Source organism: Eufriesea mexicana, unplaced genomic scaffold, assembly GCF_001483705.2.
Source record: "Eufriesea mexicana isolate 0111107269 unplaced genomic scaffold, ASM148370v2 scaffold1576, whole genome shotgun sequence".
Classification (NCBI taxonomy): domain Eukaryota; kingdom Metazoa; phylum Arthropoda; class Insecta; order Hymenoptera; family Apidae; genus Eufriesea; species Eufriesea mexicana.
The window spans coordinates 46,347-107,304 of record NW_016909689.1 but is presented as its reverse complement, the minus strand read 5'-3'; the positions used below and the strand labels follow the sequence as shown (position 1 = coordinate 107,304).

Genomic DNA, 60,958 nt, shown 5'->3' with positions numbered 1-60,958 from the left:
GTAGCGGTTCAATATCGCCGAAAACGCGGGCCAACTCAAACCGCATCTCCATGAATTCGGCTACGGTGCCTCGTGTATGCTACGCTGTGATACCTGGACTCGTAGGTATGCGTGAACGTATGATAAATATAGAAATGGCACGATGTCGACATGCGTGAGCAGGCAGACGGGAAGGAAACATCTGTCAGACTAATGATTAACATCGCTCTTGGAATTTTTCTAAATTTCAGTATATACCGAAGCATTGGTGACGAATTAAATTTGTTATATATTATTTTTATGGAGTGAATCATAATCAGTTTGGCTAATGAAAGGCTTACACGAGGTTAAATAAGGAAAAACGAAATTGATCGCGAAATATATCGCGTTATAATAGGATTTTCTAAATTTCAGTCTATAACGAAGCATTGATGACGAATTAAATTTTTAACATATTTTTATGGAGTTAATCATAATCAGTTTGGCTAATGAAAAACTTACAAGAGGTTGAATAAGGAAAAACAAAATTGATCGCGAAATATATCGCGAAATAATAGAATATGTGGTGATGAAGTTTATAGTTTGAGTGATACTTTCAAATATTAAATTAATATCTCTTTGTCTCTTGATTTTATATTTTTCAAGAGATATTTTCGAGATTAATTTATGGTATGGAAAATATATGAATGATAATAGTTCGGAAAATTATTTTTGATTATAACGAAGTCGTGGGAGTTAGAATTTTTAAATAGATATTTTATGAATGAGATTCTATTGTACTTTGTAGTATATTCTTTAAGAAGCAATTAAAATTTCTATTTAAATGTATAGTGTTGTCTATAAGACAGTTCTAATATATATGTATATGTAATGAAATAAATATAGAAAAATATATTTATATGTTTAATATGTTTGTGGAATAATCTGCCTTTGGAAGTTAAAACTGCATAAAGAAACGGAAGAGAAAAAAATATAGTACGTTCGTTTAGCCAGATTAAAGTCGATAGCATATATGTATGTATATATGAATACGTTCCATTGACCGGACGTAGCAACCTACTCGCTTTCATGTTACTCCAATATAAAGAGGACTGTCCGCAGATGACTCGCGCAGTTGGCGCGCATGTAAACACGAATTACACGCGATGACAACGTGACACGCCATTTACCGCGAACGCGCCATTTCAAGCAACAGGTTAGGTTAATGAAAGATGTTAAAAACAATTATAATCAAAGAGTACACTACATAACTAAACAATATCTAGTGTAAGTAATAAATAATTATAAACAATTGAATTATTTATTATCACGAAACGAAGTAGATTTGAATTCAATGAAAATACATTTGAATAATGTACAATAATAAATTCGAATGTTAATAATTATTTATTCAGTATAGTATAAGAAATTTGATATAATATAATTTTAATGTCTATTTATTTAATATAGTACACTAATATAATATTATTCAAATTATTTGTACCAAAATATTTATATTTAAAATTTAATTCTTAATTATTTATCAATTTAAATTAATCCTGAATAAATAAATGAATTTAAATACATAATATTACATTATTTATCTTGTAGAAAATATATAACATTATATTATTAACGGAAACGAAGTATTCGAGGCTTAAAAGAATTATTAAACAAAGTAATTGACATTATAATTTAAGGAAACGTAAAAATAAATTTAGCTTATAATAAAAATATGTATTATTATTAACTTTATAACTAAATTAAATTAAAAAGTAAAAATGTTGGTAGTAGTTTTGATTATTGTATTCACGTTCCTTCAGTGTGATATATTTAAACACAACACTGCACGCGGCCATTACTCAACGCACACATGCTTCGTATTCAGCAAGCATGACGCAATAGGTTATCAGAAGCGCCAGCAGTGGGGCGAGTGACTAGAGTAGGGAGAACCAGAGGATACCATCCGCCTACAACCGTATAAGGAGCCCGCGCATCTACTAGGAAAGCATGCAATACAAGTAGGCTAGGTGACGCCAACTTATTTTCCTGCGTTCCTATTACTATGGCCACGTGTTTCGTTGGAATACGTCGAACCATCGGTGGAACACCACGATAAACGACCTCCATGTACTTCGTGTAGGCCTGGCAGTTGGAAGTTGAGATTAGAATGCACGTGGCTACCCTTCCGGAATCTCGATTGACGCAATCGTCAATAATACTTCTGATACCCTATACCCGTAAGAACTTTTGAAGCAAGCAAATAATTTAAATTCAAATTATATTCTTTATATAAGGTCTTGTCATCTGACAATCATAAAAGACTCGTGGCGTGTAGGTATTAATTTCGTCGATAGCTAATTATATTTGGAGGATTATGATATTAGTACAAGTTATAAAAAGATTTTTAGATTCGTTTTCTTACGTACTTATTAGCAGTGGAGAAATATATATTAATTATTGAAGATATGTATATATAGGGTATTATGTGTATCTTATATTTAATTGATAGTAAGTATATAAATAATTATACTTTGATATGTGATATTTACTTTTAAATTGTATTTATTCAAATAATAAATAATAATTTTAATTAATCTGTATATTTTTATGGAAATGCTTTTGTAATTTAATTGTACTGTGTGTATTTATGAAATAATTGTGTAATTATAAAATATTAAGTAATATCATACCAACAAGGGTATACAGATATATATAGATACCATGGTAGAATCTTTTTATTTATAAATATTTATATAAATGTTGGTTTTATGTATTATATACAAAAACCTTTTAAAAATTTAACTGAAGAAACTTATAGATACATGCTTGTAGATATATTGTTATACAAAAATATATAATGATTTACAAAGAATAAAATAAGATATAGAAATAAATAAATTCACAAGCTAAGAAAGAAATATGAATTATTTTGATAATTATTATTATAAACAAAAATTAATAAAATTATAAAGAGAAGAAATCTGACGTTTCCGATGTCTTCTTCAGAATAACATATTAACTGATATTATAGACAGGTGATAAAAATATGTATTTATATTAAAAAATGATAGAAATATTCATAAATCAAAAATATATAATGTATTAAATCCATAAATGTAGCATTCGAGTCTTACAGATAAAAGTTAAGTATGTATATTATCTTTGCTTCATCACTTATTCTTTTATTTCATTTCTTACAATTCGAATAAATATTGCTATCTTGTAACATATGACAATTAAACATATAATAATAAAAAAAGTTATGACAACTGCATTTGTAGTGAAAAACGTACAAAAAGAAAATTCAGCTTCATAAATTCGAAACATTTCATATTTTAACGACAATTTTAAGGACATTGCATTAAAGAAACAAAGAATAGTAATAAATAAATTGATTTGATTTTACCGCCATAACGTTTCAATAATATATGTATATGTACTGAATCCTACCGTTATTCGTAGCTCCTGTAGTAACATGAGTGCCCAGTATTCAATCCGCGGCTCGCGGAGTCCTTGCGGTCACATTACGCGTCGTTCCACGGACGTAGTCGCGGTCGCGTCGTCGAAGGCGCGATGAAAAAGGCAAAGGGCTAGTCTTCGACCGCGATTATATTTCGATACATGCGTATACGTATCGTTGACACTCGCCAAGACTCCTCACCTGCCCATCAAAAGACGTAAAGTCATCCACATTGGCCAACCAAGGAACCGGCTTACACGTAAGAAAGAAAGTTACGCGACAGACAGAATAACGCGGGAACAGATGCGCGGTAACGATGCGCGGTAACAATGCGCGGTAATAATACGCGGTAACGGATGCGCGGAAACGATGCGCAGTACGACTCGAGCTTCTTGTATATTCATGTACGCCTAGTAGTTACTTGGCGAAATGTGGACGCCTTTCGGGAACTGTTTTTCTTGGCACCCTGAAGTGTACCCCGGGTGCGTCCAATTACCTGTAAGGGCATATTAGGTGACGGAGGAGACCACAGCAGCTCATACTTTGTCACAGACGCCAGAATCTTGGAAATAGCAGGCTGAAACTGTTTTATCCACGCGAGCGTCGGTAAGTTCGTTTTCCCACCGTCATTGATTTTCAACAAATGAATTATTATTTTTTTGTATAGTACATTATATAGTTCTTTAATTGTATCAATTACTTGATACATTTTTAAATAACAACTTATTTTGTGAATAAAATGATTATTAATTTCCTTTTAATGTAAGAAATGGAAATAAGGTAGTCATATAGTAAGGTTATGGCGAAGGTAAATTGTTTTTATTTCCAAAAATTATACAAACATATAGCAACGAATAAAATGAAAATGTTATTAGATACAATAATAAATTGTATGTTAAATTTTCTTTTCTCATCAATCTTCATCGTCGCTAATTATTGCGCGAGATGACCTTTGTTGTTTACGTTGCTCTTGTGTTACTTCTTCCTCGTCGTCACTAATAATCGTTTTAGTGCGTTTCATCTCGGTATCCATTGACGTTGATGGCTCCTTCTCTTCGTCGCTATCCACTAGACGACGTTTCTTCACAGTTTCATTCTCGTCTGACTCTTCGGATCGATGTCTCTTTCCTTCATCTAATGCAAATTTCCAATTAATAATACATAAAGATAAAACAATATTATAATCTTCACTTTGATAGTTGTTACATTTTTACTTACCTTCAGCATTATTAGTATTGATTTCTATCTCCAATTCAGAGTCAGATGAATCAGCCAGTAAATTAATACGTCTGCCGGACTTTCTTCCTTCAGATTTCGAAATTTCTGTAATTAATGCTCATTATTAAATTTATTTTAGTTAAAATATTGATTGAGCTTAACTGCTGAATGTTTGCTGGTAAATACCCGGAGTTCATAGTGTTTAACGGGTCTTACCACCAGATGGCATATGACTGTCAGTTTGGAACGAAGAAATACATACCGACTGTTTGCGGGTTTCTTGTTTCTGCTTCCTCCACTTCTGTATCGACATGTTCGATCGACGTTGAGGTAACTGTAGAGCTTTTTAATGGCTTCGGCGTGGAATGGATAATAGCTTCAGTATCAGATTCACGAGAAGTCGATGGCTGTGGCTCAGCTAAAAGATATACAGAGTTTCCAGTTAACAATATTTTCCAATTAACAAGTGATAGAAAATCTTCTTTTTTTCAATATTAATTTTACTCAGAGGTAAAAAAATATAAAATAATTAATAAAATACCAATAACCGAATTTAAATTAATAAGACCATATATGGGTACATATATAAAATAATCCACGAAACGAGATATATAATTATTCCTCCACTATTGTGAAAAATAGACAATTTTTATCACTTTATTACTTCAGAGTAATAAGTACTAAAATGAAATATTTTTCTATAATCAATAAAAACTAAATACATTAAAATTACATTAAATATACTAAAATCAATATAACGATAAAATTTGAGTACTATTTTACACTTCACAAAAGATACTATTTTTCTAGTTTTGGACATCACAGAGAGTTTATATTATCCAGTGTGATTTTAGGAACTAAACCGGGCTAGAGCTCTGTTTTGAGAAATGTGAGATATCCGGTAAAGTATTGATTTTTCAAAGAGCTTTCATTCGCAGTATGACTTACCATGTAAAAAAATTGGTATGGTTTCGTTTCAAAAAACCTGCAACTGCATTTGCAAGTGCATGCGTACACTTAAAAAAAAAAAAAAAAAAAAATATAAAAAAAAAAAAAAAAAAAAAAAAAAAAAAAAAAAAAAAAAAAAAAAAAAAAAAAAAAAAACAATTGTGTCGTGGAATGGTAGAATTTATCGGATACTGCGAAATTTTCAAAATTTTCCTCTACAATATTTTTTTAACACGAAATATAGTTATACCCTGACACAGTTGCTAGAATCCTCCTGTACGTTATACAAACTTTTAATTTAACTTTTTATTTGTTAAATTTCTCAATTTTATTTTTTTCGCTCCTTCGTTATCTTCTTTTTTGACTTTACTTTCAACAATACAGAGAATAATTAGGTATATTGTTTTTAGGTATATGCATGCCATTTTACATAATTAATAAGAACATGGAAAAAAGCATTTTGTGACAGACTATATCAATGCATAATGATTTTAATTAATTTTGATATTATGATATTACAGATAAAAAGAAAATAATAAATACATCAAACTGGGAATTACGATAAATTATTTTCCAATTGAATTTTATATATCTTTTATTAATGAAAATATTAATTTTTATTAATAAAATATATTAATATATTGAAATATAGCAAATAGTGGAAGAATAAATTGAAATCTCAGTTTTTACAAATCCATCAAAAATAATTAACAGTTATCTGAAATCAATTTGTGAATAAATATTTCATTTTACGAATAATGTTATTTTAATAATAAAAGATCGGTATTAAAAATAAATTTACGAGATTAACGTACCTTTAGAAGTGAAATATTTTCTAATATTCGCTAGAACGTCCTCATCCTCGCTCCCAATGCTTTCATCATTATCAGATTGCAACTTTGCAGGTGCTTTTGGCGTTACTTATGAAATGCGTGAAAACATAAAAATAAATTTAATAATATTTAGTAGAAAAATATATAAATACTGGTCAAATACCGAATTATATTAATCAAGGTATTATGAAAGAACGGAGCTATTGAGACTATTACTAGCTTAAATGAGAAAGCAAAAATCTCGTGAATTAAATTTCAAAAATAAATTCAGCAATGCATAATGCTGGAGCACATTTATTATTCATATCTTAATTAATTAAAATTTTTATTCAATTCTACAACGAAAATTTTCCGTAGCTCGAAATGAACTATTTACTGCTATAATCAACCACGAATTTTCTTTTTAGTTTGAGATAATAATTCTACCTATAATATTTATTATCTTAAAATAGCAATTTTATTTCGTTTATATTATCCAATATAATAATTTCATATACAACATGTAAATGGCTTAATAACATTTTCTTGTACCTTCTTTATAGCATCTTCTATAGCAATTTATTAATAACAATATAAAATAATAATTATTTTTATTATATATTATCTTTAATCTTATAAATAATTTATTTTAATCACTTTAATTTTAACTACTACTTTTACTGTAATATCTATCATCTTGAAATACTTATTGAATACTTCAATTTATAACATCTATTATTTTAAAATAGCAATTTGATCCATAATACCTATATTTTAGAATAATAATTCCATCTTCAATATTTATTGTTTTAAAATACTAATACTATTTATAACATTCATTAACTTAATACAGTAATTCAATCCATAATACCTATTATTTTAAAATAACAATTCTACCTTCAATATCTATTATCTCAAACAGTAATCCTATCTATAACAGCCTTAATAACATTTTCTTGTATCTTATTTATAACATCTTTTATAGCAATATATTTATAACAACATAAAATAATAATTCTATCTATCATATATTATTTTTAATCTTTTAAATAATTTATTTTAATCACTTTAATTTTAGCTACTACTTTTACTGTAATATCTATCATCTTGAAACAATACTTCAATTTATAACATCTATTACTTTAAAATAGCTCTTTCATCCATAATACCTATATTTTAGAATAATAATTCCATCTTCAATATCTATTATATTAAAATACTAATCCTATCTATAGCATTCATTAACTTAATACAGTAATTCAATCCATAACACCTATTATTTCAAAATAACAATTCCATTTTTAATATCTATTATCTCAAACAGTAATCCTATCTATAACAGTCATTATTTTAAAACAATAGTTCAATTTATAACATCTCTCATTCCAAAATAATTATTCCCTCAATATCTATTATGGACCTGATACAATTAAGCATTAAACTATCTTCCATGATAGTTTCTATCTTAGAATTTTCCTCAAAATCTTAAAATTTTTACTCTCATTCGGTATGCGCATATAAATTTATATTATATATTTTAAAAAAGGGGGAAAAATACCTTCTTCGATGAAGTTTCCTTCCAATGCAGCCTCGATAAGATTGCAGCGCTTCTGAATCATTGAGCTAAGCATATTAGCCGGTATGCGCCAATAAGATTCTTGTTCATCAGCAGGAGGCGCGAATCCCATAGCTCGAATAAGCTTCTGAAAGCTCGGTGAATCCATCGCAGCCGACGAATAATCTGTCAGCGGGACTAAGGGGATACCTTCGGAGCTTTCCTCGTCTTGATCGTCCAGGACATCCTGTAGGGATTCCTTGATCCATTCCAGAGCTGGGCTCATATCTGATTTATCAAAAGACCTGTTATTACGTTTTTCCATGAAGTAACGATAACGTTATACTTTCATGGTATATCGTTAGAGTAAGAATTTTTAACCAAATTAATAGAACATTTATTCAATCTATTAGAGGTAATAAGCAATGAACTCGTAAGTAGTAATAATATAAGTAGCTCAATTGAGTTATATATCTGTTATCTCGATTGGAAAATTTTCTAATTTGGAAAGCAGACATTTTATCCTTGACTATTGTTTAAATATATTTTCTCTTAAAATTAGAAAATTAAGTAATTATGAATTTATAGAAATAACAAATTTGATATACGTTCATATAGGAAATTTGAAATTTAAATTCTGTAAGAAATTTGCTTTTAGATAATTATTTAAAACATCAAAAATTTTTAGACTATTACAATTTATAGTTGAATATTACTATACAATATAATATTACTATTGAATATATACACTATGATATTACTATTACAATATATTATATACAAAGAAAATTCAAAGAAAAATTATAATTAATATTAAAATGAAGGCAGACATTTTGTCTTTGATTATTGTTTAAATATAATTCCTCTTAAAATTAGAAAATTAAAGAATCACGAATTAGTAGAAATGACAAATTTGTTATCAGTTCATATAGGAAATTTGAAATTCAAATTCTGTAAGAAATTTGCCTTTAGATAATTATTTAAAACAACTAAAATTTTTAGTTGTTAGACTATTACAATTTATAGTTGAATATTACTATACTAGTAATATAATATTACTATTGAATATATACACTATAATATTACTATTACAATATATAATGCAAATAATATCAAAACTCTCTTTTGACAAATTTCTAAATTTACTTGAAATTTGAACTGTACCAAATTCATTTATAATATTTTCAATCATTCAAAACAATTTGAGTTTCCTCTAAAATATTATCATTTTGAAAGACATTAATTTCAGACTGTCATAATCCATTACTAAAATTAATTATAAAAAGAAAATTCAAAGAAAAATTATAATTAATATTAAAATGGAGGCAGACATTTTGTCTTTGACTATTATTTAAAGATATCCCTCCTTGACGAAAATTAAGGAATTACGAATTTGTAGAAATAACAAATTTGTTATCAGTTCATATAGGAAATTTGAAATTTAAATTCTGTAAGAAATTTGCTTTCAGATAATTATTTAAAACAACTAAAATTTTTAGTTGTAAGACTATTAAAATTTATAGTTGAATATTACTATTCAATATTACTATACAATATAATATTACTATCGAATATTATTATTACAATATATAATTGAAATATTATCAAAACTCCCTTTCTTCAAATTTCTAAATTTACTTGAAATTTGAACTGTAACAAATTCATCTGTTTTCAATTATTCAAAACAATTTGAGTTGCCCCCAAAATATTACTATTACAATATATATTTGAAATAATATCAAAACTCCCTTTCTTCAAATTTCTAAATTTACTTGAAATTTGAACTATGCCAAATTCATCTATTCTCAATCATTCAAAACAATTTGAATTTCCCCCAAAATATTATCAATTTGGAAGAAATTAATTCCAGACCATCGTAATCCAGTATTAAAATTAATTATAAATAGAAAATTCAAAGAAAAATTCCAATTAATATTAAAACGACCATTCGGAACTTTAAAAACCCTTTATCGAATAAAGCACGAAAGAAGTTAAAAATAAATCGACTTTCAAAATACCAAAAATTATTCCAAATATTTTTATCACAGATACGACATAACCCACTAGAAAATTCCCAGGTGTTTACGACTGCAGGTGCACCCAGTCACGTATGAAGGGTAGGATACAGTGACCCGAGGAATAAATAAATCTTGGACGATGTAAGCGGAACCTAAGTTCACGCATATCCTAAGAAAATATATCAAGCCTGCTTTGAAATGTCAGCGGAACCTGGGACCCTTCTCGAGAGCAATGGTATTCTGATAGGTGACAAGCACATTGGTTCGACGCAGGAGGACTACAGGATCGTTTTGTAACGATTCCTTCGCCAAAAGCCATGGGGGATAAACCGGTACTTGGAGCCAATGCAGGGTCACATTTGTACAGTGAGCAGCAGCTTCCTTGACAAATCATTACTTTCTCCATTTCTTTTTTCTTCTACACTCGAACGATCACTGCGGATCACTCCGGCCCCTTCTCGCCCTCCGAAGACATTTGTCTGTTCTCTCCAGAGGTGCCAAGGAGGGGTGGATAATATTCGAAGTAGCTGCCGCGAATTTTATTCCCATAAATCACTGAAAATGTCCGACATAGCTGACAAAAGAGGGAGCGATACGGTGTTACTCACTTTTTTCGATGACATCCCTCAAGAGTCCAGATAATTGTGCATCCGTGTAAACCATCGTCGGCTGTTTCTTCGCATTTTTCTTCGCCCCCTTGTTCCTCGGTTTATTGGGAGCCGTGTTCTTATTGCTCGAGGATTTTCCAGCTTCCTCGTCGCTGCCTTCATCCTCGTCGGAATTACTGGCAGACTGCGTTTCCCACGACGATTTACCTTTTTACAAAGTAATGGGAAATGGATATAAACGTTTTTCGATATGGCTTTCCACGATTCTCGCCGTTTTACAGGCAAACGTTTTAAGTGTGTACATTTCTATGTGAAAGTCAAATTTGCTGCTGATGGTAAATTGGACGACTCGATGCTTGGTAATTATGTTGGTTTAGTCAACTTGGGTGATTGGTTGGAAAAGGTGTTATTTGCTTTCTGATTATTTAGTGCAATTTCATTTTATAGTTTCAATTGCTCGTTTAGGAATTATTCTTCGTCACCTCTGTTTCAATTTTCCATGATTTATCGATGCAGGGAAACACTATTCTGTGAAATACAGTGAACCGATTATGGTTGTTATCCATAAGTATTATGATAAATATAAAAATAAAAGTTAGAACATTAGTGGTATTATATAAAAGTGTAGAAAATTATTGCGATAATATTCCATTTTAGAATACTATGCAATCAGTAATTGAGTATAGTGATATTTACTAGTTGCTAAATTGTAAATTATTATGATAAATATAAAAATAAAAGTTAGAATATTAGTGGTATTATATAAAAGTGTGGAAAATTATTGCGATAATATTCCATTTTAGAATACTATGCAATCAGTAATTGAGTATAGTGATATTTACTAGTTGCTAAATTGTAAATTATTATGATAAATATAAAAATAAAAGTTAGAATGTTAGTAGTATTATATAATTATGTTGGTTTAGTCAACTTAGGTGATTGCTTGGAAAAGGTGTTATTTGCTTTCTGATTATTTAGTGGAATTTGATTTTATAGCTTCAATTGTTCGTTTAGGGATTATTGTTTGTCACCTCTGTTTCAATTTTTGATGATTTATTAATGCAGGAAAATACTATTCTGTGAGATGCGAAAGACCGATTATGGTTATTATCTATAAGAAGTATGATAATTATAAAAATAAAAGTTAGAATGTTAATGGTATTATATAAAAATATAGAAAATTATTGCGATAATATTCCATTTTAGAATACTATGCAATCAGTGTCACTGAGTCTAGTGACATTTATTATTTACTAAATTGTAAATTCAGAAATTTATTATTAACATTATTGCATTTAATAGCAAATATTTGATTGTTATCACGTAGAAAAATTGTTTCTCAGTAAATATGATACTATTTTAACATTTTCGAATCGAATTTAAAATAAAGTTTACAGACAAATAAGAAGATAATACAATTATAATTAAGACTCAGAAGATACAATTAAAAATTATTATTTTAGAAGATTATCTTTTTCTTAATCATCAACGCGAGATCAACTTATCCACGAACAAATGGAAAAGTAATTTTTAAATTTTAATTAAATTTAAAAAACTTAAGGAAATACTCTACTCAAAAAATTATTACAAATTCTTGTTTAATTAAACTTTCCTATTTTATAATATTTATTCCTTTTCTATATCTAATATAAGAAATAAAAATAAGTAATTTAACCTACAATTCTCCAAATATTTCATCTCCGACAGATAAACAAATTTGTTACTTTGCAATACTCGTGAAAATCCCTATAATAGACTCGTTAATGAACAAACAGGGAAATAACACAATTTTAACGAAAATTCTGAAATTCCAAAATCGAGTTTACATCGATGCAGATATTCCACTATCACTGGATAAAAATTTGTTAGCCTGGAACAGAAATTCCTGTGCTCGAGCAATTTTACATGGACCAATTCACATAAACAGACAGAAAAGTAATAGAATTTTAATTAAGATTCCGGAAACTTAAAAATTCTTCCGGTTTTCCAATAGTATATAACGCATTACGACCTAGCAGAGGCACGGAGAAGTAGGACGAAAGTTTGGAATTACGGTGCTCAAGTTAAAGTCGCGAACGGCCAGGTTACATATCCGCATGCTGCACTGCAGCTAGCTGCTGAAAAATTCAACTATTCGAAACGAAAGAGAAAGAAAAGGGGGAAAAAAAATCAGAGAAAAATATTCGATTATACCCACTCCCCAACCTGTATAATTCCGCAAGAGCCTGAGACAAAGAAATTCGAACTTACACGTCGCGTTAATATCTTCGGGCTGAAAAGGAAGGACGCACTTGGCAGCCTGGTAATTTTTCGAACTTTCGAAACTCCGAATTTTCCGAAGCTCGAGCGAACTTCATTAACTTTAACGAAGTTCGAGGAAAATTTCGATCGTTCGCCGAATCAGAGCCAGAAACGAACGTGGACGTAATAAATGAAACGATCTTCGCGAACGTCGTGGAAACGTGGGTTACAATGATGAGGAATTCGCTCTAACGCGGTGAAAAATATTTCCACTCGCGTTCCTCGAGTATTTCGATCGGCGCACAAGCGATATTAAGGTCCGCCATTGCATCTGGAAGCATACCGGGTGTTCCGGCTCGCGGAATCGCATTCGATTCGGGGCGAGGTGCGCGGCGTGGAAACGTTTCGATGGCACGTAAGCCGAGACAAAAGTTTGCTTTTATGCTTCATCTCCCGGGCTTATACAGTCGCACGCAAAAGTCTGGATAAGTGCGTTGAATTTCGGGTAGGTGGCTTACGGGAAGAGACTGAAGTGAGGTTATGTAAGGCGTTGTATATATGTAGGTGGAAATGTAAGATGAGATTGGGTGTGATTTCGACGTTAAAATTGTTATTGGTGTTTCGAGTTATTAAAATGTTTGTTAATATATAATACAGAGATAGAAGTTTGCTTTTATGCTTCATCTTCTGGACTTATACAGTCGGACGCAAAAGTTTGGTTAAGTACGTTGAATTTTGATTAGGTGGGTTACAGAAAGAGGCTCAAGTGAGGTTATGTAAGGCGTTGTATATATGTAGGTGGAAATATAAGATGGGATTGTGTGTGATTTCGATGTTAAAATTGTTACTGGTGTATCGAGTTATTAAAATACTTGTTAATATATAACATAGAGATAAACGTTTGCTTTTATGCTTCGTCTCCTGGACTTATACAGTCGGATGCAAAAGTTGGGATAAGTACGTAGAATTTTGGATAAATGGCTCATGGGAAGAGACCGAAGTGAGGTTATGTAAGGCGTTGTATATATGTAGATGGAAATGTAAGATGAGATTGTGTGTGATTTCGATGTTAAAATTGTTATTGGTGTATCAAATTGTTAAAATACTTGTTAATATATAACACAGAGATAAACGTTTGCTTTTATGCTTCGTCTCCTGGACTTATACAGTCGGATGCAAAAGTTTGGATAAGTACGCTGAATTTTGATTAGGTGGGATATAGAAAGAGGCTGAAGTGAGGTTATGTAAGGCGTTGTATATATGTAGGTGGAAATGTAAGATGAGATTGGGTGTGATTTCGATGTTAAAATTGTTATTGGTGTTTCGAGTTATTAAAATGTTTGTTAATATATAATACAGAGACAGAAGTTTGCTTTTATGCTTCATCTTCTGAACTTATACAGTCGGATGCAAAAGTTTGGATAAGTACGTTGAATTTTGATTAGGTGGGTTACAGGAAGAGGCTGAAGTGAGGTTATGTAAGGCGTTGCATATGTAGATGGAAATGTAAGATGAGATTGGGTTTCATTTTAAAGTTATTATTGGTATATCGAGCTATTAAAGTACTTATTAATATATATATGACTTGTATTATATCATATATATATTACTGTTATGTGAAAATAGGTACTTATCAGTTATTGGTATACTAATTTAATACACTAATAAGTAATAAATATTCTTCTATAATTTGGTAATAATTTTAATGTATGGTATAGTTCAATTTACTATTTTGTATAAATATACTGATAATAGTATACTACAATATTATACATAGTATAATATACTTACAAGTATTGAAATATTGGAATTAGTATATTTTTTAGTATGTTTATGATAGTATAGTATTATTTTTGATATAGTATACTCGTATTGGTATTACATTTTTTATTATTAGTGTATTATCTTTAGTATATTAATATTAAAAAATTGTACAGTAGCGTAATGGATTAATTTGAAAAAATTTTGAAAATGTACTAAATTGGTCAAAGATTGTGTGAATTATAGTTAACAGTAGCGTGAACAGAATTATTCATATGGAAAAATAACTTCAATTGACAAAACAATACTATAAATTTAGGAAAATTACAATATTAATATGTTAAATGAAGTATAATATTTTAGTACATAAGAGTTTTCAAGAATGAAATATTTTGGGAAAGCCAAACTAAGAGATGCAATCAAAAACTTCCATTCATTAAACATAACGATGGACACATAACAATGTAAAATGCATGTCATCAAAAGTGATACTTAGAATAATTTGTTACTTAATGAAGATATTTAACAAAAATTATTATAATTTTATTAATACCAAAATAGCTTCATTTCCATAGTACTCAATATTATTAATAAAGCAATTTTTTTACTACTGAATATTACTAATAAAATAATTTCCCTAATATCAAATATTAGTAAAATAATCTAATTAGTACTAAATATTATTAGTAGTAATTTTATTAAAATATTACTAATCAATTTTCATTTACTACTAATATTCTTCAATTAACAATAACATTTTTAAATTATAATATTACTAATAAATTTTTCATTTATTAATAATATTGTTAAATTACAATATTTATAAATCTTAATATTATTTGTAAATTTTTCGTTTATTAGTAATATTCTTAAAATATAATAACATTAATAAACGAAAAATTAAAAATTAAAAATTACATTATCTTTAAACTTCAATATTAGAAGTAAATTAACTATTTACCAAATGTTACTAATAAATTCGCAACCAAGTATTCAAGTACACTTTTACATTTCTCTTTTAAAAAATTAAACAAATATACCCAAATTTAACAAATTTTTAAAATACATACGAATTCGAATATTTCAACGTTCAGTGACAAAAATATGACATATATTACTATCCTTGTTACAACATTTTAAAGCTATGGGATGTACATACGTAGACTTTTGCGCCTGACTGTCTATCTACCGTGCGATCTATGGCGATGCATTGAATACAAATAAGAGGACACGGCGGGAAACAGAAAAACAATAACAAATGATAAATATGAAATTGCTAGCGACGTAATGGGAGATAGAGACGAGTGATATTGGCCCAGTTGTAGGAAAACTACGGCCCGAGTCCGTGTTTTTCGATATTAAATAACAAGATTTATATTCTGCAACGATGCTGCCATGAACTGCTCGCACAACGCCCGAAATAGAAAGACAAATATTATTTCGATCGTATCTTCTACGTTCACGATTCATGGAATTGGTTGAACGTGTAGCCTGCCAAATAATTGATACAAATTCGTCTATAGTGTTTTAAAAAATATCCCTCATGTGTATTTTGCTTATTTGAGATCGTCAATGCGCGTGGGGATTTTATGAATCGGATAAACAGCGAATCGAGATTTATGCCTCGAAAAATATTTAGAAATAAATGGCTATAAATGGCCACCAAGTGATACGTAACATTCGAACTGTGTTTTCAGTATTTTATTCTGCAAGAAAATTATAATAAAACTTATAACACGTAAACTAAATATTTAAAGAAAAGAAACAAAATTGGACTAAATATTACAAAAATTTTTCTTAGATACGATAAAAATATTGCATCTTTAGAATTTTAATTTGAAATAAAATTATTATAACAATTGTACTGATTATTTAAAAAAAGATCAAATTAATCCAATCATTATAAAAATTAATATCGTGCTTTTGTGTAAAATTTGGTAGATGATTGTAGAAATATTTCTTTCTCTTCTGCGAAATAATATTAAATTTATGGTTGCTGTAAATTCATCTTTCTTCAGATTAAGGAATTATTCTGAATTATACGATATTAATCTTATTTTGCAGTATTATTTTTAACGAGGAACGTTTTACATTAGTTTGTGCAGAAGAGTACTGCAGTCTCCAGTTATAATTAGATATGTAAGTAGGTTGGAACACTGGAGTTATTTATTTCAATTTTATAGTAATAAAATTAAAATTAATATACACATTAATATATAGTTAATAATTATTTATGCTATAATTATTAAATATATATCAATATAATATATAACATAATATATAATATATATTATATATATATATAATTTATGCTCACAAAATTTTTGTTCATTCAACCATCTCAAACTTACACTATATCAAAGCAACCTCCAATATTCAACACTATCAGTGTTTTATTTAATTTCGAAAATATACACCTATATGTTAATTAACTCAAATAAATGATAAACTTTTTTAATTGTCATTTACTTAAAAATCCTAACGGTTTCTAAACAAATGAATATTTTTATTGTTTAAAATTCATTAAGATTCTTTACCGAATTTTAAATTTTACCAGTTCATAAATAAATAATATTAGGAATTAAAAACCTCCTCACATTAAATAATCAAATATTATTATTCCAAAACGCAATAAAAATATGAAAATGTATTATCCAATTTGTATTTCAAATAGCAAAAGCCAATTTGTTTCCTCCACAAGAACTATACTCATCATGAAACAAAACACTGCCATCTTTTCAACACGAGTATACACGATATAACCAACGAAAGGGTTAATCGATCCAATAATTCTGCATACCCCACAGGCTACCCCTGCGAGCAAATTGGACGATAATGTATAATTATAGAATACTACTCTCATTATCAACCCTTTGCACTAGACGATTTTTTGGCTAAAGAAGAGTAGAAATTCAAAGATTCTCTACTAAAAAACTGACAATACTTTTTTAAGCAGTAAATAAAGAATTGTATAATAACAGGATTGTAGAATTATTTGATTTCAATACCTCGCACACTGTTACATTACACTAAATTTGATATATTAATTAATATCGATCTTCCAAATCTTGTGAAATTTTTGCACTCTCGAGTGCAAAGGATTAATTACAAAACAGTCAGACGAATATAATAAATATAATTATTCTACGCTATATTTCTCTATCCTTCTTACACTCATTTCTCTCGAGAGTAATCTCTCTCACTGTCACTATATACTCTCTCACTCTCTCACTGACTGACTCTTCTCTGTCTCTCTTACACTCCTTTGTCTCGAGAGTATTCACAATATGTAATCTCTCTAACTGCTCACTGTATACTCTCTCACTCTCTCACTGACTCCTTCCTATAACAATCACCGAACATACCAACCATAATATTATCCTCATACACGAAACGAATATCCCCACACAACGTATCCTCACTCACACCATCATTCACCCATACACATGCACACTTATGCTTCAACATCTCTCATTCACGGAGCCAATTCCACAACCCCCATAAGCCAAACGAGACCAAGCCTCTGCGCAATGCCCACCTGAAAAAACCTTCTGCAATCATAAGCAGTCAGAAGAAAACTCTTCAAGACGACTGGCATCTCTCTCTCTCTAGTCTCAACCCCGCACTTGTATATCTCAGCTGCTCACTTTCCTTAATCCACTGACAAGTGTCGGGTCCTTATTCCAAGAAACGTGTCCAGTGCGTGCAGTCGCGGGCAATCGTGTTAGCAGAAGACTGATCGGATGGGAATAGTCGCGGAATCTAAGGATGGTAAGAAAGACAGATGCGAATGGAATGGGATAGGATTGGCCCGGACAAGGGGTGCTTCAGAGCCGCCTCGAGAGCGGAGAAAAGGCTGGGGTAAGAGGGCGAAGAGGATGCGGGAAAAGAGAGAGTGAACACTCACCGTGGTTGCTTTTTCTCGATCGCTTTTTGCGTAGCTCCTTGCGATCCTTGGCCAATCCCAATTCCAAAAGCTTCTCCTTGATCTTTGGCTTCGGTCGCTTTATTGTGAGCCCGTTGAAGATCAGGTCTACTGGATCTGTTGTACACAGTATAAACCGTATCGCTATTAATTCGACATTTAAGGGGATGAAATGTTCGTTCAATAGGATAGAGAGGACGGGCGGAAAATCGAATCAGGAAAATTACACGGGAGCCTTCTCCGTTACTCTACAAACTTTCCTGCTAGTAATAGATTAAGGCACCGTTACGCAGTGATCTATCTGGGGCATTGTATATGGGCTGGGTTGCTGTTCAGTAATTATATTTTTGTATCTTTTTGAACTCAGTTTCTGTTCACTTTAACCCCCCATAATCAGGATTTAATTTGTCTATGGTAAGGAGAAGTTAGAAATCTTGTTATAAGGAAGTAATAATTATTATAAATACATCCCTTAAATATAGTACAGGAGTCTAGCAATAAACAATTAAAATAAAATTTAAGAAACACGACAGAACCAAATTATGTGATATTATAAGAGGTTAAAGTAATAACTTTAGAGGAATAAAGTGTGAAATGGGGTGGGTGCCTAATATTCCACATTCTAGACTTATTTCTTCATACAAAATCACTTTCTACATAAAAATATACCATTTAAATTAAATGTATTATAAATATAATTAAACATCAGGTTTTGATTTGTCTATGGCAGGAAAAAGTTAAAAATCTTACTATGAGAGAACATTAATTACCATAAAAACATTCCTTAATTATAGTACAGGAATTTATCAATAAACAATTAAAATAAAATTTAAGAGACACATTAGGACCAAATCATATGATATTATAGGGGGTTAAAGTATTAAATTTAGAGGAAGTAAGGGTGAAATGGGGTGGGTGCCCAATATTTCACATTCTAGACTTATTTCTTCATACAAAATCAATTTCTACTTAAAGATATATCATTTAAATTAAATATACTATAAATATAATTAAATGTATTACACAGTGATTTATCTGGGGTATTGTAAGTGCTTTGGGTTGTTGTTCAATAATTATATTTTTGTAACGTTTTAAACTCATTTTCTGTTGACTTTAACCCTCCATAATCAGAATTCGATTTGTCTATGGCAAGAAAAAGTTAAAACTCTTACTATAAGGAAGTAATAATTATTTTAAATATATCCTTTAATTATAGTACAGGAATTTATCAATAAAGAATTTAAATAAAATTTAAGAGACACATTAGGACCAAATCACGTGATATTATAGGAGTTAAAGTGCTAAATTTAGAGTTAGTGCCTATTAGTCCTCATCCTAGACTCATTTCCTCACACAAAATCACTTTCTACATAAAAATATATCATTTAAATTAAATATATTGTAAACATAATTAAATATCAGGATTCTATTTGTCTATGGCAGGAAAAAGTTAGAAATCTTGCTACGAGGGAGCATTAATTATCATAAATACATCCCTTAGTTATAATAAGGGAGTTTAGCAATGAACAATTAAAATACAATTTAAGAGACACGATAGAACAAAATTATGTGATATTATAGGGGATTATAGTGTTAAATTAATATTTTAAAATAGAAGAACGAAGGGAGAAATAGGATGGGTGTCTAAATATTTCACATCCTAGACTCATTTCTTCACACAAAATCACTTTCTACTTAAAAATATACCATATAAATTAAATATATTATAAATGTATTTAAATTAAAGAAGTCTCAGTGATAGAGAAAATTCTTTCCATGACTGAACACATCTCTTGAAACAGTCCAAATATTGCATATTACGAAAAATCTGCTCAAATATCAATTAATAAAAAAGCTACTCAATTAATCCCTTTCAAATGAACCACCCTGTATATACCATCATACTCATCTTCATCATTACAACTATTCTTATCCTGGTATACTATATTTACGTATTGTACATACACACACCGTAAGTCGATAGCCCCGGTGCTAACGAGAAGATCATATAACCCTAACACCCTGACAGGCAAAGGTCAGCGACTTGGGAAAAATCCATCTGCGAGGTAAAAACTGCATTATCAAAGTTGAAACGAACAGAAAGGGACAAAGTTGATGCTGCAGTTTTCGAGAATTCTCATGGCAGGGTGCGAGAATAATCGCGAGTATTAAAATCATGGGAGGGTGAGCGGAGATGGGGCAAGTTTTACAAGACTGCTGAAAATCTTTCTGTCTGAAAGGATATTATTCTTCGGCGTCCCGACGGGGCAGCCGAATTATTGCCGCAAGCTGCACAGCCGGCCGTCACCCATGTTCGGCGCTTAATTAAATTTCGAGAATCGTCACGGGTGCTAATGAATTCCCGAACGAGGCATTCGCAAAATTCTTCGACTGTTTCAAGGCGCGGTCAGCCAGGGATCGAGCATTCCCCGTCGAATTATACTGTTCCTCCTCTGAGGTGTTCATCACTTATGAAATTCAATCGGTGAGAGGTTCTTCGAAAATTACCGTCGTCATCTTTCAGCTCCTGCCAGAGTTCCGTGAGCTGGGACACCTCGTCTTCGGACCACTCCTTTGGAAGCCTCTTCTGCACCTCGCTTCGCACGGCCTGGAACGATGGATTTGCTGTTAATCGTCAGTTGTCAAATTGTTATTTTATTACCTTTGTCACGTTTCAAAGAGATTCGAACGGTTTTAGCGAATGGTTTTTGTGATGGTTTATGAAAGAATGGAGGATTTGCTGAGTACCATATAGGTGAGTGATCTCTTTGTTAGAGGACTCGAAAACAGTGGTGTTATAAAAACATTATAGCGCAAATGGGTCGATCAATTTTCAAGCTTCGAAATAGTTTTTCCATTTTGTGAAAAATATTAGCAAAATATGAAGGAAAATTCTCTGAATTTGATACGCTGTTGATTACTTTATCTGAAATTCTATTGTACGTATGAACAACAAATTCCAAAACATGAGCTATTATAAATTTCCTTCGAGGAAGTAATTACCACTTCATAAAGTTTCCACATTAAAATAACTCGAATTTCAACATTTCTCATAGTTATGAATAATATATGATGATACAATATTTTAAAGTCATTGATCTTTGTTAACTAATTTAATCTTTTAAAATTATCGATAGAATTATTGAATTACAATCAGTAATTATTAATGCAATAAATATAATTCTTCCTATTGCTTCATTAATTTCAAAAGACACATATTAATTAACATATTACATTAACATCAATTTGTAATATAAATTTTATCAATTAAACATAAAAGGAATACTCTAAATTCGATGCACTATTAATTACTGTACATAAAATCCTATTATACACATAAACAACCAAAAACTTAAAATAATTTTTCAAGAAGTGAAATAAATAATCAACCCCAAACAGAAGATGACCTGTTATAAATTTCTTTCGAGGAAAGAACTACTCCTTCCTAAAACTTTCAAATTTAAATAATTCGAACTTTAATATTCCTTATAATTATAAATAAAATACAATAATATAATATTTTAAAATCAATAAAGATTTTAGAAGATGGACAATCGTCCAAAATAATTATTGCACCCTTAAAAGACACCAATTTGCATAGTTTAATATACATCATAATTTTACTTTTGGTCTCCCTATTGAATAATATGGTCACTAATAACCTAACAGGTAGATATAATTCAAAATTTACCCCTGCCCCCTAAAAAGGAAAAAATTTCTTCTGAAGAAAGAATTACCCCTTTTTAAAATCTTCAAATTTAAATAATTCGTATCTTAATATTCCTTATAATTATAAACGAAATATGATAATATAATGTTTTAAAATTATTAAGGATTTCACAAAATGGACAATCGTCCAAAATAATTATTGCATCCTTAAAAGACACCAATCTGAATAGTTTAATATACATCATAATTTTATTTTTGGTCTCCCTATTGAATAATATGGTCACTAATAACTTAACACAGGTCGATGTAACCAAAAATTACCCTTTGTCCTCAAAAAAGGAAAAAATTTCCTCTGAAGAAAGAACAACCCCTTCTTAAAACCCACAAATTAAAATAATTCGAACTTTAACATTCCTCATAATTATAAATAAAATATGATATCACAATATTTCAAAATCAGTAAAGATTTCACAAAATGGACAATCGTGTAAAAGAATTATCGCACCCTTAAAAGACACCAACTAACATAGTTTAATATACACCATAACTTTCTTTAGGTTTCCCTATTGATTAATGTGGCCACTAATAACCTAACAGGTCGATATAACTCAAAATTCCAAAAAAGAAAAAACTTCCTTTCAAAGAAAGAACTACCCCTTCGTAGCCTTGGCGAACCCTTCAATCTCGCCTCGAGACAGCCCGTTTTCTCTGATAGGAGTTAATAAACCTGCATCTGCTTGATAAGACCAACATTGTGTATTCGTGGGCACTCGAAAACAACGTAACCAGCTATTTATCGTGCAAACGAGGTCCCGTAGAATGCCAGGCGTCTAATTCCTGATCCTAAGCCCCTGTTTCCTCGAAAGGAGATAAAGGGGGAAAAAATACGACGCTCGTTTTCCAACGATTACGTTTCACCCCTGTGCCAGGGGGTGTGGATCCTTGTTGGTTGTCCTAAATGGCCGTCGCGTAGCATCGCGCGACTTCACGGACTAAATGAATGTCAAATGAATAGCCAGGCCGTAGTTTGCCCCCATTCAGTTTTGAGGGGCGAAGGGCATCCACGCATGAAATTATTTAAATGAAACGCTTTCACGACCGAGCCTCTCCTTTCATGGATTTTGTCCACGAATCAATAATACGTTTCATCCCTTTTTCATTCGCTTTGCACTGCTCCTTGCCGCTCATTTGCGTGACCTGATGTTTGCTCACCTATGAAATCGCGTACGCTGATTCTTTGCTATTCACACACTGACAAGCTAGATTCGTTTATACGGGCATGTGGATAATATCAATTTGCCCAGTCGTGTGATGGACGATGAACGTGGAATTCGTATGGAATATAACAGTAATACGGTTATTATAGAAGAGACTATGCACGGTATATATCGATGATTTTCAACCCTTTTTGTTCCACGGTGCGAGTAAATTAGTCGTTATAATTTTGTGGAGAATATGTTATATATTCTATCGACGCGATGAAATGAATGGAAATAATTTTTATTTATATCGTGTACGTGTCAATTTTTTATTTATTTTTATTTGACAATTTAAGGAAGAAGCTATTAGTACCCTTCGGCTAATTAATTAGGGGTTGCACGAGTTAAAAGGTCTCATAGAATATTTAAAAATTATCACGATATAGAAGTTCATCGTATTAGTTTGGTTGAAGGTCATTGATATATAGTCGAGAATATTATACTTATGGGGGTTGAAATTGGCTAAATTGGGAAAAGAAATAATTGATATATCTTTCAAGTATGTTATTAATATTTAGACTGAATATTTAAGAAGTTATGATAAAATACCTTTAAAATTATTCATAAAATAGAGGAATATCTTCTTTTATTGAATTATTGAATACTATTTCACAGTATTGTATTTAAAAATTTTTAATTTATTTGTAGTCAGAATTTTTGGGTTACTAAGTTACTACTTATTGCGAGTATTGGTTTTTTATGTGCGAATGGTAATAAGGAAGAATAAATGAAAGTCATTTGGGATGATATAAATATAATATGTGCGAGTGGAATCTAGTGTGAATGTTGATAAAAAATGTTTAAAACATTTGGTTGTTTACACATGAGTAAACATGTGTTATAAGAGTGAGAGAGAGGGCAAGAGATAGAGAAGAATTTTCTAGATAGTGTGAATCCTTTTGTTTAAAATATTATATTGCGAATTGATATCAATATTTAAATATTAATATATAAATATATTAATTTGTTAACTGTTAGAAAACGTAGAAGAAATTTGTTTAATTGTTTTTCAATTAAATAATGGTTCTAACATAAAAATGTAGTGTAATATATAGGTATAAAATACATAAAAATATAAATATAAAATAAAATATTATATTTCAAAAACGAGATTGTCGATTGAATAATTATTTCTTAAAAATGTAAATTTCACTTTTTAATATTATAATTTACCATAGATGATTTTAATTTGTTTAAAAACTTGTTTATTATATTTCAAACAAATAAGAGACAAAGAAACACTTTATTCGTTTATACGCATAAGTAACGGTGCAATTAAAAATTTTTAATTAATTTCATCTCACAATTTATTACAGAGGTAAACATAATACTTGATATTAGATTACTTGTTAATATTTAATTAATAGCTACCAGCAACTAAAATATCAGATCTTTTAATCACGACTTTCAACTTCAACTGAAGCACAACATTTGCAGTAATTAATTTGACGTGAGATAAACTTTGAGGAGACTCCACTGGAAGGAATTTGTCAGGGAATCAATAATATCCTGAGTAATCCAATCACCTCTTGCTAAGGGTGAAACGGCAATCAATCCATTTTCTGTTAATAGCTGTGTATTTACCGAGCAACAATTAATCATCGAGTTTGCAAAACTGCATAATAAAAATGATGTACTAAAGGTCAAATTTTAAATCTATACTTGGTAATTAAAAAAAAATATAAAAAATTAAATTACAATATTTCTTTTTCTCTTAAATTATAATAAATAATATTACAATTTTAGGATACATTTAGATGTAAAATTTTATATTAATATTACATATGTAAAATATATTTAGAATATAGAAGTGGACAAAATAAAAATTTTACAAGATTCCTATTTTTATTACATTTTGTACAATATTTACATATTGAATATGAAATATTATTTAAAGAAACTTTTCCAAGTGTATTATAATTTATAACATATTTTAGTTTAATCAATTTTCGTTCCAATTATCAATAATTGTAGGTCGTAAAATGGAGTACACGAATTCAATCGAAATTGAATTAAATTTGATTACAGTGATGACAATGATGACAATGAAGTTAATTGTATTATAATTGGTTATTATGAAACAACGAACCCTAAGTTGAAACACAGTCTAAAATACCATAAATCAATAAAAAAAATTAAAATTATCCTAACGACCTTGGAATGCTTCAGAATATTCACAGAAACTTTTTCTAAATAAAAATATATTTCAGTATCACACTTAGAAAGTCATAAAATGATCTCATTGTCAGAAGAACATGGAAAAATTTCTTTTGGCATAGTGATACAGTTCTTGCACTTTAAATTCACCCTTTGGCAGATCAAATTTATTCTTTGCAAATCAAATTCACCCTTTTGCAGACGAATTACTCGTACATAAATATTATATTTAAAAAAAGAAAACACGAAATATAAATTAATTAGTAAGAAATGAAAAATTTTATCAAAAGGATGTGTCATTTTCATGAGATTATGTAGATGATGTTGGGTCTATTCCTACCCCAATAATTATTGTATCGTAGAGAAGATATAATAGAGAAGAATTAACAGAAAATTTGGTTTTCAGACCATCTAGGGGAAAGTATTGTCATCTTCAGTTAAAATTACTGTTATCTTCAGAAACTAATGTTCCACCAATCTATATTCACACTAATTCCTGAGACAAATATCTAAGTCTAAACTGGGGCCTACACATGGGGTCTAAACTGACGCGTTAACAGACCTAGTATCGCTAACACAGTGTCACATACACGCATCGTACATGAAAATCATCAACGTGTCAAAAGACTCACATCACACCTGGAAATCACGTGGAACTTCAAAGCAAACTTCGATCAAACACAAACTCAACGGAACCCTCGGAAGCACGTGAAATCGATGAAAGACAGATTCGACAGGACCATCATAAATAATTCTTAAACTGTTCTTGAGAATTAGAATAAGCATACATCACTCTGTTGGTGTACTCGCTCGTTAGATCCCCAAAGGGCAGGTGTACAGGGGATCTTAAGGATCCGCGAAGAAATCAATAACATCCCCTAGCAGGCAAGTTTGTCCCCGTCTGAATGAGTGGTATGAGGGCAATCAGCTGCCTTCCTGGCGGAGCAGCGGGTGCGCACCTATGATTAATCGTCAATTTCGAAGTGGGGTAATACCGTTTTAACTCGTACTCAGATATATCGTCGCGTTGCCCCCATCTATCGTTCTTACTTTCTCTCTATTTCTCTTTCGCGCACGTGCTGCCGGGTACCTCTCACGTCTTAAAGCAGGTAATGTCTCAAGATTATCGCCACAACGTGTTCTGGCGCGATGTTGTCCGATGGCTTCCCGACAAACAGAGCATGTAACGAGCAGGATACGGCGAATGCTCTGTTTTCTCAGTCGCGGAGGCTGTGAATCTTCGAGGATTGCATGTCGAAGACGGAGGCAGACGTTTAAATTTGCTTCTCAGCTTTTGTCCAACTTGTCTTTGCTATCGTGAATCGCAGGATGAGACTGTGATTGCTACCTGTGTGGTTGGATTACAGTTAGATTGTAGCAAACGTCGCTGGTGAGTTCAAAATTGAAATAGTTCGTCAGTTCTAGGGTTTCATCTAGGAGCACAGGGATCTATGGTCTATTTAGGCCTGTACGATGATCCTTGAATTTTGTCTATAGCGATTTTTGGTCAATGGTATCTTTTTATCAAAGGCCAATTTGTTCTTCCATTTTATCGAATTCTTTTGCAGATATTTGTGAGTGTTGGTTTTATATGCGTGAATGCGAATGAGGTTGAATAAGTGAAACTCATTTGCGATGATATAAATATAATATGTGCGAGTGGAGTTTAGTATGAATGATGTTTGAAAAATGTTTAGAAGAATGTGTCAGAATAAAACGGTTATGTGAGAATCGTCAAAGAGGAAACATGGGTATGTTATGGTTAATAAGAGTCAGGGAGAAAGAGAAAAATTTTCTAGAAAGTGTCAATCAATTGTTTGTTTAAAATGGTTTATTGCGAGTTGTTTGGATTATTTAAATATTTTTATCTAAATATACTAATGTGTTAACTGTTAAAGAAACGTAGAAGATATTGGTGTCCATTTCTATCCACACATAATATATACATATGTATGTATTTCAGAAGATAATATGCTATTACAGAAAATAATGCCTTGTTTTTGAATTCTTGTCAGAAAGTGTATAGATATAGAAGTTTGTTTAACCTGACGAATAGAATTAAATTTTATATTTGAACGAATAATGAAGAATAATAATAACTTTCATGTTTGAGTCGTGTTTATGAGTGGTTAATAAGAGTGAGAGAGAGAAGAATTTTCTAAAAAGTGTCAATCAATATTTTGTTTAAAATAGTTTATTGCGAGTTGTTTTCATTATTTAAATATTTCTATCTAAATATACTAATGTGTTAACTGTTAAAAAAGGTAGGAGATATAGGTGTCCATTTCTAGCCACAATATTTGCAGGACCTCAACACGAAGTTCCAGACCTATTTACTATACTTATTTTTAAAAATTGGTATGATCTATTCTTGTTAATCTTTGGTATTGCCCAAATCTATCTTTATCAATAGTATATTTTTCTTTAGTATATTAGTATATATTTCTTTTCTATTTTATGTTAGCAAATGTTATTATAAGTACAAATAAATAAATAAATAAATAAACAAGTAAATAAATAAATAAACAAGGTAGCAAAGCGATTTCTTTTCTCTTGTTCGTCAATTTTATGTTTGTCGTTTGTTTAATATCGTATAATTATTGTAATTTAAAAATTAGTATAATCAAAAAATGTGTCTACTGGAAGATTTTAATATCAAAAATAAAAATATATTTTCAAATCCTGATTTTCGCGATTCTTTAACAATTTTTTCAATATTCTCTTTAGGAATATCCAAAGTTCATGAAATATAAATCACAATAGAGACGTTGGATATAATATTTGCATAATATTCGTTCCCATAATTAACATGCTTCACCATGGATGATTATACAGTAATATCGAGCGAAGACACTTTACCGAAAAACGAAACTTAAAATTTCTACGAAACGGAAACAGTGATTTGCATAATCCATAGCCAAACTCTATCGAGAAACGTGAAATATATGGCTACAACTTTCAATGTAAACAGACATTTTCATTGGCGCCGAATAAATTTTCATATCGTGCATGAATCTCTCTATTGTTTCTATTCAAATTTCTTGCGTAACAAAAAGCTTACTGATTTAAATTAAATGTCTAATCAAGCAACATAAATTAACGAGGCTTCGTAACAGCAGGACACCAGAGGTTATTATAGAAATTTCATACTCCATTCGCGTAACACGAAATTCGTCCAATAAATGAAATTAAATTTAATTTTTAATTTACATTTTTCGTTTATCGATAAATTTTATCGATCATTCTTCTTTTAAATGATATAATTAATTTCTTAGAAGATTAAAATGGTACTTACGTGTATTGATATTAATGTACATATTCGTTGCTACCATCATTATTAAATTTTTAATATTAATAAATTACTATTATTATTATAAAATTATTAAAACTTATTATTCTTATCACATTGTTCTAACTATATTATAGAAATTTCATACTCCATTCGCGTAACACGGAATTTGTCCAATGAATGAAATTAAATTTAGCGAAAGTAGAAAGCTTGAATCTCCTCCACGAATTACTTTCCGCTTGGATAAATTATTATCCGAATAAAAAATTATTTTGAAATTAATTTTCGTCTGTCATATTGGTTAATAATAGTTTCCTCGGAACGTCGAAACTTGGGAACTCCCCGAAACTTAAGGAAATTTCAAGTTCCGAGAATTTGAAGCTTCGAACATTTTTGTAATTTGAAATTCTTGAAATCTAGGAAGAAATAAAAATTTCGAGAAGAAATAGAAAATTGATGAATAAAGGAAAAAGTATTTTATCACGATTTAAATATTAAAATTTTTAGATAAAATTCTAACTGTATATTTTTCTGTATTATTATGTTATTGTCTATGTTTTCTTTAATTATGAATATCACGAATTTATGCAAATATTTTATACAACGAAATCAGCACTCCGATTTTCGATAGATTCGAAGGTATCAAAAGTTACAAAATTAAATTAAATGAAAGCTATACAAATTTATACAAAAATTTTACAAAGTAACGTCAGCATGTAAGATTTAGAGAATTTCAAAAATTTTAGAAGCTACAAAATTAACATACCACTGTTGCAAAAATTTATACGAAAGTTTTGCAAAATGAAGTCAACTCTTCAAGTATTGAGAGCTTTGAAGATTTCAAAATTAAAACACTCATGATCCATAAATATTTTGACTATACAATTTTATAATATTTTCTATTATTTCTAAATTACTAATTTTATTAATTTTGCAACATTTTTATTAAAAAATTTTACATGGTAAAATCAGCATTTCAAGTTTCGTAAGTTTCGAAATTTTCGGAAGCTCGCAAAATTCGGAATTCGAATTTCGAAATTTTCAAAATTCAATTCCAACAACTCCTAATATTACATTTATTTCTATATTTACTTATCTCGTTATTTGTGTATTTATTTATTTTCTTATTTATACATTTATTTATATATTTCCATATCACTGTTGCAATAATTTATATAAAAGTTTTGCAAAATGAAGTCGACTTTTTACAAGTTAAGAGCTTCAAAAATTAAAAAATTCAAACACCCAAGATCGATAAATATTTTTACTATACAATTTAATAGTATTTTCGTTATTTCTAAAATATTAATTTTATTAATTCTTTAACATTTTTATTATAAAATTTTACAACGTAAAATCAGCACCTCGAATTTCGTAAGCTTCGAAATTTTCGAAAGCTCGCAAAATTCGAAATTCGAATTTCGAAATTTCCAAAACTCAATTTCAACAACTCCTAATATTATATTTACTTCTATATTTACTTATTTCGTTATTTGTATATTTATTTATTTTCTTATTTACGCATTTATTTATATATTTCTATATTTTTACATCCATTTATTTCCTCATTTCGATGTTTATTCGAAATACACGCAACACATGCCAAGAAAGTTTCACGAATCTCTCACGTTATTCAAAACATCATCAACACCCTGCTCGACTAGGCTCGCTTGCCTCTAATGAGCATGATAAATAATTAAAAAATTCGCGCGCACGCTTTTTCAGTGCTTCATTCGATTAGCAAGTAACGCGTTTAAAAGCGTGTTACGTATGAATTTAACGCCCATGCAAATGGCGGATCTCATTTCGTTGTACATTTTCATGTAAATTTTCTTCAAAGTTTCCCCGTTACATTCGCACTTTTTCAAGCCCGGGGAAATTCTGGTTTTCGGGGCTATGTAATACATAATACATGAAACGGTAGTCACTTGTTTCAAAAGGTTTTGTTTAAAATCGTATTGTAACTAGTTTGAAAAGTTGTCGCGTAAAGGATTATTCGCAAGCTAGTAGGACACGCGGCAAGAGGGAAACGAATATCAGTGCAACGAGGCTCATTGAAATCGCCGCCATTGCGAGTCCCGCTGTTAATTTCTTCCCTGCCCTTCCCGCCCCTAATAATCCTTTCTACACCCCATTGTTGTCACAGTGGCTGCAAATGAAACGTTTTGCCTGTTCCACTCTCGTAACAGGCGTATTGAAATGATTTTGCCTCAAGGCGGTCATGGGAACGCCATTTTTCCACCTTCTTCGCGTTTGTCGTGGCTTTGCAATATATTATACGTGTGCAATATTTACCTAAGTCCAATCGTTCGATCCACGTAATTTTAAATATGGGAAAAAATTAAAACTAGAAAAAGAAAAATAAATATAACATAAATGTTGCGACAGCAATAATACGTGGAAGACTCGCCTCGCCGTTCTTCTTGACGATCAAAAAATTAGAAAACGAAACATCAGACGATCGTGAGAAATGAAACAAAACATATCAGATGACGTAAAACGGTTTTGGAGCTCGGACAAGACACGACAGACGTGAACTAAAATTAGAAAACGAAACATCAGACGATCGTGAGAAATCAAACAAAACACATCAGATGACGTAAAACGGTTTTGGAGCTCGGACAAGACACGACAGACGTGAAGTAGAACTGGAAGACGCAAGAGGGTAAACGGAAGACGGAAAACGAAACGAAAAACGTCAAGGGAGAAGACGATACACCACACACACACCAATCGCACACACCCACATCATAATCGTAAAATAAAGCGTAATTACAACCACAATCTGCGCTTTATTACCACCTAAGTGCTCGGTGTCTCGTAAGGGATTCGGCACACTGAGAAAAAGGGGCAACTCAAGTTTACCAAGCTGCCCCCTCCGCGTGGAGCTCATCCACATCCACGCGGTGCAACAATAAATATACTGGGTGCATGGCTGTAAGAGATATCAAAGTCCCGCCATCTATGAGAAGAGCAGAATACTGTAATTACATGGATCAAACATACACACTACTCACAGTTATACATACTTAGGTACACGTAGAGTGTACAAACACAGGTTCACCTTAAATATTTTATTCAGTTTTGTACTCAAAAGCGAAAAAGAAATATGTAGGGTGTTCTCAACAGTCGCACAGATTTTTGAGGAATTTAGGTTAGTCTGACAGAAGAATGATTGGAATGAAAGTTCATGTTTTCTTCTTGGAAAACAAATTGCAATAATAAAAATTTCGAAAAATGTTTTCATTCGATGAAATTTTCATTAGATCACTTTGACTTTTTTAAATGGCATTATGCACTATTGACGTTATAGTGTTGACGTATTGCTGATGAAAAGACGAATTCAACAACTGCTACGCAATGACCTTCGAGTGACCTTTAGCTTAGAATATCGCAGTAATTGAGAAAATAATTATTCTACGTATTAATGTTTGTTTTGCTTACGTCAAAATTAATATCGATTTTTGTTCGAATGTAATTGTAATTACATAAGTATACCTATTTTATTTTCATTATTTTTACTGCTTTAATTATCATCAATTATGTATATCATATCTAGGTACTCATTACAAATAAGTATTGTAGTTATAGTGTCAAAGAAGTCTTAAATTAATTTAACGATAACTAAACAAATTTTAACCTAGGATATATTACGTTTAGTTTCTCTCATACTTCGTACCCTCAGACGTAAAATTTGTATCAGGTTGCCCTTACTTTATTGTATTAAATATATCAGAACGAGAGATTATTAGCTTAGGTATCGATTAGTTCCCAAATTCAAGTTAGTAACATAATATGGGATTTGTGAGGTTGAGAGGGTGGCATGACTGAATTGTGGAGTTGGCTTTCAATGTATATAACGAGTACGTTTGACAGTTTTGCGGTGGCATAAGAGCTGATGAGTGTAAATGTATAGTAAGTTGGATAATTATAAATGATTTGCATAGCAAAATAAATTTTTATTTATTTAATTCTCGCAATGACGAGGAATATGGACCATGGACCATACGATTAAAACAGTATTAACACTTATACTGAAGCAAAATGTTAGTATTATAGTTAATCGGGAATTGCACATACAGGAATGGGGAAGTGAGCGTCGAACCGGGAAACAAAACACACATCCAATTGTAGTACCTATAGTGGTCAAAGTCTCCTTAGGGACTCGTGTATGTGTCCCTCACTAACTCACTCACACACGAGTCCCTAAGAACGTGATGCCACCCACTAATACCGATCAGTAACTTCCGAGATCGTCTCAGTAAAATTAGAAAGTAATTCAAAGATATATACGCTATTTACGGTGAACGCGTATTGCAGTTACGGGTCGTGGTGGCGCTAGTGAGTTAAGTGGAAACTCGTCTCACGCCTACCGAAGCGCTTATTAGTGAAGGGATTAATATCCCGACGTATTTCAAATATCAATTCGAAGTTACTTAAAAATTAATTTACAAAATACAATTTTATTTTTTATTATTATAATAAATTAGAACATAGTGACATCGATAGTGATCCACTATTCCTGAATAAGTTTCCTGTTGCCATAAAATCCACTCCCGAGTCGCGAAGAGGTTCGACAAGAGAAGAAACGGTGGAATTTATTAACCGGCGTGTTCTCGATAGTCTCGGGTCGTTTCTCCATTGTAAATTTCACGAAAGAGGGCGTTAAGATCACGCGGCGCGTGCCTGGCCTGGCTCTCGCGTTTGATACGAATGTTTATGCGTGTCTCGCAGGGCAAAAGGTAAAGAAAGCGATAGTTGCTGGAGGGTTAGGGAAGGGCTGCAGCAGCGCGGCAAGGGAAATAACGTGCTCGAAGGAATAAGCCGCGATGGAAGCTCGCGAACGGAAAGTTTAATATTACCGCCACGATTTGAAGAGAGCAAAGGAAAAATTTATTGCCACGTTTCCAAGGCGGCAGTGAACTGCAGCGCCACGTCAAAGAACAATGCTGTTAAAATTGTTTTCGCTGCGGCAACGTTAAGAGGGACGCCTTCGAGTCTTATTCCGCTGCGGCGTTTTTCAGCCCTTGAGTTATGGTTGCAAGTTCAATGGATTAATAGGATTCTGTAACTATTCCATTCTTTTTTTCTTTTTTAGTCGCCGAGAGACCTCTTGGAAAATTAATATCGACGAAAATAGTATTTAATTTGCATTAGTTTACCGGTAAATATTATCGATCATTCTTCTTTTAAATGATATAATTAATTTCTTACAAGGTTAAAATGGTATTTACGTGTATTAATATTAATGTGCATAATCGTTGCTATTATTAGGATTAAATTTTTAACATCAAAATTATTATTCTAAAATTATTAAAATTTATTATTGCTATCACATTGTTCTAACTGTTATTAAATTATTAAATTGTTATTATTATTAACTATTATTTTAATTATTATCAGTTAGCATTATTATTAACTATTATTAAATCAACTATTATTCAATTGTCATCATTATTATGTTAATATTATTATTGTTGTTGTAAAATTGCTGTCACTATTAAACTAGTATTGTAACTCACTATTATTCAATTATTTCTCACTTATTATTATTATTAAATTATTAGCGCAGTTATTATTAAATTGTCATCATTATTATGTTAATATTATTATTATAGCTGTAAAATTGTTATCATTATTAAATTTGTATTGTAACTAACTATTATTCAATTATTTCTCAATTATTGTTATTATTAAATTATTGGCGTAGTTATTATTAAATTATCATCATTATTAAGTTAATATTATTATTATTATTATAAAATTGTTATCATTATTAAACTAGTATTGTAACTAACTATTAATCAATTATTTATCCATTATTGTTATTATTAAATTATTGATGAAAGTTACTATTAAATTTTCATCATTATTAAGTTAATATTATTATTATTGCTGTAAAATTGTTATCATTATTAAACTAGTATTGTAAATAACTATTATTAAATTATTTCTAAGTTATTGTTATTATTAAATTATTGGAGCAATTATTATTAAATTGTCAGTAATGTTTCAGTGAAATTTGAATAAGCGATCTGAAATTTCACTGTTAATTGATTGGTACCTCCTCAAGTAGCTTTATATGAGAATTTAAATGATTTCAAACTGTAGATAAATTATATATCTATAATTCATCCTAAATATCCTTTGAATTTTATAATTCTTCTTTTCTACGAAATTATCGTTACAAATATTGTAATTCATACAAATTCACAAGATATAAACTGTAATACTCAAATTCGCAGTATCTGAAGGCTTCATGCAAGCAGAGAAATAAACTTAAAATCAGCTTTCAGAAATTTCCATGATGTCTTATAAACGCTCCTAGCATAGGTCTGATCCTGTTGAATAAAACAACGTATATTTCCCTTACGTATCTGTATTATTACATTTCGCGCAAATTTTTGCAAACGTGAATCACGTGGATTCAGAAATCATTGCTTCCCTCGAAACATGAACAGAAGACAGTAGATAATAAAAATTCTGCACTGCAATGAATTCTATAATTATAATTCAGGTAATATAAAATATTCAATTACCAATCTTTTTTCACTACAACACACAACAATTTTCAATCGAATAAGTACACCTATCTCGATTATATCAACAATTTTGCCAACATCCATTTTCAAACAATCGTCAAATTCATCCCAAACCCAGTAAAAATAAATAACAAACACAGTTACACTCACGAAAAATCATAACATGAACATCATAACATGAACAGAAAACAGTAGATAATAAAAATTCTGCACTGCAATGAATTCTATAATTATAATTCAGGTAATATAAAATATTCAATTACCAATCTTTTTTCACTACAACACACAACAATTTTCAATCGAATAAGTACACCTATCTCGATTATATCAACAACTTTGCGAACATCCATTTTCAAACAATCGTCAAATTTATCCCAAACCCAGTAAAAATAAATAACAAACACAATTACACTCACGAAAAATCATAACATGAACATCATAACATGAACAGAAAACATTAGATAATAAAAATTCTGCACTGCAATGAATTCTACAATTATAATTCAGATAATATAGAAAATTCCATTACTAATCTTTTTTCACTAGAACACGAAACAATTTTACACCGAATAAGTATACCTATCTCGATTATATCAACAATTTCGCAAACATCCATTTTCAAACAATCATCAAATTCATCTCAAAGCCACTAAAAATAAATAACAAACACAACTACACTGACGAAAAATCCAATTCAATATAACAAGCAGGACAAACATAAATCCCTGGAAGAACAGCGACGTTTAAATCAATCTCTCCAGCAGTCAGCACGTGTCCCCAGAAGAATCCGATTAAGCCATCCCAACCCGTGATTCCCATAAATCCCCGAATTTCTGGTAAACCGAACGGACCGCGTGATATACTTTCGATACATTAATTGTCTGGGTTTGAAACGAGTCCAACAGGGCGGGGAAAGCAAGCCCAGGGCGAGCCCGAAGCACGAGGAAGACGCGTTCAGACCTGAGGGAGTGTCCCGTCAATTTATGTGTCTAGTTTCCTGCAGAAAATCTTCATACGGTAGCTGGAAAGGAAAAGGAAAAGGCAAACAAAGCGATAGCTTTTCATAGTGCGCCGGGTCACAGGAAGGGAACACTTGACGGGAGAAAATCTTGAGACACATCCATCCAGGAACGTGGCGGTAGCAAAGGGGAAAGGAGTCTTGCTGGCACAGCGGAAGTCGTGATCCACGCAGGAACAGAGCAGACCTCCTACTCGAGCAGAAGACCGGCACAGCCACCAGGAAGCTCCTCGTAGAAATTGTCTCCCGAGGATTTACAGTTCCTGCACCAATTCTCTCGCTCCCTTTTTTGCATATGCCCAGCCTGTCACCGATGCCAGTCCGCGAGCTTATTTTCCGAGACTGAGCAACCCTACGTTCCCTCGTGCTCCTCGTAAATCATGGATCCTGTTAGGGTCTAGTCAACGAGAGGTTACAGCAGCCTGCTTTGGCAAATATTTCGTTGGAGCAGGGCATGTGCTTTGGAGATTCGATAGATTACCGATGAGCTAACGATAATTGGCTCCTGGTCAGGTAGAATGGTTGTAATTGTTCCACGGTGCATATGGAGTATTCCGCCTTGGCATCGCTAAATAAGCCGTGAGGTCGGTATTTCCAAGGTTTATAACACGATCGGAAAGACAGACTATTTTAGAGTTGGGCTCTCGGTATATTGGGGAGCAATGAAACTAATATTCTTCAAATCTTCATTCCGCCTACGCTCGATAGCCAAAGAACGCGTTATAAACCTCGGTAATTCTGAAGGGTCATCCCGAAATCCCGCTAAGGGTAACAAACTACCGACGCACCGGACCTGGACGAACACCGTAACCCTTAGGAAAAACCCATGACCTCACGCCGGCTCAAGTGTCATCCCACCCTTGCAGGAGAAGGCGCGCCAAGGGCGCATGAAAGGGGTGATCACGACACTTAGGATGCCGCTGATTGGGAAATTAACATTTTTCTAAACAGCCAATCAACGCGAATCCTCGACATGCCAAGGCGAGGAACTGACTAACGCAAAAGGGTCAGTCAGTCAAACCACAACGTTCAAACAGTCAACTTCCAACTTTCAAACAGTAAAATCTTCTACTTCATCGCGACTCCGGGGAAGGGAGTAAGGAAGAAACAGATTAACATTCGGACAACCAAACAACAATAACAGCTCTAGACCGTGAAACGTCTAGAGCACCCCACGCGTTCATATTAGAAGGAAATAACTTCGATACACTCGCAACGCGTGGGAACAGTAATGGTACCATAATTGTGTGATAATGGTTGTCATAGAATATGTGGTAGGAGTGTGAGGAATTTTTGTGTGACGAGTATGACAGAGAGTCGCGAAAAAACAATCAGTAGGTGAATGACAGTCGTTACAACTAGACGCTGTGTGTGAGAGAGTCCTCGAGAGATTATGTCACACTTAGAATTTATTTTACTAGATTTAGTTATAATTATTGGAAGTCAGCTACGCCCATGCAACGACGACGATAGACCTGTTAAAGGTTGCAGGCCAATACCGACCTTTGGACATCAAGGGGTCGGTTTTAGGGGTTTAAAAGGGCCTGCTGTCCCTCGGAGCTCTTCGCTCTCACATCAGGAACAGTACAGATACCTTATATTTTGTGACCCACAGTGGCATTAAAAAGAGACTCTAGTGTTCCAATTGTATATTGCATAAAGTGTATAAATTTCACGTATATTAAACCTTTATAAATACAATTGCTGTGTAACTGAATACGGTTACTTCCCTGCACGTTAATCATTTGGTTATTTTCCTCCATGAAATTCCCAACAATGATTTATGTTGTGCTGTTGTTGTGTTAAATAAATCTTCTTATTAGTTTATCCATTTACTAGCAAATTGTTTCTGGTGAAAGATGTTCTGGGTGACAGTGATCTTGGTCATGGGTTCAGAGCTTGTGATGTTGGGTCTGGAATGGTTCTGTATTAATTCTAAAGGGGTTCTATATTGGATTTGAAAATGATTTAACATCAGTTTTGAAAAGATTCGATTCCGAATGGAATTTGGTTCTGGAACATATATATTAGGCTTGAAATTGTTCTAAGTTAATTCCGAAGTGGTTTTAAATCGATTTTGAAATAATTCTTTGTAAATTTTGTAATATGATAGTTATATACTAATCCTGAAACCGTTTTAACGTCAGTTTTGAAACAGATCCATATTAGGCTTGAAACGGTTCCATGTTAATTCCAAAGTCGTTTTACATCGGTTTTGAAATAATTCTTTTCCAATTTTGTAATATAATAATTCTATACTAATCCAGAAAACCTTTTAACAACTGTTTTGAAACGATCCTAGATCGGTTTTGAAACAAATCTATATTAGGCTTGAAATGGTTCCATGTTAATTCTGAAATTGTTTTACATCGATTTTGAAATAATTCTTTTCCAATTTTGTAATATAATAATTCTATACTAATCCAGAAAACCTTTTAACAACAGTTTTCAAACGATCCTAGATCGGTTTTGAAACAAATCTATATTAGGCTTGAAATGGTTCCATGTTAATTCTGAAATTGTTTTACATCGATTTTGAAATAATTCTTTTCCAATTTTGTAATATAATAATTCTCTACTAATCCAGAAACCCTTTTAACATCAGTTTTGAAAAGATTCTATAGTGATTCTGGAACAGATCCATATTAGGCTTGAAAAACGGTGCCATGTTAGTTCTGAAATCGTTTCAAATCTTTTTGAAATAATTCTTCATCAATTTGCAATATGAAAGTCCTATATTAATCCTGAAGTCATTTTAACATCAGGTTGGAAATGAAACTATGTCGATTCTAAATCAGATCTATATTAATCCTAAAACAATACTATATATAACTTCTGAAATGGTCATATCATTTCTGGCACAGTTTCATATCAGGTTTGAAACGACTCTGTCTTAGTTCTGAAATAGTTTTACATAAATTATTAAGTGATTCCTCGTCAATTTTGAAATACGATAGTTCCATACTAATATTAGGACAGTTTCGAAAGAACATACGTCCACATCAATCCTGATAGTGTTCCGAAATTTGCCCTGTATTGGTTTTGAAACTGTTTTATATCGATTTCGAAACAACTCCATTTCAGTTTTGAAACGATTTTATATCGGCTCTGAAACAATTTTATGTCGACTCTGAAACGGTTTGATGTCGCTTCTATATGGATTCTGAAACGATTTTATACAGACTGTACAACGGAATTGTATCAGTTTTGAAGCAGTTATACATTGGTTCTGTTAACAAACAAATATTTTTCGACTAATAATTGTAAACTAATGACAGGGAACGAATTATAGGAGGGAATGGGAGAAATGGTACTTGTATTTGATGTTAAACAAACAATGACGTTTCGTGGTGGCTGAATCATGTGCTGAGGTTGCTTTCCCTGTAATTACGTTAGCCCTCTAGTTACAATGTTTGAGTATCAATATTTGAATATTCTCCGAAATTAATAAAAAATCGTAATTAATAAACAATCATAAACGTCTAATAACTATGGGGAAAATCAAATTACTAGAATTCTTAAGAAAATAATAATCAAACTAGAAATACAATCTACTGAAATGACCAAATCGAAATGCTAATTTGAATTTAAAAATTAATAATCAATTGAGAAAGAAATTGGAAAATACAAAAATTCTGATATGAACATTAACAAATTTTAAACAATGGCATAAATATAATGCACTATTTAACTGAATAATCCAAAAAGAGAATACACAAGCGGCTAAAGACAGTGGCAGGCAATAATAGCAAATGCACAAAATATTAGTTTCAAAAAAATTAAAATAAATATTATAAATAAATATTAGTTTCAAAAATATTAGTTTCTCTGCATGCAACAAAAGCGAATATTCTGCAAAATTGTTCAAAAGATATCGAGTAACAATTTTATAACTTTGCAATACTGTAAACGAAAGTAAAACGTTATACCTTACACGAAATATTTAATTAATAATTAGATGAACATTTTATAATATTTTTCAATTTGAAAAATAATTGACAAAAATGAATAATTCGATTAATAATCACATCAATTCGAAGCATGCATAATTCATTCCGTACTTAATATAAAATACAGCAGTACTGATCGCTTTAATATTAATTTACGTCGCGTGTTTGCTTGATGACCATAACATTTTTGATATTTCGTATAATCATAAGAAAATTAATTTTAGATACATAGATTTATGTATTAATCAAGCACGTGGATAATAAAATTCTAAAAAATTCCATAAGTGTAATTAGGCAATTTAATAAGTGTAATAAGTGTAATTTGATCTATGACCAAATCAATAACAATTAATAATAATAATAACATATAACAATTAATAACAATAATGATATATTATTATTAACCCTTTGCACTCGAGAGGTGAGCTTCAGTCACCATTTCATAAAATTTGGAAGATCGATATTAATTAATATATCAAATTTAATGTAATGTAACAGTGTGCGAGGTATCGAAATCAAATAATTCTACGATTCTATTATTATACAATTCTTTATTTACTGCTATAAAAAGTATTGTCAGTTTTTTAGTAGAGAATCTTTGAATTTCTACTCTTCTTTAGCCAAAAAATCCTCGAGTGCAAAGGGTTAATATGGTATGTATGACATTATTGTAAATAGTATGTATTATTATTCGCGAATTTTTAGTTCCAAAAAGTGTATAATATTGTTTGAAATTTTGCGAAAGAATTTTCATTAATTAATCGATATTTCCAATTAGCAGGCAGGAGTAGCTCTCTACGCGAGTTTAAATCGGAAGTTGAAAACTGATATAGCTATCGATTCCGGTTCCTGGAACTTCAGAGAACCGTTATTTTTTATATCTGTCATAAAAAACCAAATCGAAGGGAATATCATTTTCAGTTGGAATTTGATACATCAAGAAATGGAACTACCAATATTGATATTAATATTTACAATTTATTTAATAAATATATGGATTCAGTATGAAAGAAGCAAGAAATACAAATTATTATGAATTCTTAAATATATAATAAACTTTTCCCATATATAAATTTTATATTTAATGTTATGTAATATTGTTTTGTTAATTAGTTATAGTATAATAATGATTTGTTACATGCACTATTTGAATTCTTTCTTAATTTTAGTACTTTATCTTTCATATTTAATATTTATTTAATATTTACATAATTTCCTATTTATTTGTCATAATTCGTGAAGCTATTCAATTTAGTAAATAAACTGCTTATGTGTACTGAGGTTATTATTAATTTATGATGTTTAATTAAAAGAATTTTTTCTACCATTCGTGTATTTTCGCTTTTGAAAAATAATAAAAATATTTTTCAGAAGAACCTATTTAACAGGAGCTTAAATATAGCAATTACTATTAAATAATTACTATTAAATAAGTAATTATAATAAATATATCGTTCAAGAAAAATTAAAATTGATGATAATAAATTAATCGAAACATGAATTTACAAAAATAATGAAAAATTAATAAATCATTTACTATTACAGGAGAAAAGTAATTAAGTATTATTAGAGTCAGTAATGATCGTGAATTTTTGGTCGATTTTCGACAGATAATGACTGACTATACATGTAAGGATCACAGCGTCACAGTTCGAGCTCATTTGTCAATTTGACCTCGGATCGAACAGATCAAAAGCTTAATCAAGCTAGATCCGAGATGCGAATGGGGTGGACAGTGGTCATCAGTTTGTATTATAAGTCAGCAGAGAACCATTGTCCACTCCGCACCTCGTATCTCTCGCATAATTTAATAATTCCTTAATTATTCGAAAAATTGTCACTGTAATGCAATCCAACAAATTTTGAAATTTCAATATATTTGAACTTAAATTTGAAATTTACCATTGTTTAAATAAACTGTATTTGCAATTCACGTGCAATCGAAAATGTTTTTAAACTAATGAGAATAAATAAACTAATAATTTTTAATTAACGAAAATAAATAAAGTAATAATTTTTAACTCATGGAAACAAATAAACTAATAATTTTAAATTCATAAAAATAAATAAAGTAACAATTTTTAACTAATGAAAATAATTAAATAAATGACCTTAAGCTAATAAAAGAATTAAATAACAATATTAAAATTAAATGAAAATAATATTTAATAACGAATAATATCAATAAAATTAATAAATTAATGACTAATATTATACAATAGTTATAAATTTGACATTCGATTTTTCTACGTGGGGTAATATAATATCGATATAATGCAGCAATCGAAAATTGAAAACTGTTGTAATATCGATTCCAATTTATCGAAATAGATTCAATGAACATTAGTTAGCATTTCTAACAGTTATAAACAATCAACATCAGTAAAAATATCGATTTCGGTTCCAGTTCCAATACCTTTCGGAATATTGGCTTTACCTATATGAAATTTTGGGAACAAGAATATGGATATCAACAGTTTCGCAAAATCAAGAGTAGAATCGATTTAAAAATCGAAATAGAACCAATATGGGAATATACAGAATCGTCATTGACACTAACATAAAATAGAATCAAAATAGAATTGATATTTCAAAGGCTACTGGAAACATAACTGGAATCAATATGGAAACCTCTTTTGTCATAGTTGAACATCCTTTTGGTCCTTCGTTAATATTTCAGCGAGATCTGTCATGTGGCAAATATTAATAGACATTTTTTGAAATCGTTTAAGCCCCGAATTTACTTTCCTAGCGAATTTAAATCAGAAAAATAAATAAATAAATAATTTTTGTAATATAGGATTTTGATCCTAACGAAAATATAGATTAGGTATATCTAATATAAAGCTTTTTGCTCTCATTTGTCAAGTCGTAGGTAATTTTGAAATACATAAGTTAATTTAAAATATACAAAATTTCACTTTCCTCCATTGAAATTATAGTTACTCCTTATATTTAATGTATCAGATTTTATTTTATTTATAACAATGTAAGTTGTCTTAAAATTTGTAAAATACACAGTAAATAATACAAAACTGAAAAAATTAAATTGAATCCAAAATATAGACTACGTCAATAAAAATATATTGGAATAAAAGAGCAATAAATATATAAATTTCATCTTAAAATTATTTTCTTAATTTTAATCCTACCTTAATTAATTTTAAAAATAATGAATAATTTTGCATTCATTTTTTTCATTATTATTATAATTTTTATTACGATGGACAAATTAAATTAAACGTTTTTATTAAATTTTTATTAAATGATTTTGTTATTAATTTTATTTTTATATCATCTATTGTAAAATTTATGATAATAGAGATTATTTAATACGCCAACTTGGAATGAAAATTGAGGGAAAAGATGAAATCTGGCTGGCACACGCACCTATTTATCTTTTGACGACCCAAAGAATTACACAGTCATAGGGTGTGTCAGACTCGTATAGCCCATACATCACAACGAAAATAATCTTCGTGAAGTATAGGTAGTATATTTTTTTCGTGGTTGACTTTTTTCGCAGAGTCTGCGACTTTCCACCCTTCTTCAATTTACTTCGAAGAAATATCTGACAATCGTCTTTATCGTGAAAAAAGCATTGGTAAAAATTGATGCTCGTAATACATAAAATACCTCCAAAATAAGTGAAATGAATCCGCAATAAAATTTCATAAAATTATATAGAATTTTTAAATACATAAATTCATATTATCTAAAATTTCAATAATTGATATTGTTCAGTTTTGAAATAAAAAAAAAGACTATATTTAATTAGCAACCTATACCAATTAATTAGGTGATAAGAATAATAGACTTCATTAAAATTATCTAATGAGTTCATTAATTTGTGATTTCAAATGAATTGTGCACCGAATACAAAATTACTATATATTCAATATTAACATAATTAATTGTTTATTAATTAAGAAGTTATTATTCAAACTTTTAGCATTTTCCAATCTCCATATAAAAAATCGCATATTTCATGAACAATAAAAAGACAGATTTTCAAATGAAAAAGATTATAAAAAAATAATAACATAAAAAATAATTGAAAAAAGAATTACTTACCTTGGAATTGACAATCAAGCACATTTCCTTCAATTTTTTAATGACGCCACGACGAGTACGTTCCTGATTAATATTCTGTAGTATCCAACTGACGATGTCTAAATTAACAAAACAAGAAGGTATTATTTATAATTAATAATAATCGTTTTTTTATACTTATATCTTCGATAGATATACTCAAAGATAGAATGTACTTCGGATGATTTAACCCTTTGCACTCGAGAGGCAACCCTCAGTCACCATTCAATCGAATTCTAAAGATCGATGTTAATTAATATATAAAATTTAAAATTAATAATAAAAATAATTCTACGTCTTAATTTGCATACGACTTCTTCTTTACCGTTTTAAAAATATCGTCGACTTTATGGCAGAAAGTTTTCGAATTACTATTTTTCTGTAACGTAAAAATCACTGAGTGCAAAGGGTTAACACGAATGAATTATCCAGGGCAACTAATTAAACTCCATTTTACTGGTAATCTTCGATAATGGTGCATGGGGATTTCAATGAACATTTTAAGAGTATGAATATCAGTGCTATTTATATTCAATCAATATTATCTCTGAATTGATTTGTAGGAAGGGACGGATAACTAGATCATCTCAGGGTTACGTGATTCGGTTAGCTGATAAATGAAGACGTTGTTATCAGTAATTTAATATTACCGACGATTCTCTGTGGCATCCACCAGTTTTGGTACCAAGGATCACTCAGGTTAAAGTACTGCCATCCTATTTGGAACAACGAGCTTACCTTGGAATAGTTCCTATATTAGGGACAGGTATATGTACTTATATACTGTTTATATATCTCCTACATAGTAACCAGTACTAATAATTTGAAAAATCATATATACATAATATAAATATTCATATACTATAATAAAATATTCAAATAATTTTTGTTGAATTATTTGTTCATATTTTATTCCAATATATTTTAACATTTTGAGTGACACTTATTGATTCTAAGCTTTGCATTAAAGTAACAAATTGTTCTGTTAATATATTCATACTGATTTATCATCTTGCTCTTTTCTTAGCTTTGATTGCTGTTAATTTTAATTCCATTAAATAATGACTCTCAATTTCTGTATAATAATATGTATACACACACATGTTGCTCAAGCTATAAATGTTAAAATTACATTTTTCTCAGGGTGTTTTATTATTGGGAAATATTATTATCATCTTGTTCACGCATTAAATTTATTTAAATAACAAATTGTATTAATATCCAATTTAATATAATGCAAGAGGTTTTATTCTGAAGAAGGCTGAGGCTATTCCAGGGTGTCCCACTTCATGTTTTACACTCAATTATTTCCTAAACTATAGTTCATTTTAAAAAATGTTTCAAATAAAATCTTGGTCATCGAAGGTCATTCAAGGAAACTCAATGTTGTTCAAAACTTACAATTTCTAAGTGTACAACAAAGATAACTTTAAACAGCATTAAATGACCTTGAATGACTTTTAAGAACCAAAGTATATTATTATATTATAGCTCAATGAATTCCCACTGTAATGCACTATCTACTTATATATAAAAAGGAATATACAGTTCCGTTCAAACAACTATGGTCACCTTGATATCTTGGAAGCACATCCACCAAACAAAAATTTATGACCATTACAAAATGTCTCCCTAAAAACAGAATAAGTTTCATCTAGAAACATTTTTTAAAGTAAATTCTAGTTGAGGAAATAACTGAGTGCGAAATTTCAATTTCTTTGTGTACATTCTCAAAATATCGTTTCCCAAAAACAGAAAAACTTTTGTTCTCATAAAATATATCAACCAATTAGCGGGCAACTGAAACAGGATGCAGATGATCGTTTCCCCTTACAAATTGAAAAATATCCAGGAAAGTTGTGCGTTAAGGAAGACTCGTAAATCATAGGATTTAGCGAAAGGTAGAACGAGCAACGTACCTTGGGAATAGTTGTTAGTCTGATGTTCCATAAAGAGAGTGCGTAATTCGTCCTCTTGGGTTTCGGTCCAGAGCTTGTGCGAAAGTTTCCTGCTATCCGTTTCCGCGTTGTAACCCTCGACGACGTCGCTTGCGTCACGAGAGGTCTTCCAGAACAGCAGCTCCATGTACGCTTTCCGGTTCTTCTGCGCGACTTCGATGAAACGACGGATTATGAAGACCGCGAACTTTTGCAGTTCCTGAAAAGGGTACTCGATTTTCATGGTTCGAGACAGGCACACTTACGGTGGTCATTAAACAACACGCAGAAACGCAGATAAGATCGACGATAAAATCTCCAAAGTTTGATGAAAAATGGCATTCGTGGGATATTATTAGGCAATTATTGGAAATTCATCGAACGACTTGAGAATTTTAATAATAAATCGAAACGGGCTAGGTAGAATAGGAGAGAAATTGTTATTTTTAAATTATGGCAATTTATAGCGAGTTTTAGTAAACTATAATGTCAGGAATTAAATATAATATTAGGAATTTTAGTGAACTGCAATAGTTTTGTAAATACTTATATGTATATAATGTTTGAAAATTCCATTAAAAGAACTTGTATTGCATCAAACGAATTATTATGATATATTTTTGGATATGATTGTAAAAGTATCTTATAAAATTTATATTCTATATGGAAACAAAGATTAGAAAAATATTAGAAATTTTTATTGTAGCAGTTAACACACTTCTGTTTTATCATATAAAAATTAAATATCAATTTTAATTTGGTGATGTAAAATCAGTTCCATTATAGTAATTTATGGCATAGAGAAAGTTGCGTAAATATAGAAAATAATACCACTTAAATTATTATCAACCTTTCATAAATAATGCTTAATAACATTTGATATTTAATACCATAAACGTATAATTTTTATACGTTTCATCTCTAATTCAGATTCAATAATTTTTCAATAATTCGTTATTTAATATATTTATCAAGAAAAATAAAAAGATTCAGGTTCACAATGTCCATTACAATATGCTATAATATAAATAATTATAGTATAGTTATTATATACTTGTACCTCTATGAAATGATACCAGAAAACAAAAAAGAATTACAATTATAAATAATCACCTTATGACCATAATACTTGGATTCAAGGATCCTTTGAAACACACGGAACATTGATGCTTGGAACATCATTCCTGGCATTTTGCAATCCCACGCTATACGATGAAGCATTTTATTAACATAATGATTAACTTCATCCGTGTTTTTATCAAATTGTTGTAGCAAAATCAACATTGCTTTCACAATCTTCACGTTGGCAAATCTAAAACAAAATATAATAAGTCAGGACGAGAAATATTTATGATACATTAAGCAACCACATTTAATTATCGTTTTACCTATGTATGAAATCAGAAAATTTGAAATCAGTTTCTGCGACTGTGGAATATGGTTCTGCTGCTCTTTCTTCTTCTTCATCCTCCTCCTCTGCAACAGTATGGTACATGTATTATTTTACGTTCTTAAAATATCTTTACGCAATTCCGGTAAAGAAGGATGCTGTGCAATATCTTACCCGGCACATCATCAAGGATATTTTCGATATTTTCTTCCTGCTGTGTTCCGCTTTGTGTAACAGGATCCTCTTCCACCACTGAGAACAGAATGAAATTTCTTTAGAATCCTATATTTTTAAAAATATGGATTAATGTTATTAAATATCTAAATGATAATTTAATGAAAATTTGAACAGAATGGTGAATTTAATCATTACTGAATTATTAACATATTATTAACATATTAACAAGGAAACAGAATTTTGTTTCCTTGCGAGGAAAAGGATTAGAATTAATTATAATCTTACTATACTTTTCAATTTGGAAATTAATAATATCGGTAATAATCAGCAGCAAAATATATTGCGAAAGATTAAATTAAATATATATTTAATATAGACAATCATAATAATACTTAATACAATTATAATTTGAATGATAATCTTATGCGCGCCATACGCATTCTCACGTTTAGTCATTGACAAGAAGGGAAAAAGGCGGGCTCATACATTCCTAGGCAATCTACCAGTAGCGCCACTGGTGGCGAGAATTTTCAATAGTGCAATAAGCAAGTAAAATAAAGGTATACATATCGCTGTATTTATATATAATATAAATAAATATATTAACTATTTTAAATAAAAGATTAATTTGCAACAAAAATATATCACATAATTAATACTAATAACTAAAAATTAAAAAAACTCCTCCCACCTAATTCTAATTTTACAGTCTTAATAATTCTAATATAACAGCATAGATGAAGTACCAACACATCAATTGGTAAAAAAAATCCGTTTTGTCGTATTGGAATCACTTTACAATGTGTTAACAATACGTCACATCACGCAACAGTCCAATCAAGGGATACTACATCTGGCGCGCGAATACTTCGATTTATTTCCATGTTGCATCAGTCGCTGGAATGTAAACAGAGTGGTCAATAACCAAGCGGCCAAGGACACCGAGAATATCGTATTACTGTATCTCGCGGGCATCGTCGTCTGGATTCTTCTATAGACAACGCGTATATATATCACCGACAGCTATAGTGCACGTAACGCGCACTGTCGCGAGGGTTCTGATTCGACGAACTTTCATCACGAACGGATCAACAGAACGCAGTGAACTATGGTCGTGTATATATCACGCGATACGGGATCGGGAGCATACCGTAAAAACACGGGAACGACACGTGGAAAATTTCGAAACGCGCGATGCTATTCCTTCGGCGAACGGGGACGAAAATTCCCGCAAACAATTGCAAGCTGCCCTAGAATACAGAGCAGATCGTGGACCGCGACGGAACGCGAGCACTCTATTGAATTCGACCGTACAAGAATCAATGGTAGGTAGCCGCTCTTCGAACGAACCGTGTTCGAGCGAACCGTACGTCGTCGCGCGGGAAGTGGCGATGCCGGGATCGTTCGTTAAAAAATCTATCGTTGAAAAATCGAGGCCACGCAGGATGAACGAAGGGAAAGCAGAGAGGTCGCGGTTGGATTAATTTACGCGAAAAATTCCGGAAAACCGGTCCTCGAAACGAAACAGTCAGAGCTGTTCGCGTATGTATACGTATAGGACGGAATAGTGGTATCGGATTGGGGATCGCGTAGGTTTCATGGGCGGACATGTTTTTTTTTTTGTCTCTGCATCGTGGACGACCCGACCAGCGAATTAAGCGGCTGTGGAAAGACGATTACATTTTCGACGAGTCTGGCGAGGCGAGGGCCCAGGCTGATGGCTAGGGAAAAATTGCACTCGGCGAAACCGACGATTGGATCGGCACAAAGCTTCGTTACGGGGCAAATTTTCTAAGGCTTCGAGTGAGTATCCTTTTTCCTCGCTTTATGGAAGTCAGGTCGGGCTCGGCGACGGGCCGCTCCCGTCCTTCCGGCGTGATTGTTAAAATATCTCGAATTCTGAATAAGGCTTGCGTATCGTTGGGTCTTAGTCTCTTGTGTTTCTCGTTTTCTGCTCGTTTATTTCTTTTTCGTCTCTTATTTATCTATTTTTCTTTTTATTGTGACAGTATATTGCTAGAGTCGAGAGAGAAATTTAATTGTGAAACAGTGTTGGAATATATGCAGTCTTTTGTTAGTTCATATTAAATTAAAATTTTTAATTGATTAGCTTATTAAAAAGTTTATTAAAAATGCCCTATTAGATTCATTAATTTTTGACAAATAATTTAGATAAGAATGATTGAAATATTATTCGAATGTCATACACAAATATTTTAAATTATATTTAATTAGATTATACTAATTAATTTTTTTATTTCTCTTTTTAAATATTAGTAAAATTTAGATAGACGTGAAGGATTTCTAAATGGATTTTAACATTATCAAAACAGATTCTAAATAATATATAGCTTTTAAAATAGAAAAATATTCTTCGAGGTATTGAAATTAGTAATTTTTGTTTCCATATTTTTTTCTTTTTAATTCCTCTTTATTATTTGTAATTATTATTTATAATAATATTAACAATTAATTGCACTATAAGTTTGGTGCCCATTTTACAAGTATCTAAATTAACAAATTATGATCAAATATGTGTTATACTAGAATATACAAATAACTTATTTAAACGTTTAAAGAATTAATTATAAATATGTTATTTAAAAATAATAATATTAAAAGAATATTTAAATAATAATCCTACAAGGAACCCTATTCCAAATCTATGCGAATCACAGAAAAGTATTCATTTCAAACGCTAAAATTATAATATGCATCGTTTTCATGGAAACGGATCTTCATATACGTTCTGATGAATCAAACGACACACGAGATTTCTAACCTACAAGACAGATCCCATTTTAAAAGAGAAATACATTAGAATTAAATGTTCTTCAAAGAAACCGAGCGAGGTATTTTAAATCATCGCCGTGAAGTTCCGTTTTAAACGCGCCATGTTGCTCCGGACCAAAGAAAACTTTTCCTACTGTCCGAAGAATTCAGTTTGCCCAAGTGACGTCAACGACGATGCTATTTCAACCTAAAGTTTTAATTGTTCCTTTCCGCGGTCTTTTGAACTCGCTACACCCGTTCGAGATAAAATAAAACGTGCAAGAGGCCGCGACGTTTTCATCTTAAATTAAAAAATTTTTCCTTCGCCGTACCAAAGGGGTAGTGGGGGGGGGGGGGGATGTGCCTCGTTGAGAAGTAAGTGTGTCGTGGTGATTCGTTGCGAAATTAATCGCTGATACTTCGTCAGCGATTTGAGTTTTGATGCATAACTTTCTCGCCATAATTTAAATACTAATAATACTAAATAACTTTAAGAAAATAAGAAGAAACGAGAAAAAGAAATTCTACTTTTTTGAAACTATTAGGGTGGTTCATCCCTTTAAATAGGATGATGGAAGATAAAATGGAATAATGAAATAATAAAATAATTTTTCTTTGTGCATCATATGGCGTTTACATACATAGGGTGGCCAATTTAACTTGAGCACTTAGATCAATTCACAAGGGTTCAACAAGGGTTAATATGTCAACCGTTTGTGCTTATACAAAAATTGATATATTGATTTAGTTTGTTTATTTTTATTTTTAGGCACATAGCAAAATTTTGGGAAATTTACTCATGGAAACGTGTATATCAAAATGATTTTTTCCTAAGGTGTATTTTTGGCATATAAAATTAACGCAAGATTTAAATTTTGCGCCATTTGTGCGGTAAAGTGTTGCCAACCAAAAGAGAAAAAAATATATAGCATGACTTCTGATAGTTCAAGGTTATTAAAAATTGGGAGCTTCATAAAAGAACAACGCGTCTTTATATCTGAGCAATATTTACAATTTATAATTAAAAACCTGTGTTATCTATCAAAAATACTTCTTTTTGAATTTTAGGACTTATTTACGATGATGGACAAAAATGTCAAAAAGCAGATTGTTTTGAACCAAAAAATATCATTATAAGCAGAAAATCTTTTTCTGGGCAATATATTTGGAAACTTCAAAGTTTCTCCTTAACGAGATTACATATTTATATTATTCTGTTGTAGTAATTAATGTTAAAAGGAATTTAATTATCTATAACATTCTAATTTCCACTTGTTCTTCATATTAAAAAATTTATATGTTTATAAGGAATAGAATATTGATGACCCTGAAATCTTGAAAACTGAAGGTCACGAATATTGTTATATTTTCATAATAACCTCATTTACTTAAGCAATAATTTTTTTAAACGATTTAAATGGCACTTTGCACAAGGGACACTTTTGTTTTTAAAAAAATTCATCCCCACCCATATTGTGTACAACCCTTTTCATTACAACCTCCTCTAATTGTAAATTAATTATGTGACTTCGACATCGAGATAAATATTTCATATTGTTTACGTGCAATGTAAATCGACTGCAAATTTGAAACAAGGAATTTCATTATGTGATTTAAATCAGATACTCCAACTAAATGATTTTGATGGATATTAAGGTTCTTTTGTCCCAGAGCAGCGTGAGTCGAATGGAATATAAATATTAAGATTATGCACATAAAATTTGCGAAAATTAATATGTCATATACACGAAACGTGCATCCTTGATACACATGGTATTAAAATCCATAATATTATTCGAATGCGTGAAAATTAAACACTGGCAGGCTCAATCAATAACGAGATATCGCTTGATGAAAAATTCATATATTTCGATGCCTTCGGTAATTACGTGTCATTAAAATTTTTATGACCGATGTCGCACGTCAGGAAATATTAATATTAATCTGCAATTATTTGCGAATCAAGAATCGATTCTGTATGTTTTGTAGGATTATCTTGGTATATATCTTAATTCGTTATCCAATTGTCGATTTACCCCTTTCACACCTTGATACGAAAATTTTATATTAAACCTGATACATAAATTTACTGATTCAGTAGCATCTCATGGAGATCATAATGTACTTGTCTATTAAATATAAAAGTAGCATCTAGTCATGACAAAAGAAAATTTTTTCCTAAGGTTATCTTGTAGGTCATTTTAAGAACACTATGAATTCTTTACATATTAACATTTACTTCTTATAATATGATATTGTAGTCGTACCAGAACAAGTTCAACGACCTATAACACTATGACCTTTAAATGACCTTGAACAGAATTAATATCATCTTATATGCTCATATACATATGTCATTTAAAGAATAGGTATATCAATATATTAGCTAAATATATTCATATATTAATAAACAATAATGAAATGAGTGAAATAATAAGTATAGGTATAGATGTATGTAGACAATATTTGTTAAAGTCAAGGTCATTAAAATTGCCTTTCTTAAAGTTAATATTTAGCAGAAAAGAATTGCTCATTTGCCAAATTAATTAACTATACAAAATAAAACTAGAAATTCATTTTATGTACAAAACGTTCTATCTATCATCTATCAAGCATTTTGGCTCCAAAAAATAAACAACTTATATGAAAAATACGAAATTTACTCTGTAAATTGCCCACATAATAATAATAATCGGATTAATATACGTTCATTATATATAATTTACTCTAAACAAAAAGTACATTACGATCTTGTTTCTCAGCCCTTTTCGATTCCAAAAATTCGCATTCCCCAACACGTGAAAACTCAACAACCCTGGAACAACGATAACGCAAAATATCCGGCATACAAAGAAGACTAATCTCGCACTTGATGGCGATAGGAAACAAAAACGGCGGGAAAACGGGCGGATTTAAAAACAGACGTATCTCGTTTCAACGCCGATGCGTTATTCATGCCCAACAATCGGATAAAGCGTTAATCTCGTTTGTTTGGCTACTTGCGCGTGAAGAATTCAATAATATCCTCGGGTCTCTGTCGCGTTTCAGCTCGCAGAGTGCCCCGGGTCACGAATTAACGATGCAAAGCGACACGCTGGAAAATATCTTCGAATAGAAGAAGCGTGACTCAATTATGGAGCGTGAAACGCCATTTCTATTACCCGGGCTCGCCTGTCCGGATTAGCCGCGTCCGTCAGCCCGCCATTTTGTCGAGGAGCCGCCATTTGCATAAACGGCGCACCGCGAAGTCGACCCAACAGTCAATATCATGAAGCATTCATCGCTACGATTCGTAGTTACCTGCCGGGGCCATCCAGCAGCCACGAAATCGGATTAAAGCTTCATCGCGAGACAACTGTTGAGAGATTATTAAATTTTCATAGAGAATTTTCAGTTTCGAATTTTGGTCACCTTTATTCGCAAGATTTATCGTAGATGACAAAGTGTCTGGTGTTGGGACAGGCTGTGAAGGATTAAGGTTAATCGAGTATCATTTTCAGCTAGAGTTGTGGGGGTTGTAGTATGTTTGGATGATTCTTGCGGAAGACTTACTATGCGTTCGCGAAAAGAAGACACAGCGTGTTTACATCCTCACTGAATGTTGAAGTCCACTGACACTTCTGTGATCACAGGCAATGACCGCCATTGGACAAAGTTCATCAGAGGGCTATAGTGATATCGAGTGAAATAGAATATGACAGCTTTGACATAGTATTTCAATCCAAACGTTAGCTATTATAGAGATTGAACGGTGGTAATGTTTATTGGTAAAAATAATATGAAAACTAATATTATTAATTCATTAATAACATTATTAGTATCCATCCTATTTAGTATCAATAATATAATTAATTAATATCATTAATCTATTAATCTGTTGATAATACTGTTATAGAGACTGGACGGTGGTAATGTTTATCGGTAACAATAATATAAAAATGTGAGAGTGACAATAAAGCTACGAACTATTTCTTGACTTACTGTCAATTCGTAGATTTTAACATAACTACGTTATAAATTCAAGTGACAGCCAATAATTTATTAATGTTTTCCCTTTTGTTATAAATTTACGTTCTGAACAATTCCTTATTAATAACAAATTTAATAATTCATATATATTTTCCAAAGTAAAATTGCATTCACATCTCCATGGGATAAATTTCTATGTCACGTATACATATATTTCAAAATATTTTTATTTTTTCGACATTTTTGACTAAAATTGTTAGTGATGGATGAAATATCAATAACAATAAAAACAATTCTCTATTTAATTACAGAAAAATGATCAAACACGAATATTAAGTACAAATCTAATTAATTTCTCACAATCACATGCTCACATCTATTTTCATTATTACAACTCAATTACAACTGACCTATGGCCAATCTCTCTGGTTTGTTCTTTCTACTTTCATACATTACATGAACACACAATTCACACACACTTCAATCATTATACGTATAGTCATTTATCACGATAGCCTGAATCCATTAGATATTGGCATCCCATGCATACTTTATTATATCAACACATATATATTCAAAATTTATGTTAACTATTACCACAACTATAACGCTCAACGTAGTATTACAATATTACAATTTCGTTCGACTTCGACTCTTAGCTTTACGACTCATCTCAATATTAACTGTCCTCTAATTGGTCCTGGCTTACTTCATATTTCTTTCCCCATGCACACGCTTTCCGATGTTTCCCTTAATATGACCAAATATGGTTAGGTTAGGTTAGGTTAGGTATGTTAAGGGCCTGACGCATCACCCAAGGTTTACCCGGCTGACCTGGGCTTGCACCTTCGACCCTCGTTCTCTCGGTAACCTTCATAAAGCTACGTGTACGTGGTAGGAAATGTGCGATGCTACACTATTAAGAAACAGAAGACTAATATTACGATTGGAAAACTATGAAGATGTTGCCATCATCCTATCTCGCTCAGTCTCATTGATCTTTATCACCATCTTTGGCCAATAACGATTACTGTCTGTGATCATAGGAGTGTCAGCAGACTTCGACAGAAGTGGAAATGTAAATATGCATAGTACCTTACTGAAGATACCAAGTTGAACTTGAAACACAGTATCTTCATTAAATAAAACTTGGACTTCACGAAATTTAACAGTGAAGTTTGGGTGAGTCAGATCAGAGGACCCGTCATCTTTACACAGGAATCATTCGATTGATGGCCCTATACAGGGTCCTAGTTAGCGCTGTGACCTGGTGGTCAGCAAACGAAGCTCTAATAAATCCCACAGCATAGTGAGGAGGTTGGTCATCAGGATCGTGCAGGGATACTAATTATCCTTATACCATTAGGATCATCTAGAGATGGTCTTCCATGAAGCAGTGACAGTCCTGATGGGACCCCTACTATTCGACTTATTGGCGCAGGGGGATGCTCGTGAGCTCTATGAGCTCCTCAGTCGGCATGGCAGGACTTCCTCTGAGGTAATCCTCAAAGTGAAACACCAAGTTCGACAGTCCATACTAACATCTTGGAGCATCCGGTTGCACATTGGGTCATCAGGACTGTGCTCTCAATTTTGGAGAAATGGGTGCACAGTGGCGGAAGGCTCACCTATCGCTCCACGCAGGTACTCACCAGGCACGGTTACTTTGATGAGTACCTGCACACGATAGGGTGCGTCGTGATCGCGGAATGTCTGTGTCGGTGTGAGACCTTTTCCCAGGAGAACGTGATCCGGTTGATCCGTGAACCTGGTTGTGTTCGCTTCGTATTCCCGGTGCTCTCCCAGCGCGGCGAGGATGGCCACCGTGGGGGTTTTAGTTGGTAAGACTCCCACATAACACCTCGTTAATCTCACATAACCTCACCTAGAGACCGGGGTATCTTTGCAAGACTTCTCTCACGTAAAGAACGGGCAGACGAAGATGTGTATGATGAATTTGAAGAATGGTAATTAATGTAGATCTATGAGTCCAATAAATTGGATAGAAAATGGATCCTTGATTGAATATTTAACGTAGAAATTTGTATATAATAATTGACATGGCTTGAATAATTTTTTGAGAACGAAGAAATGTAATTTTGGATATAGAAAATTTTTTAAATCTAATACAGGAATTTATGTATAGTGTAATAATTACATAGAAATTATAATACAAAAATTCTTATATAATGAGAGTGATTATAATAAATTAAACACGAATTAAACAAAAGTAAAACACGTTTGTGTGTATATCAAACGTAATGTATTTATTTTATGACACGATGAATTGAATATCGCGTAGGATTTATTGAAAATAACTGGAATGAAGTATATTTAAAGGGGATTTATTAATCGAGGTAGCCAAGCGAATATCGAAAACGATAATATTTAACAAAAAATCTGCTGTTCCATAAATAATGTCAAGTGAAGAGATTTTGAAGATGTAGAAGGCAAAACTTGCACAATTTTATTTATAAAAAATATATGCACAGAAACCATGATACATACACAAAATTTAAAAATTCCGCATAATTTCACATACTGTGAAAAAAGCTAGGAAAAGTAAAATAAGAGAAAAGGATAAGAAATAAAAAAATTATTCAAATACAAAATAATAAAAGTAATAAAATTATTTAAATAACGAAATTGACAACATTGCTTAAGTATAGAGAAATAAATATAATATAAAATGATTTAAGTACGAAGTAATAAAAATAATAAAATTCCTTATTTGCAAAATAATAAAAGTAACAAAATTATTTAAATACAAAATAACGAATCTGACAGCATTCCTGAAGTATAGAGAGATACATATAATATAAAATTATTTAAGTACGAAGTAATAAAAGAAATAATATTTCTTATTTGCAAAATAATAAAAGTAATAAAATTATTTATTTGCAAAATAATAAAAGTAACAAAATTACTTATTTGCAAAATAATAAAAGTAACAAAATTACTTATTTGCAAAATAATAAAAGTAATAAAATTATTTAAATACAAAACAACGAAACTGACAGCATTGCTTAAGTCTAGAGAAATAAATATAATATAAAATTATTTAAGTATGAAGTAATAAAAGTAAAAAAATTCTTTATTTGCAAAATAATAAAATTTTTCCAATCTTTTCTAAAATCCAGAATTATCAAAAATTTTTAATTTTATTTATCGAGTCAAATTTTTGTTCAATTATCAAATCCACTTTATCGTCACAGTAATCAACTTAATTACTTAATTAAATTCCAGGATCCTGTGTCTCGAAGTAAATATATTTCTGTGTCCATGTGCAGTGTACGTTAATTAAAATTTATCGGTGTACATCCAGCGGATTCGTCTCGGATTCTGTTAAGACTAACTGATCTAATCCTGAAGTATAACCTTGTTAGGTGCAAGAGAGTTATAATGTAATTCATAGATACCGGAATTGTAAGGGTCTCGAACTCCACCTAGGGATTGCATATCTATACAAGAGTTACGAAACTGAACACGTTCGACGATGTCCCATCAAAGCTCTTTGAGGTATTAGAAACAATGTATATATAATACGTTGTACTGACTAGTTTCATCCATTTCTCGCTTCGGGTGCCATTTTTACACGGTATATCACGCGTATATTGTTTATCACGGATTACATGATTTTTAAGGACATTTATTATTTATTCTTCCTTTTTATTAATTTTTTTATGGAAATTATTTTTATTTTGCTGAATAAAATATAGTAAAAAATATCGTAACTGGAATATAGAATATTTACTTTGACACGATGAACCATTTTTTATCACTTGTAACAATGTAACTGAAAAAGGTTGTTATCAAAAATTCGTTCGTATCGAGCGCATAAAAAATAGCTGAAATAAAAATTTCGAAAAGAGTTTGTTTTCGTTAGCTTTCAGGAGTTATATTAAGCTTCCTAAATAGAACCATATATTTTTATTTTTTCATTGCAATGTGCAATGACGCATATACTGTGATATATTAGAAATAATTATTACATAAATACAAATCAATTATTAAATTATTAAATAATATTCAATAAATAAATATACTAATTATTATTATGATAGATAATTTTTAAATATCTTTTTAATATAGATTACACATATGAAAACATAAAAGACAATTTATTAGTAATTGTAATTAATAAATACTCTATGGATATCTACAGTCCATTGTATGCTAATTTCTAAATTATCAATTATTGAAGGGATAGACTATTTTGATATGTTAAAAATGCACTTTATTTTTGGGAATTTTGGAAATGGAATAATAATAGATAGTGCAATCACATTATAGATTCGTCCCTAGAGCCTAAGAAAAACTAGTATAGTATAATGATATATTTTCATAACATGAGAATATAGTATAGTACGAAGATACAAGATATAATATATACAGTAGGTCATGGCAAAATTATTTCTATCGAAGTAATAGATAATCACCTCTCAAGATAATTTATAATCTCATATTTTACGTCCACTATACAGCTATAGCTATATTACATCTCCCAAGTTTCAAAAATAATCGTTTCACGAAAATCAGCTTGATTTTCTTGAAATAGTAATTTATATCATCACATAATTTAACTTAATTTATATATTACATAATTTATAATCTCATATTTTACGTCCACTATACAGCTATAGCTATATTACATCTCCCAAGTTTCAAAAATAATCGTTTCACGAAAATCAGCTTGATTTTCTTGAAATAGTAATTTATATCATCACATAATTTAACTTAATTTATATATTACATAATTTATAATCTCATACTTTAAGTCCACTATACAGCTATAGCTATATTACATCTCCCAAGTTTCAAAAATAATCGTTTCACGAAAAGCAGCTTGATTTTCTTGAAATAGTAATTTATATCATTACATAATTTAATTTAATTTACATATTACATAATTTATAATCTCATATTTTACGTCCACTATACAGCTATAGCTATATTACATCTCCCAATCTTCAAAAATAATCGTTTCACGAAAAGCAGCTTGATTTTCTTGAAATAGTAATTTATATCATTACATAATTTAATTTAATTTACATATTACATAATTTAATTTAATTTACATATTACATAATTTATAATCTCATATTTTACGTCCACTATACAGCTATAGCTATATTACATCTCCCAATTTTCAAAAATAATCGTTTCACGAAAAGCAGCTTGATTTTCTTGGAATTGCTATATTTTATGATCGAAAGGTGACTACTTATGAATCACTGTTTCACGATAATACAGTCTGTTCGTAGAAACTTTATGGTAGAGAGTAAGGAACACCGTAGTAGAACGTAGCAGCATCACGTTACCAAAGCCTGGCTCATCTGATAGATCAACCACTTATGTGCATGTACGTAGGGTCCTCTCGGATCAACGATTACCAACGGTGCATGGCCAAAGTCTCCCGATAACTCAGGTTATGTCTCGTTACAGGCTTATCGATCGACTCTACGATTCTATGGCCACGTATAATACTGCACCTGCGTATACACAGGTGTGCATGTGTATGCGCATACAGGTGTCCCGGCAATACAAAGGCGATTTACACGCGATTATGGTGTTGCTCTTAACACGTCCATGACGACACAGTTTCGATGTACCATTGTTTCGAATACCGAGTTCTTGGACCATTTGATTCGCCAGACCTTTGTTATGGAGATTATAAACCGTATGTCAGTATAGTATTGCATGTGAACGGATTGTAGGTAATATCGTAATTAACTGTATATTATGTTGAATTAGCTTTAATTTAATTTATACGCAGGCATTTGGAGTTATTTTATTGATTATAATGTGGTATAATATACTACATTTATAATACACTGTAATATATTACAGTGCATTATACTATATTCAATTATGTTTTTCGCTGTAATAAGTGATAATGTAGTATAGTATGATATAGTATACTACAGTGTTCCCTATTACATTATACTACACCATAATATTGTAGGATAATTATTTAATTTCGATACCTAGCACTACGTTACATTATCATAAATTTGACATATTAATTAATATCGATCTTTGAAATTTGATCAAATGATGACTGAAGGGCGTCTCTCGAGTGCAAAGGGTTAAAATATGGTAGGATACCAAAAGAAATCGCGAATCGGCTATTGCCAACAAAAACAAATTGTAAACCGATCGATATCTTCTAGAAGCAAATCGAAAAGTTATTCTATATAACAAAATTAAGTTGCGCGACTCCTCTACGG

At 31.0% G+C, this 60,958-nt stretch overlaps 1 protein-coding gene across 1 annotated transcript; it reads right to left on the bottom strand.

Moving 5' to 3' along the window:
* Window positions 1–4,334: 4,334 nt before the first annotated feature.
* timeout (circadian regulator timeout) lies at window positions 4,335–57,142 on the bottom strand (the record flags this gene model as incomplete). Its single annotated transcript, XM_017901255.1, has 15 exons — window positions 4,335–4,555; window positions 4,640–4,744; window positions 4,902–5,057; window positions 6,403–6,484; window positions 6,952–6,968; window positions 7,958–8,242; window positions 10,581–10,787; window positions 18,490–18,624; window positions 21,016–21,115; window positions 44,466–44,563; window positions 46,403–46,640; window positions 47,534–47,732; window positions 47,809–47,896; window positions 47,985–48,062; window positions 57,079–57,142. Coding segments are annotated over 15 exons (2,073 nt in total), but the record flags the coding sequence as incomplete, so codon positions are not given.
* Window positions 57,143–60,958: the final 3,816 nt, after the last annotated feature.